A 72,089-nucleotide genomic window follows, 5' to 3' on the forward strand; every position below is an offset into this window, starting at 1 on the left:
TGTGTGCCTGCAGGCCACTACTCTACCAGCACATATCTACTATACAAAATCCATGTGTACGTGTGTATAGTGCGTATATTATCATGAGTGTGTGTATACATGTGTATGATCCCATGTTTGTGTTGCTTCACAGTCCCCGCTGTTCCATAAGGTGTATTTTTTTGTCTTTGTGGGGTCTGCATGGGTGTCTGAGCTGTTTACTAGTAGTTTAAATAGACCTCTGGTGGCATGTATTGTGGGGTCTGCATGGGTGTCTGAGCTGTTTACTAGTAGTTTAAATAGACCTCTGGTGACATGTATTGTGGAGTCTGCATGGGTGTCTGAGCTGTTTACTAGTAGTTTAAACAGACCTCTGGTGACATGTCTTGTGGAGTCTGCATGGGTGTCCGAGCTGTTTACTAGTAGTTTAAATAGACCTCTGGTGGCATGTCTTGTGGAGTCTGCATGGGTGTCTGAGCTGTTTACTAGTAGTTTAAATAGACCTCTGGTGGCATGTCTTGTGGAGTCTGCATGGGTGTCTGAGCTGTTTACTAGTAGTTTAAATAGACATGTGTCTTGTGGAGTCTGCATGGGTGTCTGAGCTGTTTACTAGTAGTTTAAATAGACCTCTGGTGACATGTATTGTGGAGTCTGCATGGGTGTCTGAGCTGTTTACTAGTAGTTTAAACAGACCTCTGGTGGCATGTCTTGTGGAGTCTGCATGGGTGTCTGAGCTGTTTACTAGTAGTTTAAATAGACCTCTGGTGGCATGTCTTGTGGAGTCTGCATGGGTGTCTGAGCTGTTTACTAGTAGTTTAAATAGACCTCTGGTGACATGTCTTGTGGGGTCTGCATGGGTGTCTGAGCTGTTTACTAGTAGTTTAAATAGACCTCTGGTGGCATGTCTTGTGGAGTCTGCATGGGTGTCTGAGCTGTTTACTAGTAGTTTAAATAGACCTCTGGTGACATGTCTTGTGGAGTCTGCATGGGTGTCTGAGCTGTTTACTAGTAGTTTAAATAGACCTCTGGTGGCATGTCTTGTGGAGTCTGCATGGGTGTCTGAGCTGTTTACTAGTAGTTTAAATAGACCTCTGGTGACATGTCTTGTGGAGTCTGCATGGGTGTCTGAGCTGTTTATTAGTAGTTTAAATAGACCTCTGGTGACATGTCTTGTGGGGTCTGCATGGGTGTCTGAGCTGTGTGCCAGTAGTTCAAACAGACAGCTCGGTGCATTCAACATGTCAATACCTCTCACAAATAGTAGTGATGAAGTCAATCCCTCCTCCACTTTGGGCTGCCCTGTTCTGAGCCAATTGCAATTTTCCTAAGTCCCTCTTTGTGGCACCTGACCACATGACTGAACAGTAGTCCAGGTGTGACAAAACTAGGACCTGCCTTGTTGATAGGGCTGTTAAGACAGAGCAGCACTTTATTATGGCCAGACTTCTCCCAGTCTTAGCTACTGTTGTATCAATATGTTTTGAGAGGTCTTCAGTGAGAGTGAGATGTTGTCAGTGAGATGTTGTCAGTGAGATCAGTGAGATGTCGTCAGTGAGATGTCGTCAGTGAGATGTCGTCAGTGAGATGTCGTCAGTGAGATGTCGTCAGTGAGAAGTCGTCAGTGAGATGTCGTCAGTGAGATGTCGTCAGTGAGATGTCTTCAGTGAGATGTTGTCAGTGAGATGTTGTCAGTGAGATGTCTTCAGTGAGATGTCTTCAGTGAGATGTCTTCAGTGAGATGTCTTCAGTGAGATGTCGTCAGTGAGATGTCTTCAGTGAGATGTCGTCAGTGAGATGTCGTCAGTGAGATGTCGTCAGTGAGATGTCATCAGTGAGATGTCGTCAGTGAGATGTCGTCAGTGAGATGTCGTCAGTGAGATGTCGTCAGTGAGATGTCAGTGAGATGTCGTCAGTGAGATGTCGTCAGTGAGATGTCGTCAGTGAGATGTCTTCAGTGAGATGTCATCAGTGAGATGTCTTCAGTGAGATGTCGTCAGTGAGATGTCTTCAGTGAGATGTCATCAGTGAGATGTCTTCAGTGAGATGTCGTCAGTGAGATGTCTTCAGTGAGATGTCTTCAGTGAGATGTCTTCAGTGAGATGTCTTCAGTGAGATGTCTTCAGTGAGATGTCATCAGTGAGAGGTTTACAGTCCGTGTCCAAGAACACCAAGGTAACCTGTCTAAATGACTACCGACCAGTAGCACTCGCGTCTGTAGCCATGAAATGCTTTGAAAGGCTGGTCATGGCTCACATCAACACCATCATCCCAGACCCTGGACCCACTCTAATTTGCATACCACCCCAACAGATCCGCAGATGACACAATCTCTATTGCACTCCACACTGCTCTTTCCCACCTGGACAAATGGAACACCTATGTGAGAATGCAATTCATTGACTACAGTTCAGCGTTCAACACCATAGTGCCCTTAAAGCTCATCACTAAGCTAAGGACCCGGGGACTGAACACCTCCCTCTGCAACTGGATCCTGGACTTCCTGACAGGCTGCCCACAGTTGGTAAGGGTAGGTAGCAACACAGAGAGACCTGGCAGTGTGGTGCCAGGACAACAACCTCTCCCTCAACATCAGTAAGACAAAGGAGCTGATTGTGGACTACAGGAAAACAGAGAGGGAAAAGGAGGGCAGTGTGGTGCCAGTGGACTACAGGAAAAGGAAGGCCACGCCCCCATCTCCACATCGACAAAGGGGCTGTAGTGGAGCTGATTGTGGACTACAGGAAAAGGAGGGCTGAGCACGCCCCCATCCACATCGACGGGGCTGTAGTGGAGCTGATTGTGGACTACAGGAAAAGGAGGGCTGAGCACGCCCCCATCCACATCAACGGGGCTGTAGTGGAGCTGATTGTGGACTACAGGAAAAGGAGGGCTGAGCACGCCCCCATCCACATCAACGGGGCTGTAGTGGAGCTGATTGTGGACTACAGGAAAAGGAGGGCTGAGCACGCCCCCATCCACATCGACGGGGCTGTAGTGGAACAGGTCGAGAGATTCAAGTTCCTCGGTGTCCACATCACAAAGGGATTATCAATGGTCCACACACACCAACACAGTAGTGAAGAGGGCACAACAACACCTCTCCCCCATTTAGGAGACTGAAAAGATTCGGCATGGGCTCCAGATCCTCAAAAAGTTCTACAGTCGAACTAATGAGAGCATCTTGACAAGACTGCATCACCACTTGGTATGGCAACTGCTTGGCATCTGACCGTAAGGCACTAGAGGATTGTGGGTACGGCTCAGTCTACTTGCACATTCATCTTCTGCACATCTACCATACCAGTGTTTATCTTTCCTCATTTGCACTCACTGTATATACTTTTATTTTTTTTCAATTGTATTATTGACTGTATGTTTGTTTATTCCATGTGTAACTCTTGTGTTGTTTGTTGTCGAACTGCTGTGCTTTATCTTGGCCAGGTCGCAGTTATAAATGAGAACTTGTTCTCAACTGGCCTACCTGGTTAAATAAAGGTGAAATAAAATACAATTTAAAAAACATCACTGGGGCCCAGCTCACTGCCATCTATGACCTCTATACCAGGCCGTGTCAGAGGAAGGCCCTAAAAATGGGCAAATATTCCAGCCACCCAATTCATAGACCTGATCTCTCTGCTACTGCACTGCAAGCGGTACCGATGCACCAAGTCTGGAACCAACAGGACCCTGAACAGCTTCTGCCCCCAAGCCATAACACTACTAAATATACTGAACAAAATATAAACACAACATGCAACAATTTCAATGATTTGACTAAATTACAGTTCATATAAAGAACTCAGTATTTTCAAAATAAATTCATTAGGCCCTAATCTATGGCTTTCACATGATTGGTCAGGGGCGCAGTCATGGGTGGACCTGGGAGGGTATAGGCCCACCCATTTGGGAGCCAGGCCCCACCCACTGAGTATTTCCCCACGAAAGGACTTTATTAAAGACATAAATACTCCTCAGTTTCACCAGCTGTTCAAGGTGGCTGGTCTCAGGCGATACCGCCGGTGAAGAGGTCCCCGGGCTGCCATGGTTACACGTGGTCTGCGGTTGTGAGGCCGTTTGGACGTACTGCTAAATTCTCTAAAACAAATGTTGGAGGCGGCTTATAGTAGAGAAATGAACATGAAATTCTCTGGCAACAGTTCTGGTGGATATTTCTGTAGTCAGCATGCTAATTGTGCGCTCCCTCAAAACTTGAGACATCTGTGGCAGTGTGTGTGAAAAAACAGCACATTTTAAGAGTGGCATTTTGTCCCCTGCACAAGGTTAACCTGTGTAATTGTCATGCTGTTTATTAAGCTTCTTGATATTCCACACCTGTCAGGTGGATGGATTATCTTGGCAAAGGAGAAACGCTCACTAACAGTGAGAAATGTTAAGAAATTTGTGCACAAAAGTTGAGAAATAATCTATTTGTGTATATGGAAAATTGTCTGGTATCTTTAATTTCAGCTCATGAAACATAGGACCAACACGGTACAAACTGCATTTATATTTTGGTTCAGTATAGTAGCTATTGGTTAACTATTTAACATTCTGTATTGACCCTTATTGCAATAACTTATGACTCATCACATACACTGTTGTTACAGTTTATTATCTATCTTGTTGCCTAGGCACTGTATCTGTACTTGTCTACCTCGATTACCTCGTACACCTGCACATCAACACAGTACTGGTACCCTGTGTATATAGCGAAGTTATTGTTAATCATTGTGTATTTACTCATTTTGCTATTTTACACAAAATGAGACTCAAGTATGGTGCCCTCTAGTGGCAGGATGTCTCACGAGGTGCCAAATTAAAAAGCCTGAACACTATCGCACCCAGTTCGCCTTGCCAGGCCACTGACACGAATGTAGGCTATAACTTTCAGCTATGTCCATTGTTTCCTGATTTGACATACAGACCAGACTATGATGGAAATGTGCCTTTCTGTGGTGTCACTCTGACCACAAACTTTGTCCCGCCTTCACATCTTCTAGAAGGAACTACTGAATCCCTACACATTCACTTACCTATTGTTGAATCTAGCCTTTCCCCTTCACGTTGACAGTATATCTTGCCCACATCTTGCAGTTGACAATTATTTAAAAACACTCACTTTATTAAACAACAAATGTTGCACTGCCCATCCAAAACTAACATTTTAAAAAGTGTTCCCATTTCAAACACATTTATTCACCCAGCCACAGGGACAAGCTCCCAGCAGCCAGACACCCAGCCACAGGGACAAGCTCCCAGCAGCCAGACACCCAGCCACAGGGACAAGCTCCCAGCAGCCAGACACCCAGCCACAAGATCACAGCAGCCAGACAATGGGACCAAATGGTTAGCCATCTTTATTATGAAACATTGGACTGAATCACACAGCTGTTACACCCTACTGGCAGACAGACAGCTCAGTATAAGGTACCTGTTACATAGGACCACTGTCACGGAGGTAAATCAGTCTGTCAAAACAATGGCACCCTATTCCCTATATATGTTCCACTGGATGTCAGAAGGTGAATTCACCAATTTGTAAGTCGCTCTGGATAAGAGCGTCTGCTAAATGACTTAAATGTAATGTAAATGTATATAGTGCACTACTATAGACCAGAGCCCTATCTCCTATATAGTGCACTACTATAGCCCAGAGCCCTATATAGTGCACTACTATAGACCAGAGCCCCATTCCCTATATAGTGCACTACTATAGACCAGAGCCCTATTCCCTATATAGTGCACTACTATAGACCAGCACCCTATTCCCTATATAGTGCACTACTATAGACCAGAGCCCTATTCCCTATATAGTGCACTACTATAGACCAGAGCCCTATTCCCTATATAGTGCACTACTATAGACCAGAGCTCTATTTCCTGTATAGTGCACTACTATAGACCAGCACCCTATTCCCTATATAGCGCACTACTATAGACCAGAGCCCTATTCCCTATATAGCACACTACTATAGACCAGAGCCCTATTCCCTATATAGCACACTACTATAGACCAGAGCCCTATTTCCCTATATAGCGCACTACTATAGACCAGCGCCCTATTCCCTATATAGTGCACTACTATAGACCAGCACCCTATTCCCTATATAGTGCACTACTATAGACCAGAGCCCTATTCCCTATATAGTGCACTACTATAGACCAGAGCCCTATTCCCTATATAGCGCACTACTATAGACCAGAGCCCTATTCCCTATATAGTGCACTACTATAGACCAGCACCCTATATAGCACACTACTATAGACCAGCACCCTATTCCCTATATAGCGCACTACTATAGACCAGCACCCTATTCCCTATATAGAACACTACTACAGACCAGAGCCCTATTCCCTATATAGCGCAATGCGTATGAACACAGCACATAAGTGCCCTACAATTTGGCCAGAACCCTATAAAGGGAATAGGGTGCCATTTTGGACTCATCTTCAGTCCCCCGGTGTTGCCCCAATCAGGTCTGACCCTTCACTAAGACCTGGGGGGGGGGGCTGTTCTGTTCCAGTGGCTGTATCAGCCACTGAGATATACATATATACGTGTGAGTTAAGTCTCTCGTGATGACAAATAAGATTTGGTTCACGGTGACAAGATTATATTTATGTAGAGAGAAAGGAGGGTGGGGTTCCGATTTTGAAATGTGTATGTGCCGTTTGACAATACGGGTGGGAGTGATGATGATGATGATGATGAGCGGACTGGATAACAGACTTACAGCAATACGTGAGGAGTCAGAACTATTGTTTCAACTCCCACACGGTCTTGAGCAGACTGCAGTGGGTGGGGTACACAGCCGACCTTATAAAACACAGAGGGGGAAACCAAAAGGATTTCAGAAGGAGAACATATGTCCAATGCAGAGGGAGACATCCTCATAAACAGACAACAATGGAAACTGAAGTACATTAGGTACTCTTCTGTTTTCCAATCCTAAAAAAAAAAAAAGGCATTTTGGACCAGTGGGGAGAAAAACAGAATTCTCACCAGTCAATTACACTTGTAACTGATGACAATATCGGTTGCCATTTTGTTTCTGTCTGCTCAGTGGACTGGCTTCAAACTGAGGGGGGGGGTGGACAACGGCTTGTTCCACAGAACACAGTGCAACTACAGAAGCAGAGAAGTCAGAAGGGAAAAACATTTCAGCACACACTTCCAGGGCCTAGCTAACATTTCAGCACACACTTCCAGGGCCTAGCTAACATTTCAGCACACACTTCCAGGGCCTAGCTAACATTTCAGCACACACTTCCAGGGCCTAGCTAACATTTCATTTTGGGGTGTGACAAGACCAAGATGAGACAAGAGAACAGGAAACAGAAAATAAGAAAAGCAGAACCACAACTTTTCATTCTCTGTCAGAAAAATCTCCTTCCACAAATTAATGCTACCACAAGAGGCATACGATACTCAAGCTGTTTCTTGTTTTTCCTCTTTTTAAACAAACAGCAAAACTAAAACATTGGATTTTTTTTAATCATTTCCTTCTACCCCCCCCTCATTAGCTCACCATCTTTAACATGGAAGTGATCTAACCAATTTTTTTTTTTCATTTTAATTTAAGAAAATAGTAGAAAGTTAGTAACGGCCTCGAACTATCACCAGGAGGAGGAGAAACCTGTCTGATCCAGGGTCCTGTGTAAAGGGTAGGCTGTGTCGGCAGCCATGCGCTGAGGTGAGGCTGCTAGGATGACATGTATGTGTGAGGGAAGAATGGAGGAGAGGATATGTGGGGAGATGGGGAGGAGAGAGAGAGAGAAGGAAGGAGAAGACATACATTTGGTTGTGGGGGTGAGGAAGGGAGAGAGAGAGAGAGAGGGGAGAGAGAGAGAGAGGGGGGGAGAGAGGAGAGAGGGGGAGAGAGAGAGAGAGGGGGAGAGAGAGAGGGGGAGAGAGAGAGAGGGGGGAGAGAGAGAGAGAGGGGGAGAGAGAGAGAGAGGGGGGAGAGAGAGAGAGAGGGGGGAGAGAGAGAGAGAGAGAGAGAGAGAGAGGGGGAGAGAGAGAGTGAGAGGGGGAGAGAGAGAGTGAGAGGGGGAGAGAGAGAGAGTGAGAGGGGGGGAGAGAGAGTGAGAGGGGGAGAGAGAGAGAGTGAGAGGGGGGAGAGAGAGAGGAGGGGGAGAGAGAGAGGGGGGAGAGAGAGAGAGGGGAGAGAGGAGGGGGAGAGAGAGAGGGGGGGGAGAGAGAGAGAGGGGGGAGAGAGAGAGAGGGGGAGAGAGAGAGAGGAGGGGGAGAGAGAGAGAGAGGGGGAGAGAGAGAGAGAGAGAGGGAGAGAGAGAGAGAGAGGGTGAGAGAGAGAGAGGGGGAGAGGGAGAGAGGGGGAGAGGGAGAGAGGGGGAGAGGGAGAGAGGGGGAGAGGGAGAGAGGGGGGAGAGGGAGAGAGAGAGAAAAGGGGGAGAGGGGGAGGGAGAGAGAGAGAAAGAGAAAAGGGGGAAGGGAGAGAGAGAGAGAGAGAGAGAGAGAGAGAAGGGGGGAAGGGAGAGAGAGAGAAGGGGGGAAGGGAGAGAGGGGGGGGGCTACACATTGGTCAAGTAATCAGTCCATTGGTCTCCTTTCTCCATGTTTCTTTGTAAACTCTTCTGCGTTCTTAAAGAATTTTTTCCGGTCCTTTGAGTATTCTTCTGCTAAGTCTGCCCTCAGAGGGTGCTCTGGCTGGGGGTCATTCACCAACGCAATCAGGGACTGAATTACTGCAGAATAGACAGGGAAAACAAACGAATTAGTACAAAATCAATTGCTACATTGAGAACCTGAAATTACTAGTAAAAGTGTATATTTTCCTGTCATCTGCTCCAGTGTCAGGGTATTAGAGGAAGGAGGCAGGTAGCCTAGTGTTTAGAGGAAGGAGGCAGGTAGCCTAGTGTTTAGAGGAAGGAGGCAGGTAGCCTAGTGTTTAGAGGAAGGAGGCAGGTAGCCTAGTGTTTAGAGGAAGGAGGCAGGTAGCCTAGTGTTTAGAGGGAGAAGGCAGGTAGCCTAGTGTTTAGAGGAAGGAGGCAGGTAGCCTAGTGTTTAGAGGAAGGAGGCAGGTAGCCTAGTGTTTAGAGGAAGGAGGCAGGTAGCCTAGTTTTTAGAGGGAGAAGGCAGGTAGCCTAGTGTTTAGAGGGAGAAGGCAGGTAGCCTAGTGTTTAGAGGGAGAAGGCAGGTAGCCTAGTGGTTAGAGGAAGAAGGCAGGTAGCCTAGTGGTTAGAGGAAGAAGGCAGGCAGCCTAGTGGTTAGAGGAAGAAGGCAGGCAGCCTAGTGGTTAGAGGGGGGAGGCAGGTAGCCCAGGGGTTAGAGGGGGGAGGCAGGTAGCCCAGGGGTTAGAGGGGGAATTTGAAAATAAGAATTTGTTCTTAACTGACTTGCCAAGTTAAATAAAGGTAAAATAATAATAACAAAAGCATTGCAGGCATAATTTACATTCTAGGCAAATGAGAGGTGTTTACGTTCTGACTTGACATGCATGTGCAAGTCAACTTTCAGGAAAATTCAGCACTGTTATATGTTTGTAAAAGTTCAAGCTAATGTCCCACCAGAGGGCTGACCCTCCCACCAGAGGGTGACTATGTGGAGACTTGCGGCGCACCCACCTTGGTCCGTTTTGGTGGCTGGCTTCCAGTTCTCTGCGCTGATGACAGGCAGACACACCTGTCCCTTCTCGTCGATGTTGGGGTGGTAGATCTTCGTCTTGAACGTGATCTTGGGGGGCTTGAAGGGGTACTCGGCTGGGAAGATTAATTCAATCCTGAAAGCTCCCTTGTCATAAGGAGCGTTGTCCTGCAGGAGTAACGTGTAGAAAATAAACCATGATTAGTTAGTGTGACAATGACCATATCCAAGGAGCAACCTGTATAACTGTGTAATGACATTCCATACATGTAATAGGTCCGTAACTACAACAGGGCTTCTGTGAACTTAATAGCCTTCACGAGATAACTGTGATACCATGAATTGACGATGATAAGGAATAAAAAATAAAAAACACTTACAGGGACAATGAGACCTTGCCAGGTCAGTATGTTGGATTCATCCACTTGAATGTTTCGGAAGTTTTTCATTCCAGACTTGCGAATCTCTTCAAGTTCCTAAAAAGAGAGCGACATACAACCTTATGGCCTGTTAAGCGGCCCCCTCCAATGAGGAGAAGTAACATAAGTGTAATGTATAATTCGACTCTTAGGAAAGAGGTTAGGAGAACTTCCAATACACTGTGGCTCCACAGTCACTACTAAAACAAGTCAAATGTCATTATGCCTGTGAATGACAACAAATATGGCATTGACATGTCTTGTTGACGTAAACAAACCTGAAAGCTTTTACTAATTCACGTTTTGTTTGGTCCACACAATTCAGTTTACCGAGTGTTTATTATTAGTTAGGTCTAAAAAAACGTTTCGGTTTCGTTTACTTGCAGCAAACCTTCACGATGACCTCCATGAGATAACTGCACCATGAGTTAATGTTCTACAAGAGCCATATCTGGCTGACTATCTAGTAGCGTAGGTCTATAGACCTACAGAAAATGGCTATCCAACGTTACTGTTAGTGACAACAACAAAAAAACTATCAATTACAACACTTGGCTAAATGTACTTTCACAACCATACGTCCGGTGATAGTTAATGCTATTTACTAGCTAACCACTTGCGGTTTCGTTTCTAAAAGGAAAAGCACTCAGGGTTGATAAAGTCGTTAACTACTAACATTAGCCGAATACAGAGATAACTAGCTGAGGTTACAGCAGTTAACGTGACTGTAGCTACAAGTCGCACTGATAATAAACCGGGCTGACTTGAAAACGTTACAGTAAAACCGTTGTGCGACTTGCTAATCCTCTAAACATTTTGGGACAATGAGATTTGTGTTTGTTACTCAGGTCACATTGTAAAGTGAAACGCCCTTTCTTGGTTTAGCTAGGTGGCTAAAGTATTTTTCCCCTTCTGTACCCCGGAGATTGGTGTCAGTTCTAACTATTAGCGAGCAACATTACATACTGCGTTTCCCTGCTGTGTTCCTCAATTTTGGCTTTAAAAAAAATATGCCGGTGTTTCCAAACCAGGAGTGTATTAATTATGCCGATTCTGTGGCAAACCGTTCCGTCTGACGGTATGTTACAAAACGTTTTTGCAACTGAAACGATTCGCTCCAAACGTTTTTGCAACGAAAAAAACAACGAGTTTCTATTGGATAGACTGAGGTAGGTCCCTCCCCGTTTCGTTCGCTATGTTTGGTTCTCAAACTGTTAAAGATTGTAAGAGGTAGATGAATACACCCTATAGTTTGAGCTGGCTAACCTAACTAGCTAACGAAAGCTATCTAGTCAACGAAACAAGAGTGACTTCTCGCTTTCAGCGTGACATTATTTCAACGCACAACGTTACGGATACGCATCGTGACGAAATCGTGGCAGCGTTGGGTTGAATAATGACTAAGCCCTTAGATAAACCATTCGGCTTAAATGTTGATAGATATATGAAAATAGTGCGATCATGAGATTTACCTTGTGCAGTCTCCTGCTCGCCGCCATCTTGAATCTACTGTGGGTACCCAGAATACACTGCGGAGACAGGGCGGCTTGCTTTCGCAGTTCCAAAAAAGCGACACGCTGGACGCGTTCCAGCGGGTCATTTTTGTCCAGTCGGCGACCATGGTTGGTCACCGCCTATTCAAAGTCTGTTGCATTATGCCAATAGAAATTGTCCGACTTGCGCTTACATGAACTTTACAACAGCCATGTGATCAAAGGACATGAAGTGTCGACTGCAGTCGACATGCTCCTCAGCCGTTGCAATTTGCAGCAATCGCCTACATTGTGGGAAGCATTTGTCAATCAATCGTTAGTGTTATTGTTTGACAAACGCGACCAAATACATGACTGAGACAGGAAGAAACGATATTCATGATTAAATTGGATACGCACAAATGAATGTGATATTTCAGGCTGTTGCTGCCCAATTGATAGCAATGTACACACCTATATTTAAGTGTGTGATTTGGGGATTGGAGACATGTTTATTTCGGCAATACAAAAAAACTACGTTTCTAAACAATGGCAACACTCCCATGTTGCACCGAGCCTTACTGATGGAAAACCACATCAGTATCCGAATTTTTCCTGTAGCAGATGCACCTCAAGTTTGCAGTCGGTTTCTTCAACCTTACCAAACAAGCCCACTCCTTTCACTCCGCTTTGATACAACGTGATTTTCAAAGCAAGTTAGGGGAGCATTTTCGCTAATCCTATCCCCTTCCCTAACCTTAGCCTAACCTGCTACGTTAATTATCCTAACCTGCTGCGTAAATCCTCCTATTCTGCTACAAAATACACTTCGGTATCGAAGTGGCGTTAAAATAGTGTTACCAGTTCCAAAAAGGCAATGGGCCGCCTTCCAAAGTGTGTTTCATTATGGGGATAAAAATGGAAAAAAACGTGATCAAATGTCACAAAATTTTGACTGCAGTCTGCCCAAAATCTGTCTTTTCCAGAGGTAGCGTATTTTTTTTTGCTCACAAAGTGAGGAGTTTCTTGAATGGAGGTCCATGAGAGTGTCGTATTTGGTATGGCTTGTTTAATCGAATAGAAGTTTCGTTATGCTTGTTACGAGTGTAAACCTAACGTTGCAGGCGTAAAATAAACGCCTGAAATTAGATTCCCTACATTTTTTAAATATATATTTTTTATTTCACATTTATTTAACCAGGTAGGCCAGTTGAGAACAAGTTCTCATTTACAACTGCGACCTGGCCAAGATAAAGCAAAGCAGTTCGACACAAACAACACAGAGTTACACATGGGATAAACAAACATACATTCAATAACACGATAGAAAGTGTGTGCACATTAGGCAAGACTAGGGAGTTAAGGCAATAAATGTGTAAATGTGTTTGTTGAAAAAAGTGGCGAAGTAATTACAATTTAGCAATTAAACACTGGAGAGATAGATGTGCCTAAAATGACTGTACTGGTCTTGAAGAGAATAAAAATAACAGGGCTCTTTCTGCACTGTTCAAACAATCCAGTAAATGTAGAGGAGTTTAAGATTAGGGTTGAATGCGGGAACCCCGGTTACCGAGATTTACCTCTCAAAACCCCTCTCTTTTCCCGTGAAAAATGTCTGTGAAACCAGTCAATTATAATAAATCATTTATATGAACGGCATGGTGTGAAATGGAACTGTTAAATGATATGCAATGTCTAAATCTGTCTTCTCTACGTCCTCTGCATGATGACTCGTCAACGCTCATGGTGGGGACAGACAGCCCATCTCAGTATGGAGCGCAGTCAACAATTCATTTATTTACCCAATAGAGCATATAGCTCAAATCAAAATGTATTGGTCACATACACATGGTCAGCAGATGTTATTGCGAGTGTCACTAAATGCTTCTAGATTCGACAGTGCAGCAGTATCTAACACAACAAAAACCTAATATCTAACAAATTCCACAACAAAACCTAATTCACACAACCTATTAAAGGAATGGGATGAGAATATAGAAATATAACATATATGGATGAGCAGTGACAGAGCAGTTAAGATGCAATAGATAGTAAAGAATAGATAGTGAAGGATACAGTATACGTTATATACATATGAGATGAGTAATGTGAGATATGTAAACATTCTTAAAGTGGCGTTATTAAAGTGACTAGTGTTCCATTTATTAAAGTGGCCAATGATATCAAGTCTGTCGGTAGGCAGCAGCCTCTCTGTGCTAGTGGTGGCTGTTAAACAACCTGATGGCCTTGAGATAGAAGCTGTTTTTCAATCTCTCGGTCCCAGCTTTGATGCACCTGTACTGACCTCGCCTTCTGGAAGGAAGCGGGGTGAAGAAGTAGTGGCTCAGGTGGTTGTTGTCCTTGATGATCTTTATGGCCTTCCTGTGACAGCGGGTGGTGTAGGCGTCCTGGAGGGCAGGTAGTTTGCCCCAGGTGATGCGTTGTGCAGACTGCACCACCCTCTGGAGAGCCCTGCGGTTGTGGGCGGTGTAGTTGGCTACCAGGCTGTGATTACAGCCCGACAGGATGCTCTCAATTGTGCACCTGTAAAAGTTAGTGAGGGTTTTCAGTGACAAACCACATTTTTTCAGCCTCCTGAGATTGAAGAGGCGCTGTTGCGCCTTCTTCACCACACTGTCTGTGTGCATGGACCATTTCAGTTTGTTGTGATATGTACACGAGGAATTTAAAACTTTCCACTTTCTCCACTCATCATTCCTGAAGTCGAGCTACATCTATGGGATTGTATGTTTTTCTGTCATGTGTAATGTGCAGTAGCCTTCATCTTATGTTTTGGATAACAGCACAATCATTTGGTCTTTTCGGGGGTTGGGCTCATAACATGTATTTAATATATGTCCAATCAGGGTCAGGTAGCACCAGGCTTGCATTTTCCATCAAAGACCTAATCAAATCCAGATATAGGCCTATTTATATACTTTACAACGCTTTTGAAAGACACTTCCGATTTTGGCGGGAAATACGGGTTACAGGTATCTGACAGTTGTGGCTGCTTTGCGTGATGTATTGTTGTCTCTACCTTCTTCCCCTTTGTGCTGTTGTTTGTGCCCAATAATGTTTGTACCATGTTTAGTGCTGCTACCATGTTGTGTTGCTGCCATGTTGTGTTATGTGTTGCTGCTTTGCTATGTTGTTGTCTCTCTTTGTGTAGTGTTGTCCCTCTTGTCGTGATGTGTGTTTTGTCCTATATTTATATATATATTTATTTTTATCCCAGCCCCTGTCCCGCAGGAATCCTTTTGTCTTTTGGTAGGCTGTCATTTGTTCTGAACTGACTTGCCTAGTTAAATAAATAAACAAAAAACCGGGAGAAAAGGGATTCATTCTAGGGATGGAACATTTGTAAAACACCTGGAAAATATTCCAATTTAGTTAAAATGTTGAGTGTCGCCTTGTTAACGCGGAGAGGAAGAGGCGAAGCGAGAGGTTTCACTCTCGCCAAGATCTGTCCAAAATAAACCCAATGCGTTTCCATGGGTTTATTTTGGATCTAAACTTGTTGCCTGCCTTCCCATCTTTGGGACAATGACTCCCATTGTTAAAGTGGAAACATGAGCATCTCGTCGTTATATACAGATCTTGTATATAATCCAGAAGCAGAAATTGCGTGACAAACTCGCTTTCCATTTCCCCTGAAAACGAGAACATCCGATTTGGTAGAGACTATTATGAGTGTACTGGTAGGACACGTGACATCCCGGAAACTTTGAAAAAAAAACAACACATTATGTGCTGTATAGGAGTTGTGCCTGCTGTTCACACGCGTATCGACCCTCTCGTTGGCGAGGATGGTCCCAGCTGATCTCACCTCCTCCCGCTTGCCTTCCATCTTTGAGGTAGTTCCATTGTTAGAGAGGTCACATGTCTATCCTGTCAATGGGCTTGTTTGAGTGGTAAGGCCAAAGCAAAAGACTGCAGACAAAAGTCGAGGAGTGAAGTCTGGGGGAGGTGCATCTGCTACAGACAAAAAGCGCACACTGATGTGGATTTCCAACCGCAAGGCTCAGTGCAACATGGCAGTGTTTATGGAAGGATTGTATTTATTTATTTAATATCGAAATAAACATGTTTCCAACCCCATATCACACATTTACAAACTTAAAATCATGTGTGCACATATCATGTGTGAGCCTCAAATATCACATTCATTTGTACATATCCACTGTACACATATGAATCGCGGCAAAGTTGCTTCCTGTTTTTAGTCAAGTCTTTGGTCACTTTAGTGTGGGTCAAACAATAACACCCTAATGATGGTTGACAATTGAGCCTCCCACTATTCATGTGATGGCTTCAGGATGAAGCTGGTGAAGAGCAACTGAAAAAAACTTAGTTGAAACTTCGTGACCTTTAATCAAAGGATTTTTGTAAAGTTCATGCAGTCGACATATGGATGCAAGTGAGATCATTTTATTGCCCCATAATGCAACACACTTTGAAAGGCTGTGACCAACGACTTGACACTTTTTTTTCTTTTGGAAAAGTTTTATTGACACAATTCCTTTAAAAACAGCTCATACATTTTTTACATCATTTATACACATAAAAACGGCAGCAAAGCATAAAACACAGCATTTGAAAGTTACATTTAAATTTGTTAAAAAGTACATGTTGTTAAAACTAAATGAAAACAACCATGAATAAAAGTACTTTCCTTGTAAAAACATCAAATCTGTAAAAGCCATTTAAAATGTGTACGACTTGACAAATTGAGTTTCTGCAGTTGCTCTTCAACAACTTCATCATGCAGCCATCGATCTGCGTTGTGGGAGGCTCGATTGTCAACCAATCATTATGGTGTTTTTATTTGAGTCATGCGAATGTGACCAATTACCTAATTGAAACAATAAGTATTTTTGCAGGATTCATGTATAAGTGAGGGCATTTGATTAATCTGTCCCAGATGAAAGTTTATTGTATTTGTTTTGGAATCGGGTTGCCTCCCATGCGCGAGCCAAAGCCCAAGGCGAAACCGGCTCAAAACAAAAGCAACGTAATTAAGCACGTGGAGTAATTAGTAGGATTCTGGGTTTTCACATGCAAAAGTGATTGATTTTGATAAAAACGCGTTGTCTGCCTTAGTTAAAATTTCAAAAAATCTATTTTTTATGGAAAATATATGTTTTCAAGACGATGCACCATGCTGCCTTGTTGACAACATGACGGAGCGGCAGAGATTACTGTTTGATTTGAGAAGCGCGTTCCTCCCAAGTGGCTTTTGCCCGTTCGCGTCACGTGTCATAGACTGGTGGCCTCGCAGCTCAGCATGATCTACTCCGCCTACTTACAGTGGACAAATACATGTGATATTTGAGGCTCTCTCTAAGTTTGAGAGCTGCGCGCTTTCTCTGCCCGACATATTATATGCTATATGTGTGCAGTGCGCATGTGATAAATAATCTAAGTAACGAATGAACAGCTTTGGGAATCCGTCAGTATAACAAACAATAAATATCACAACCTACATTAAAAATAGCATTATTACAATCTATTTTTCATTGGCCCAAGTGGCCACTGACAGGGTTGATCGACTGGCCTGGAGGGTTTCCAGCGGGCAGCCCCGTTTGCTCTACTGACAAGTTAGTATTTTCTTGCTTATTTGGTGTTTCTGAAGAGCATGAGAAAAAATGTAAACATTACAATTCTTGAAAATATATATTTTTAAATTTAATTGTCAGGTTGTAAAATTCCAAATATTCTGAGAAAAGCTTAAGAAAATAGTTTTACAATCCTCCTCAATTGTAAACTGGTCTTTGACAAGTAAATGGACCTAAATAAAGTATACCATATTGGCCCATCCTCTTGATCTAGAACGGCTCAGTTTTTGCAGGTGCCTTTGGCAGTGCTCTCCTTTGCAGTGCTCTTCAACACTGGTGTCTCCTTTGCAGCACTCTTCGCCACAGTGCTCTCCTTTGCAGTGCTCTTCAACACAGTGGCAGTGCTCTTCTTTGCAGCGCTCTTCACCACTGGTGTCACCTTTGCAGTGGCAGTGCTCTCCTTTGCAGGTCTCTCCACCACAGTGGCAGTGCTCTCCTTTGCAGTGCTCTTCACCACTGCTGTCTCCTTTGCAGTGCTCTTTGCCACAGTGCTCTCCTTTGCAGTGCCCTTCGCTACAATGCTGTCCTTCGTAGTGCTCTCCACCACAGTGGCAGTGCTCTCCTTTGCAGGTTTCTTCACCACGTTGGCAGTTCTCTCCTTTGCAGTGCTCTTCAACACAGTGGCAGTGCTCTTCTTTGCAGCGCTCTTCACCACTGGTGTCACCTTTGCAGTGGCAGTGCTCTCCTTTGCAGGTTTCTCCACCACAGTGGCAGTGCTCTCCTTTGCAGTGCTCTTTGCCACAGTGCTCTCCTTTGCAGTGCCCTTCGCTACAATGCTGTCCTTCGTAGTACTCTCCACCACAGTGGCAGTGCTCTCCTTTGCAGTGCTCTTTGCCACAGTGCTCTCCTTTGCAGTGCCCTTCGCTACAATGCTGTCCTTCGTAGTACTCTCCACCACAGTGGCAGTGCTCTCCTTTGCAGTGCTCTTCACCACTGGTGTCTCCTTTGCAGTACTCTTCGCCGCAGAGCTCACCTTTGCAGTGCCGTTTTGCGCTGGCAAGAGAGTTGTATATGAGCAGATTTATGAATATGTCAGCAAACAAAATCTGATGCATGATTTTCAGTCAGAGTTTAGAAAAACGTACACCACTGAGTCATGTCTACTTTAATTGACTGACTTCATCAGGAAAGAGATTGATGAGGGAAATCTCTGTAGAATGGTACTGCTTGACCTATAGAAGGCCTTTGATACAGCTAACCACTGTCTCCTAATCTCCAAACTGGAGGCACTGAGGTTAAGCAGAATCCCTCAAGGCTGGGTAAAGTCCTACTTGTCAGGTAGGGAGCCAGTGGTGGAGGAGATAAAAAGCTATCTCTGTACAAACGGATTAATATTTTTGGGTCCAGAACTACACTGCCAGTCACTAGTTTTAGAACACCTGCTCATTCAAGGGTTTTTCTTCATTTTTACATTTTTACATTGTAGAATAATAGTGAAGACATCAAAACTATGAAATAACACATATGGAGTCATGTAGTAACCAAAAAAGTGTTAAAGAAAATCAAAATGTATTTTATATTTGAGATTATTCAAATAGCCACCCTTTTCCGTGATGATAACTTTGCACACTCTTGGCATTATCTCAACCAGCTTCACCTGAAATGCTTTTCCAACAGTCTTGAAGGAGTTCCCACATATGCTGAGCACTTGTTAGCTGCTTTTCCTTAACTCTGCAGTCCGACTCATCCCAAACCATCTCAATTTGGTTGAGGTCGGGGATTGTGGAGGCCAGGTCATCTGATGCAGCACTCCATCACTCTCCTTCTTGGTAAAATAGCCCTTATACAGCCTGGAGGTGTGTTTTGGGTCATTGTCCTGTTGAAAAATAAATTATAATCCCACTAAGCACAAACCAGATGGGATGGAGTATCGCTGCAGAATGCTGTGGTAGCCATGCTGGTTAAGTGTCAGACAGTATCACAGACAGTGTCACCAGCAAACCAGCCCTACCCCATAACACCTCCTCCTCCATGCTTTACAGTGGGAAATACACAGATCATCCGTTCACCCACACCGCGTCTCTCAAAGACACGGCAACCAAAAATCTTGAATTTGGACCCCAGACTAAAGGACAAATTTCCAGTCTAATATCCATTGCTCGTGTTTCTTGGCCCAAACAAGTCTCTTCTTCTTATTGGTGTCCTTTAGTATTGGTTTCTTTGCAGCAATTCGACCATGAAGGCCTGATTCACACAGTCTCCTCTGAACAGTTGATGTTGAGATTAGAGGTTGACCGATTAATCAGCATGGCCGATTAATTAGGGACGATTTCTAGTTTTCATAACAATCGGTAATCAGCATTTTTGGACGCCGATTATGGCCGATTACATTGCATTCCACGAGGAAACTGTATGGCAGACTGCGTGGCAGGCTGACCACCTGTTACACGAGTTACAGCAAGGAGCCAAGGTAAGTTGCTAGCTAGCATTAAACTTATCTTATAAAAAACAATTTATCTTCACATAATCACTAGTCAACTACACATAGTTGATGATATTACCAGGTTAACTAGCTTGTCCTGTGTTGCATATGATCAATGCAATGCCTGTTAATTTATCATCGAATCACAGCCTACTTTGCCAAACGGGTGATGTTTTAACAAAAGCGCATTCACGAAAAAAAGCACAATCGTTGCACGAATGTACCTAACCATAAACATCAATGCCTTTCTTTAAATCAATACACAGAAGTATATATTTTTTAAACTTGCATATTTAGTTAAAATAAATTAATGTTAGCAGGCAATATGTGTCACTTCTCTTGCGTTCATTGCACGCAGAGTCAGGATATATGCAACAGTTTGGGCCACCTGGCTCGTTACGAACTAATTTGCCAGAATTTTACATAATTATGACATAACATTGAAGGTTATGCAATGTATCAGCAATATTTAGACTTAGGGTTGCCACCCGTTAAATAAATTACAGATTGGTTCCGTATTTCACTGAAAGAATAAACGTTTTGTTTTCGAAATGATCGTTTCCAGATTTGACCATATTCATGACCAAAGGCTCGTATTTCTGTGTTTAGTATATTATAATTAAGTCTATGATTTGATATTTGATAGATCAGTCTGACTGAGCAGTGGTAGGCAGCAGCAGGCTCGTAAGCATTCATTCAAACTTTACTGTGTTTGTAAGCAGCTCTTAGCAACGCATGATTCACAGCGCTGTTTATGACTTACTTCAAGCCTATCAACTCCTGAGATTAGACTAGCAATACTAAAGTGCCTATTAGAACATCCAATAGTCAAAGTTATATGAAATAGAAATGGTATAGAGAGAAATAGTCGACACGTCATAATTCCTATAATAACTACAACCTAAAACTTCTTAACTGGGAATATTGAAGAACTGTGAATATTGACCTACCAGCTTTCATATGTTCTGAGCAACGAACTTAAACGTTAGCTTTTTACTTGGCACATATTGCACTTTTACTTTCTTCTCCAACACTGTGTTTTTCATTATTTAAACCATGTTTCATTATTTATTTGAGACTAAACACATTTTATTTATGTATTATATTAAGGTAAAATACAAGTGTTCATTGTTCATTCAGTATTGTTATAATTGTCATTATTACAATTACATAAAAATCAACCAGTTAATTGGTATCAGCTTTTTTGGTTCTCCAATAATTGGTATCGGTGTTGAAAAATCATATTCAGTCGACCTCTAGTTGAGATGTCTCTGTTACTTTAACTCTGTGAAGCATTTATTTGGGCTGCAATTTCTGAGGCTGGTAACTCTAATGAACGTATCCTCTGCAGCAGAGGTAACTCTAATGAACTGAACCTCTGCAGCAGAGGTAACTCTGGGTCTTACATTCCCGTGGCGGTCCTTCATCATAGCGCTTGATCGTTTTTGCGACTGCACTTGAAGAAACTTTCAAAGTTCTTGAAATTTTCCATATTGACTGACCTTCATGTCTTAAAGTAATGATGGACTGTCATTTCTCTTTGCTTATTTGAGCTGTTCATGCTATAATATGGACTTGGTCTTTTGCCAAATAGGGTTTTCTTCTGTAAACCCCCCTACCTTGTCACAACGCAACTGATTGGCTCAAACACATTAAGAAGGAAATAAATTCCACAAATGAACCTTTAACAAGGCACACCTGATCATTGAAATGCATTCCAGGTAACTACCTCACAAAGCTGGTTGAGAGAATGCCAAGAGTGTGCAAAGCTGTCATCCAGGCAAAGGGTGGCTATTTGAAGAATTCCAAACACATATATTTTGATTTTGTTTAACACTTTTTTTGGTTACGACATGACTCCATATGTGTTATTTCATAGTTTTGATGTCTTCACTATTATTCTACAATGTAGAAAATAGTATTAAAAAAGAAAAACCCTTGAATGAGTAGGTGTTTGACACCTTTTGACCGGTAGTGTAAAATGTGTAGGTCCTCTGAAATCAGAGTGCTGTTAGGGGTTGAGATCCTGACTATTAAAACCTCTGTTAGCTACCTGAGGCTTAGGTGTCCCACATTAGACTGGGTTTGGTTAACACGCTTATTTACGGTTCTGCGCCCAGATATCTAACCAATCACAGCACCAAATCAGGTGTTGCTAATGTGTACTTATACAGGTTCAGGAGTAATGCTGGGTAAGGTACTGTCTTGTAGTGGAATGAGTTGCCTCTGCCCATAAAAATGACATCCTCTCCTGGCAGCTTTAAAAATAAAGTAAAAAACAGTTTGATGTCTTCTGGGCTCATTTGAATGTACCTTATGATGTCACTGCAATTATGAGGTCGATGTTCTTCATCTTTGTTTTTATGTTATATTATCTCTGTCATACTGTGTTCAACAGTGTTGGATCTTGCCTAGTCATCTTGTTTCAAGAGGACCCCAATGGAAATAAGTCCCAGACATTATTGTGTGTTATCCTCCATGATTTAACAATGGAAATAAGTCCCAGACTTTATTGTGTGTTATCCTCCATGATTTAACCATGTAAATAAGTCCCAGACTTTATTGTGTGTTATCCTCCATGATTTAACCATGGAAATAAGTCCCAGACTGTATTGTGTGTTATCCTCCATGATTTAACAATGGAAATAAGTCCCAGACTGTATTGTGTGTTATCCTCCATGATTTAACAATGGAAATAAGTCCCAGACTGTATTGTGTGTTATCCTCCATGATTTAACCATGGAAATAAGTCCCAGACTGTATTGTGTGTTATCCTCCATGATTTAACAATGGAAATAAGTCCCAGACTGTATTGTGTGTTATCCTCCATGATTTAACAATGGAAATAAGTCCCAGACTGTATTGTGTGTTATCCTCCATGATTTAACAATGAAATAAGTCCCAGACTGTATTGTGTGTTATCCTCCATGATTTAACAATGGAAATAAGTCCCAGACTGTATTGTGTGTTATCCTCCATGATTTAACAATGGAAATAAGTCCCAGACTGTATTGTGTGTTATCCTCCATGATTTAACCATGGAAATAAGTCCCAGACTGTATTGTGTGTTATCCTCCATGATTTAACAATGGAAATAAGTCCCAGACTTTATTGTGTGTTATCCTCCATGATTTAACCATGGAAATAAGTCCCAGACTGTATTGTGTGTTATCCTCCATGATTTAACAATGTAAATAAGTCCCAGACTGTATTGTGTGTTATCCTCCATGATTTAACCATGGAAATAAGTCCCAGACTGTATTGTGTGTTATCCTCCATGATTTAACCATGGAAATAAGTCCCAGACTGTATTGTGTGTTATCCTCCATGATTTAACCATGGAAATAAGTCCCAGACTTTATTGTGTGTTATCCTCCATGATTTAACCATGGAAATAAGTCCCAGACTGTATTGTGTGTTATCCTCCATGATTTAACAATGTAAATAAGTCCCAGACTGTATTGTGTGTTATCCTCCATGATTTAACCATGGAAATAAGTCCCAGACTGTATTGTGTGTTATCCTCCATGATTTAACAATGGAAATAAGTCCCAGACTGTATTGTGTGTTATCCTCCATGATTTAACCATGGAAATAAGTCCCAGACTGTATTGTGTGTTATCCTCCATGATTTAACCATGGAAATAAGTCCCAGACTGTATTGTGTGTTATCCTCCATGATTTAACAATGGAAATAAGTCCCATACTTTATTGTGTGTTATCCTCCATGATTTAACAATGGAAATAAGTCCCAGACTTTATTGTGTGTTATCCTCCATGATTTAACAATGGAAATAAGTCCCAGACTGTATTGTGTGTTATCCTCCATGATTTAACAATGTAAATAAGTCCCAGACTGTATTGTGTGTTATCCTCCATGATTTAACCATGTTATCCTCCATGAAATAAGTCCCAGACTGTATTGTGTGTTATCCTCCATGATTTAACCATGGAAATAAGTCCCAGACTGTATTGTGTGTTATCCTCCATGATTTAACAATGGAAATAAGTCCCAGACTGTATTGTGTGTTATCCTCCATGATTTAACCATGGAAATAAGTCCCAGACTGTATTGTGTGTTATCCTCCATGATTTAACCATGGAAATAAGTCCCAGACTGTATTGTGTGTTATCCTCCATGATTTAACCATGTAAATAAGTCCCAGACTGTATTGTGTGTTATCCTCCATGATTTAACCATGGAAATAAGTCCCAGACTGTATTGTGTGTTATCCTCCATGATTTAACCATGGAAATAAGTCCCAGACTTTATTGTGTGTTATCCTCCATGATTTAACCATGGAAATAAGTCCCAGACTGTATTGTGTGTTATCCTCCATGATTTAACAATGTAAATAAGTCCCAGACTGTATTGTGTGTTATCCTCCATGATTTAACCATGGAAATAAGTCCCAGACTGTATTGTGTGTTATCCTCCATGATTTAACAATGGAAATAAGTCCCAGACTGTATTGTGTGTTATCCTCCATGATTTAACCATGGAAATAAGTCCCAGACTGTATTGTGTGTTATCCTCCATGATTTAACCATGGAAATAAGTCCCAGACTGTATTGTGTGTTATCCTCCATGATTTAACCATGGAAATAAGTCCCAGACTGTATTGTGTGTTATTCTCCATGATTTAACAATGGAAATAAGTCCCAGACTTTATTGTGTGTTATCCTCCATGATTTAACCATGGAAATAAGTCCCAGACTGTATTGTGTGTTATCCTCCATGATTTAACAATGTAAATAAGTCCCAGACTGTATTGTGTGTTATCCTCCATGATTTAACCATGGAAATAAGTCCCAGACTGTATTGTGTGTTATCCTCCATGATTTAACCATGGAAATAAGTCCCAGACTGTATTGTGTGTTATCCTCCATGATTTAACAATGGAAATAAGTCCCAGACTTTATTGTGTGTTATCCTCCATGATTTAACCATGGAAATAAGTCCCAGACTGTATTGTGTGTTATCCTCCATGATTTAACCATGGAAATAAGTCCCAGACTGTATTGTGTGTTATCCTCCATGATTTAACCATGTAAATAAGTCCCAGACTGTATTGTGTGTTATCCTCCATGATTTAACCATGGAAATAATTCCCAGACTGTATTGTGTGTTATCCTCCATGATTTAACCATGGAAATAAGTCCCAGACTTTATTGTGTGTTATCCTCCATGATTTAACCATGGAAATAAGTCCCAGACTGTATTGTGTGTTATCCTCCATGATTTAACAATGTAAATAAGTCCCAGACTGTATTGTGTGTTATCCTCCATGATTTAACAATGGAAATAAGTCCCAGACTGTATTGTGTGTTATCCTCCATGATTTAACCATGGAAATAAGTCCCAGACTGTATTGTGTGTTATCCTCCATGATTTAACCATGGAAATAAGTCCCAGACTGTATTGTGTGTTATCCTCCATGATTTAACAATGGAAATAAGTCCCAGACTGTATTGTGTGTTATCCTCCATGATTTAACCATGGAAATAAGTCCCAGACTGTATTGTGTGTTATCCTCCATGATTTAACCATGGAAATAAGTCCCAGACTGTATTGTGTGTTATCCTCCATGATTTAACAATGGAAATAAGTCCCAGACTTTATTGTGTGTTATCCTCCATGATTTAACCATGGAAATAAGTCCCAGACTGTATTGTGTGTTATCCTCCATGATTTAACAATGGAAATAAGTCCCAGACTTTATTGTGTGTTATCCTCCATGATTTAACAATGGAAATAAGTCCCAGACTGTATTGTGTGTTATCCTCCATGATTTAACAATGGAAATAAGTCCCAGACTTTATTGTGTGTTATCCTCCATGATTTAACAATGGAAATAAGTCCCAGACTTTATTGTGTGTTATCCTCCATGATTTAACAATGTAAATAAGTCCCAGACTGTATTGTGTGTTATCCTCCATGATTTAACAATGGAAATAAGTCCCAGACTGTATTGTGTGTTATCCTCCATGATTTAACCATGGAAATAAGTCCCAGACTGTATTGTGTGTTATCCTCCATGATTTAACCATGGAAATAAGTCCCAGACTGTATTGTGTGTTATCCTCCATGATTTAACCATGTAAATAAGTCCCAGACTGTATTGTGTGTTATCCTCCATGATTTAACCATGGAAATAAGTCCCAGACTGTATTGTGTGTTATCCTCCATGATTTAACCATGGAAATAAGTCCCAGACTTTATTGTGTGTTATCCTCCATGATTTAACCATGGAAATAAGTCCCAGACTGTATTGTGTGTTATCCTCCATGATTTAACCATGGAAATAAGTCCCAGACTGTATTGTGTGTTATCCTCCATGATTTAACAATGGACATAAGTCCCAGACTGTATTGTGTGTTATCCTCCATGATTTAACAATGGACATAAGTCCCAGACTGTATTGTGTGTTATCCTCCATGATTTAACCATGGAAATAAGTCCCAGACTGTATTGTGTGTTATCCTCCATGATTTAACCATGGAAATACGTCCCAGACTGTATTGTGTGTTATCCTCCATGATTTAACAATGGCAATAAGTCCCAGACTGTATTGTGTGTTATCCTCCATGATTTAACAATGGAAATAAGTCCCAGACTGTATTGTGTGTTATCCTCCATGATTTAACAATGGAAATAAGTCCCAGACTGTACTGTGTGTTATCCTCCATGATTTAACAATGGAAATAAGTCCCAGACTGTACTGTGTGTTATCCTCCATGATTTAACAATGTAAATAAGTCCCAGACTGTATTGTGTGTTATCCTCCATGATTTAACAATGGAAATAATTCCCAGACTTTGTATGCACTGTATGTTCAACGATTAGCGACATTACACTTAACTGAACAAAAGGCAACAATTTCAACCATTTTACTGAGTTACAGTTCATATGAGGAAATCAGTCAATTGAAATAAATTAATTAGGCCCTAATCTATGGATTTCACATGACTGGGCAGGGGTGCAGCCATGGGTGGGGCCTGGGTGGGCATAGACCCACCCACTGGGGAGCCAGGCCCCACCCACTTGGGTCAATCAGAACTAGTTAAAGAAGAAGCTGTTTGGGTGTCTGGTCTCAGACGTTCCCGCAGGTGAACAAGTGGATGTGGAGGTCCTGGGCTGCCGTGGTTACACGTGGTCTGAGGTTGTGAGGCCGGTTGAACGCACTGCCAAATTGTCTAAAATGGTGTCAGTGGAGGCTTATGGAAGAAAAATTAACATTAAATGATTTTAGAGTTGCCTTTTATTGTCCCCCAGCGGAAGGTGCACCTGTGTAACGATCATGCTGTTTAATCAGCTTCTTGATATACCACACCTGTCAGGTGGATGGATTATCTTGGTAAAGGACAAATACTCACTAACAATGATGTAAACAAATTTGTCAACAACATTTGAGAGAAATAAGCTTTTTGTGCGTATGGAACATTTCTGGGATCTTTTATTTCGGCTCTTAAAACATGGGAACAACACTGTACATGTTGTGTTTATATTTTTGTTCATTATAGTTCTAAATATCAGGTTTCTCCTCAAAGTGATGATGGTAATTATTTACAATATGTTCACTTGACTGGTATTCTCCTGTGGTCTGGTCCAAAATTATTGGCACAGGTTAAAGAAGGAGTTTTATGCCTTGAGATGATTGAGACATGGATTGTGTATGTGTGTCATTCAGAGGGTGAATGAGCAAGACAAAATATTTAAGTGCCTTTGAACAGGGTATGGTAGTAGGTGCCAGGTGCACCGGTTTGTGTCAAAAACTACAACGCTGCTGGGTTTTTCACGCTCAACAGTTTCCCCGTGTGTATCAACATTGGTCCACCACCCAAAGAACATCCAGCCAACTTGACACAACTTTGGAAAGCATTGGAGTCAACATAGGACTGAATCCCTGTGGAACGCCTTCGACACCTTGTAGAGTCCAAGCCTCGACTAATTGAGGCTGTTCTCAATATATATATTTATTAAGAAAATGGTTAATTGACCACAAAATCTGTATTTTGAAATTGTCATCTCAGTCTCCGGACTTGAACCTCATTGAAAACATGTGGTTTGAACTGAAGAGGGGCACGTCCTTAAACGCAGATGAAGAACATCACTGATCTGGAAATATTATCTATGGAGGAAAGGTCTAAGATCTCTCCCAATGTGTTCTCCAATCTCAATAAAACATTTTAGAAGTGTTGTTATTCTCGTAAGGTGAAGTATTGAAAGGTATTGAACAGGGCGCCAATAATTTAATAACCTGTACATGCACACGTTAAAGAGGTTGCATGTTTCTGTCTATGATCCAGTCCCAGTATAATGTGGCAGTCATGTTCAGCTGTCATTTTCATCATAGGTGTCTATGACCTGTAATTCTGTATTACCTCTTTTGAGAATGTTTGCCTTTGTCTTCAACTCCTGAGCAAGTGTATTCTGGTTCATGTTCTTCAGGATATTACTTGTGACGCCCAGAGCTCCATTCTCTTTGTATTTGTTCACCATCAGCTCCACGGTATTCTCCCTGCTTGTGTCCCGATCCAACTCGCTTTTTTTGATGGGCTCATAGCCACGCCTCTGGTGCCTAATCAGGAGCCACTGAAATCTCTTCATCTCGTCACTCGTCACCTCATCCAGAATGTTGACCAACACCTGCTCCATTGTTGATGATCACTGCCATGGACAAAAGAATCAGAAACCTATGTCATCAACTCCCTTTTCATCTGTAGTATAATAATGATCACTGCAGTACTAACAGCCTGAGTAAGGGCTTGGTTGAAAGTGTGAAACTTTATCATGTACCATTGACACCATGTGAATTTGGGAGGTAGGTACAGTAGTCCAATGACTGTCAATGCATCTGTCTGTAATAGGGGGAACTCAGGTCTAGAAAGCACAACAGAAGGTAGGCTACAATAAATCAGGTTTAATACAATACGAGTTGTAACAAGGGAACTACAAGCCTCATGGGAACATTTAGCTGAAATGTGTGCCCTCTACTGGCGGGAAATCAACAACACACTGAGGTGCGGAAGGCTGCCCAAATTAGGCAGCAGGGGTACTCTGACGCGTTGCTCTATTGTGCTCCGGACACCGCATCTAAGCGATGGTTTTTGATGAAAGCAGTGCAATGAGGAATACAAATTAAATCAACGCAATTAGTCCGACCGAGAAGTTGTGAAGACGGCCATGTTGGCGTGGTACTAGGGTAAGCCTATGCTTCAGGAACAGCCCGGTATTACAACATCAACTTTTTCCTCCAAGTTAGCAGGCTGTTAATTACAGGTCACGAAATACGCGTTAGACTAGATATTTGTTTTTATACCGTTATTTAAAGCTAGAATCCTAGGAAGGTGTATCATTTTGTTATCTGCATCTTACGGGACCGTGGTTGTTGTGGATGGCTGTTGACAAACGTATATGGGTGGCTGTTGACAAACGTATATGGGTGGCTGTTGACAAACGTATATGGGTGGCCGTTGACAAACGTATATGGGTGGTTGTTGACAAACGTATATGTGTGTTTTTTAACCCAATAATGGGTGAATTGAAGAAGTTTATTAAGCTGCCTATCTATCGTTGTTATTGCGACCAGTGGACAGCCAGTGAAAAATGTGCTCTTGACAACAGCTGTGTAACAGGGTTGGTTATGTTTCCACTTGCCTCTAAAGAAATGTGTATTTAATGTTCAAGCATTCTTATTGGTTAGTTCAACTCTGATGACAATAAGGTGTGTTGTGATTGGCCCCGCTGGCAGATAGGGGGAGATCGCGAACGTCAGGTCTCACCAGTATGAAAATGTGATGCAAGGGGTAGGTCACCTTCTGAATACTGTTTTCTATTTTACAATGTGTACACGTTTGCTGTACGTTACTGATTTAAACATGTGTGGGTATATGGTACCTGTTAGGGATTGAGGGGCTTTCTGGGATGTGCTTTGGCATATGATTGCTGTAAATAAGTGTGTTAGCTAGCATACACCGATGTAATGGTCACATAAGCCACTGCTAACACAGATTTTACCATTGACAGCCATCAATACCGTTAAGCCCTGCACAACTAATGTGCTGTTTCCCATTTAACAATACCGTTCAGCCCTGCACAACTAACGTGCTGTTTCCCATTTAACAATACCGTTCAGCCCTGCACAACTAACGTGCTGTTTCCCATTTAACAATACCGTTAAGCCCTGCACAACTAACGTGCTGTTTCCCATTTAACAATACCGTTAAGCCCTGCACAACTAACGTGCTGTTTCCCATTTAACAATACCGTTAAGCCCTGCACAACTAACGTGCTGTTTCCCATTTAACAATACCGTTAAGCCCTGCACAACTAACGTGCTGTTTCCCATTTAACAATACCGTTCAGCCCTGTACAACTAACGTGCTGTTTCCTATTTAACAATACCGTTCAGCCCTGCACAACTAACGTGCTGTATCCTATTTAACAATACCGTTAAGCCCTGCACAACTAACGTGCTGTTTCCCATTTAACAATACCGTTCAGCCCTGTACAACTAACGTGCTGTATCCTATTTAACAATACCGTTCAGCCCTGTACAACTAACGTGCTGTTTCCTATTTAACAATACCGTTCAGCCCTGCACAACTAACGTGCTGTATCCTATTTAACAATACCGTTAAGCCCTGCACAACTAACGTGCTGTTTCCTATTTAACAATACCGTTAAGCCCTGCACAACTAACGTGCTGTATCCTATTTAACAATACCGTTAAGCCCTGCACAACTAACGTGCTGTTTCCCATTTAACAATACCGTTAAGCCCTGCACAACTAACGTGCTGTTTCCTATTTAACAATACCGTTAAGCCCTGTACAACTAACGTGCTGTTTCCCATTTAACAATACCGTTAAGCCCTGTACAACTAACGTGCTGTTTCCCATTTAACAATACCGTTAAGCCCTGCACAACTAACGTGCTGTTACCTATTTAACAATACCGTTAAGCCCTGCACAACTAACGTGCTGTTTCCCATTTAACAATACCGTTAAGCCCTGCACAACTAACGTGCTGTTTCCAATTTAACAACACCGTTAAGCCCTGCACAACTAACGTGCTGTTTCCCATTTAACAATACCGTTAAGCCCTGCACAACTAACGTGCTGTTTCCCATTTAACAACAGCAGAAATAAATGCTCAACTGGGTCCACTGGCCGAAAGGATTTATTTTGAGAAAACACAAGGCATGGAGAGTACATATACACCTGTTACAGCTGCAGAGTGTGGATCCTTTGGAATAATAATAATAATAATAAACGTTTGACTTCTACTCTTCTAAACTCCTCCCTGGTGTGTGTGAACAAGTTTGGACCGCAATCTTTTACATATGTATATATAATATTTAATGTAATTCGTGCTTATATATATATATATATATATATATATATATATATATATATTACTTACTTACTTACTTTTTATCCATCGTCCTCACTGACACATGTTGAAACTTGCACACTTTTGATAGACTTAAAAGGGGATTCTGTAGTTTCTGCATTCAATGGCTTATTATATGTATATTTAAACCCATTGATTCTTGAAGAATATAAATGTTTCGTGAGCTTAGTTCAACTGTCGTAGTCCATCAGAACGCAATATTTAAGCTTGCTTTACTCCAATGTTTGTAAACGTTGCACATGCAAACAACCATTGTATAGCCTCAAAACATGGCTAAAACTACACTTTTGATATCGTGGATGGTCAGTCCTTGCATCCATAGTTCTGTCTATGAATTTTAGTGTTTACATTTCTCCAGCCACATCCCTCATTTTCTTACCAAAACAGAGGTGGGTTTGGTTATTGTTTTGATGAAGGTGTCTTGCTTTTAACAGATTAGAACTTGGAGAGAGGCCAAGGAGCCTGCTGTGCATCAGCAAAAAATGCAATGGGGCAGATGTACAGAGCCGTGAAAATGTATTGACCCCTTTCTCATTATCTCTACTTTTGCATATTTTTGATACTGCACGTTATCAGATCTTCAACCAAAACCTAATATTAGATAAAGGGAACCTGAGTGAACAAATAAAACAATTACATACTTACATACTCATATTTCATAAAGAAAGTTATTCAACACCCACTTCCCCAATTCCCCTTGGTTTAAACACATTAAGGCACTAACATCACACATAAAACAAAAGATTAAACAGTACATCATACAAAATGTATAATACCACCATACAACAATATAATAATGTATGTACCGTAATTGCTGGACTATTAAGCGCACCTGAATATAAACCACACCCACTGAATTATTAAAACATATGTATTTTGTACATAAATAAGCCACACATGTCTATAAGCTGCAGGTGCCTACCGGTACATTGAAACAAATGAACTTTACACAGCCTTTAAACGAAACACGGCTTGTAACAAAAATTAAAACAGTAGCCTACCAAGAAAGTCATTGGTCACCATCTTCCTCCTCCTGTGCACTGAAACCACTGAAGTCATCTCATTCGGTGTCGGAGTTGAATAGCCTCAGAATTGCTTCATCCGATGTTGGATCGTTTTCATTGTCGCTCTCGTCACTTTCATCCTCGTCACTTTCATCCTCGTCACTTTCATCCGGAGGAAAATACCCCGCTGAGCTCATGCTGCCCCTTCAACACGCAGCAGTCCAGCCTTTCGAAACCCGTTGTTGATAGTGGATTTTAGTGGATTTTTTTACAATGCTCCACGCTATCAGGACCCACTGGCAGACTTGACCATAAGATGCTATTCGCCTGCAGCCCGTTTTAGTGAAGGATTTCTCCGCACTTGTCATCCAAGCCTCCCACTGAACAAGGAGCGCCACCTTAAATGCACGATTTACACTGATGTCGAGTGGCTGCAAATACTTTGGACCATCTGCTTTTTTTCTCCCTCTGAAAGCTTTTGTTGTCCTTTTGCACTGAGTCAGTTCCTCACGCTGCTGTTTCCAACGTCTTATCATCGACTCATTAAGGCCAAGCTCCGGTGCAGCAGCTCTATTTCCTTTTCCAACAGCCAGATCGATCGCCTTCAACTTGAATGCTGCATCATATGCATTTCTCCATGTCTTTGCCATGATGAGGGTGACAAAATTACTACCGTAATCAGAATGATGGGAAGTTTGAGCGCGCTCGATTGACGTCACATTATGTGACGGTGCTCAGTTTTTTGGCAGCATGAATCTTGTGAAAGCGGGAAAAATCCATAAATTAGCCGCGTCATTGTATAAACCGCGAGGTTCAAAGTGTGGGAATAAAGTAGTGGCTTATAGTCCGGAAATTACGGTAATGTGTCTGTACCTGTGTGTGTGTGTGTGTGTGTGTCTTCACAGTCCCGCTGTTCCATAAAGTATTTTTTTTAATCTGTTTTTAATTTTAATTTTACTGCTGCATCAGTTACCTGATGTGGAATAGAGTTCCATGGAGTCATGGCTCTATGTAGTACTGTGCGTCTCCCGTAGACTGTTCTGGATTTAGCTATAATGGCAAACCTGGAATAATAATGACTTGACATCCTCTCCTAATTGGACCAGAACTCCGTGGTGGTAATTTCTTTATTATCAAATGAGGAGAGACAAACTTATCACACAAGTCAGAGTTATACTTAAAACTAAAATCTTTATTCACTTATTAATAAGGAAAACAGGTAAATACCACACACACAAGTGAATGATGTGAGTGCTCTGCAACAACGAGGCTGGTCAACTCAACACTCTTGACTGTTGGGTTGAGAGCCCCGACACAAAGAATACCAAGATATTTTCTATGGCATAGATGAACCCCATTAGTCTACATGATAAATAACAGATGTGTGGAATTGGTCACAAGGTGAGACTTGAAATATGAGAAAAGAGTATTCCCCCAGCCAGATAGCATTTGCTATGAAATAAATTGACAATTCACAGAAGACAGTATCTGCTGTGAAGACTGTAACCACTAGCTAGCCTAGTGGTAAGTGCGTTGGGCCAGTAACTGAAAGGTTGTTGGCTCAAATCCCGAGCTGCTCCTGAACAAGGCAGTTAACCCGCTGTTCCCCGGTAGGCCATCATTGTAAATAAGAATTTGTTCTTAACTGACTTGCCTAGTTAAATATTTTATTTATTTTTAAAACGGGTTGGCCTCCAAAATGAGGTTCCTCTCAACTTGAGCCATCTCTCCCTGGTTCATTCCAGTCAGATCGGAGCAACTTCCCTCACATGAAATGAATGTGGCCTGTTAGGTGATAAACCTAAGATATCGTCAATTTGCTTTCAGCTTTAACACACACACACACGAGAGTTCTAAGAACCCTATTCTATTGACATAGAACAACCATTTGATGCAATAACCGTATTATAACGTAATTTTGTAATTTCGCCACCATAACTCTTACTTTTGTACATACAATGTATGTAAAATTAATATGTGGACACCCCCTTCAAATGAGTGGATTTGGCTAATTCAGCCACATCCGTTCCTGACAGGTGTATAAAATTGAGCACACAGCCATTTAATCTCCATAGACAAACATTGGCACGAGAATGGCCTTACTGAAGAGCTCAGTGACTTTCAATGTGGCACCGTTGTAAGATATCCCTCTGGTGTGGGGGCTGGGCTTTGGCAAAGTGGATGGGGTTATATCCTTCCTGTTTGGCCCTGTCCGGGGTGTCCTCGGATGGAGTCACGGTGTCTCTTGACCCCCTCCTGTCTCAGCCTCCAGTATTTATGCTGCAGTAGTTTATGTGTCGGGGGCTAGGGTCAGTTTGTTATATCTGGAGTACTTCTCCTGTCCTATCCGGTGGCCTGTGTGAATTTAAGTATGCTCTCTCTAATTCTCTCATTCTCTCTTTTTTTCTCTCTCTCGGAGGACATGAGCCCTAGGACCATGCCTCAGGACTACCTGACATGATGACTCCTTGCTGTCCCCAGTCCACCTGGCCGTGCTGCTGCTCCAGTTTCAACTGTTCTGCTTGTGATTATTATTATTTGACCATGCTGGTCATATTTGAACATCTTGGCCATGTTCTGTTACAATCTCCACCCGGCACAGCCAGAAGAGGACTGGCCACCCCACATAGCCTGGTTCCTCTCTAGGTTTCTTCCTAGGTTTTGGCCTTTCTAGGGAGTTTTTCCTAGCCACCGTGCTTCTACACCTGCATTGCTTGCTGTTTGGGGTTTTAGGCTGGGTTTCTGTACAGCACTTTGCGATATGAGCTGATGTACGAAGGGCTATATAAATACATTTGATTTGATACCACCTTTCCAACAAGTCAGTTCATCAAATTTCTGCCCTGCTAGAGCTGCCCCCAACTGTAAGTTCTGTTATTGTGAAGTGGAAACGTCTGGGAGCAACAACGGCTCAGCCGCGAAGTGGTAGGCCACAGAAGCTCACAGAACAGGTCATCTGAGTGCTGAAGAGCGTTGCGCGTAAAAAATCATATGTCCTCGGTTGCAAATCTTTGTCTAAAAATGATGCCGAAAAATAGAATCCTGACTAGAACCCAAAAAATGTGATCATATTACTCCAGTGCTAGCCTCCCTACACTGACTTCCTGTTAAGGCTAGGACTGATTTCAAGGTTTTACTGCTAACCTACAAAGCATTACAGGGCTTACTCCTTCCTATCTCTCTGATTAGGTCCTGCTGTACATACCTACACGTACGCTACGGTCACATGACGCAGGCCTCCTTACTGTCCCTAGAATTTCTAAGCAAACAGCTGGAGGCAGGGCTTTCTCCTATAGAGCTCCATTTTTATGGAATGGTCTACCCAACCATGTGAGAGAAGCAGACTCGGTCTCGACCTTTAAGTCTTTACTGAAGACACATCTCTTCAGGGCCAACCAGGCAGGATATAACCCCAATCACTTTGCTAAAGCACCACACCCACACCACTAGAGAGATATCAACAGACCACCAACTTACTATGCTGATACAAGGCGGAGTATATAGCCCACCAATATCTCCACCACCGCATCGGAAAGGCTCTGGAGCAACGAACTGCTTTGCTGTCTCTGCCCGGCTCCCCTCTCTCCACTGGGATTCTCTGCCTCTGACGGGAGGCTGAGCCACTGGCTTCCTGGTGCTCTTCCATGCCGTCCCTAGGAGGGGTGCGTCACTTGAGTGGGTTGAGTCACAGACGTGATCTTCCTGTTCGGCTTTGCTCCCCCTTGGGCTTGTGCGGTGGAGGAGATATTGGTGGGCTATATACTCCGCCTTGTATCAGCATAGTAAGTTGGTGGTCTGTTTATCTCTCTAGTGGTGTGGGTGTGGTGCTTTAGCAAAGTGATTGGGGTTATATCCTGCCTGGTTGGCCCTGTCCGGGGGTATCGTCAGATGGGGCCACAGTGTCCCCCGAACCACCCCTGTCTCAGTCTGCAGTATCTATTCTGCAATAGTATATGTGCCGGGGGTTAGGGTCAGTCTGTTATATCTGGTGTAATTCTCCTGTCTTATCTGGTGTCCTGTGTCCTGAATTTAAATATGCTCCCTCTAATTCTCTCTCTCTCTCTCCCTCTCTCCCTCCACTCTCGGAGGACCTGAGCCCTAGGGTCATGCCTCAGGACTACCTGGCCTGATAACTCCTGGCTGTCCCCAGTCCACCTGGTCATGCTGCTGCTCCAGTTTCAACTGTTCTGCCTGCGGCTATGGAACTGTGAGAGCAAAATGACAAGATTATATTATAATTTTTATGCATCGAATAGCTTTGATGAGTACTTCCTCATCTGTGTCTGTGTGAACTGACAGGAGCCTAAAAACCTACAGCTGGCCGAGATAGCCTGGAGAAGTAGATCGTAATCCTTCATTGTCTCAAAATCATCCTGGCATCTGGGAAACTAAGCCGAGGTGGTGTTAAAACCACACCAGAGGTAGATAACCAGGAGATGAACCCGAAGTTGCATGGGAGGGGTGGAACCAGCCACGAATAAGCATTTTTAGTGTCAGTTATATAAGGAATCTGTTATGGTTAACCTTCGGCAACACAAATTAGATTGTGCGGTTGACAGCTTCATAGTTGCAATAATTAAATCGATATTAAACAAAGATGATTGTTTGAAGAAATTACAATGTCTCTCTCACTTGATTAGAATATTCCACCACAGAACCCTGACCTGACGTGCTACCTTGTCCCGGACATGCTGTTTTTGACTCTCTCTCTCAACGGTCTCGACCTCTGAATGATTGGCTATGAAAAGCCAACTGACATTTACTCCTGAGGTACTGACCTGTTGGACCCTCTACAACCACTGTGATTATTATTTGACCCTGCTTGTCATCTATGAACATTTGAACATCTTGAAGAAAAATCTGGCCTTAAATGTTCATGTACTCTTATAATCTCCACCCGGCACAGCCAGAAGAGTACTGGCCACCCCTCAGAGCCTGATTCATCTCTAGGATTCTTCCTAGCTTCCTGCCTTTCTAGGGAGTTTTTCCTAGCCACCGTGCATCCACATCTGCATTGCTTGCTGTTTGGAGTTTTAGGCTGAGTTTCTGTTTAGCACTTTTGTGACATCTGCTGATGTAAAAAGACATGTATAAATACATTTCATTGATTGGTTGATTAAGATATTGCTGAGGAATTGCACTTACAAACTATCTTATGAACTTCTTTTTTTTTTCTTGAGAAGCTTCTTCATTTTTTTTTGCTTAAAGAAGTGTTTTGTGAATCTGGGCCAAGGTCTTGTCTTGGTGTCAGATACATTTCTACTCGGTGTCGACTAGGTCTCGGACCAGCGGAGTAAAAAACAAAACTCTATATTATCAGCTTCCATTAAACAGACAGTTAACCCACTGTTCCTAGGCCGTCATTGAAAATAAGAATTTGTTCTTTAACCGACTTGCCTGGTTAAATAAAGGTTCAATGAAATAAATAAATTAAAAAAGTCAGCGTATACAACTGCTTCGACAAGCCAAATATATACACTCATTTGTTGAAACATAAATATCTTAACACCCTTATCTATTATGGACATGTTTGCACAATGGCAAACCTATAGGCCTCATATAGGCCTCCAACCCTATAGGCCTCCAGTATGTGACAGGTTGGTGACTCTGTAAAGGACAGCAAACCTATAGGCCTCATATAGGCCTCCAAACCTATAGGCCTCCAGTATGTGACAGGTTGGTGACTCTGTAATGGACAGCAAACCTATAGGCCTCCAGTATGTGACAGGTTGGTGACTCTGTAAAGGACAGCAACCGTCATACCAGCCAGCGCACTCGTGTAGGAGAAAGTAAATATTAGTTGAATTACTATACTGTTTAATTAGACTTATTATGCTGTTTAACTTACAGAATTGTTATACGTTAGCATTTTGCTGATACAGGCTTGTGTTGTGTGGGTATGACTGCAGTAAGTTACATCCTGTTTTCACAATCTACAGGAACTTAGATGTGTGGAAATATGTAGGAAGGAACTGACAACGGTGGCCAAGTCAGCTATATTAATCTGCACAGACAAGCTACATGTAGGAGAGTGCACTTTTTTAGTAAAATAACACAGAGGGACACCTTATTTTCAGTGGGCTTTGCGTACACTCACTTCTTAATCCCTACTGATGCGTAGTAAAGTAGTGAAGTGGAGGTATAGGACGTATCCCGAGTGGGGCAGCGGTCTAAGGCTCTGCATCTCAGTGCTGGAGGCATCACTACAGACACCCTGTGAAACATGTGATTTTGAGTGAAAATCAGAAGAATCTATAGAGAAACAGGATTTTTCCCACAGGGAGGCTTTCCTTCGCTGGGCGGGCCGTTTGGGAACTTTTTGACAAAATCTCCAGGCACCACTACTCCCCTGCATAGGGCCGATGGAGAGACAGCAGTCACACACAGCACGATCTTAAATCACCACCACTCCACTGCATAGGGCCGATGGAGAGACAGCAGTCACACAGCATGATGTTAAATCACCACACCACTGCATAGGGCCGATGGAGAGACAGCAGTCACACAGCACGATGTTAAACCACCACACCACTGCATAGGGCCGATGGAGAGACAGCAGTCACACAGCATGATGTTAAATCACCACACCACTGCATAGGGCCGATGGAGAGACAGCAGTCACACAGCACGATGTTAAATCACCACACCACTGCATAGGGCCGATGGAGAGACAGCAGTCACACAGCACGATGTTAAATCACCACACCACTGCATAGGGCTGATGGAGAGACAGCAGTCACACAGCACGATGTTAAAGGATAAGCAGTCCATAAACTCGGACATAATAAGCCAGTAGGTCCCAATCATAAAAATACAAAAATACATCATGCATTTCACAATCAAAATGCACAAGTATTACTTCCCATTTCACGTTTAGCACACAAAGTAATCGATTACCTAAAGTTTAAAGTGGAACTGACAGCGTGTTAACTACTTTGCAGATATGAACCAAACAGACTATCATTATATCAGTCAAAAATATAAAATTCCCAGTTTATTCTACAAAACCAACTTCAGAAGAGGTTTTAGAAATAGGTTCTATATTTGACTCAGCGTTCCATGACGTACACTAAGGCATTGTTGGCAGAATTGATGGATGCAGTTCAATGCATGATTAATATAATTCACCAATACATTTCTTGGTAGTCCAAAACATATTGCTACCAGGTTGTAGATCCCAGCTGGCCTGGTACATTGTTTACTGTCTCCATTCAGGATGCACTGTATCAGTTTCAATAACTCAATATTTTGGACAAAAACTAAGAAATGTAAATAAGGCTGGGAATATCAATACAATCATACTAGGAAGGGAAATGATCACAAGTCAGTCATAACGTGGCTAATTGGCTAGCGTATCTATTTAGGTAGCAAGCTAAAAACACTGAGGCTGACGTTCGCTAGATAGCTAACTAACTACTAGGAGGATGTCATGCCATTGGATGAGTGGGTGAGTTACTGACTTTTTCCCTCATATCGTTTTTAGGGGGCTATACACAGAGAAGCAGGTGTCATTTGGTTAGCTAACAAGAACTTGTACGACTGTTATCCAGTAGCATATCTCTTAGCAAATTATTTCTGGCTATCTACTCCGATTTCAGAGTACTCTTGTCTGAGTGTGCCAGAGTGCAGAATAACTGATGCATTTACGAAGGCGCCACACCTCACTGAAAAAGACCGGTGTCAGTAAATGTAGGCAAAAAAAGTAATAGTTAGTCAAGAATGCTCTAGATAACTGTAATTGGGTGAGTGACTGGTTGCCGGGAAGTCAGGCGCAGGAGAGCAGAGATGGGTGATAACAGGAGAACTTTAATATACACCCTGGCCCAAAGGCACAGCAGCACAAAGCACAACCACGGTAACATGAACCGGATTAAACAAAACAAACAAACCTAGGTTTGAAACAAACCTAGAGCAAGACGGCCTGTAGCGTAACACACTACACAAAGAACAATTCCACACACAGACATGGGGGAAACAGAGGGTAATATACATTTAGTCTGATGAGGGAATGTGAACCAAGTGTGCTGGAAAACAAGACAAAACAAATGGAAAATGAAAGGTGGAGTGACGATGGCTAGAAGACCAGTGACTTCGCCCGCCGAACGCCGCCCAAACAAGGAGAGGGACCGACTTCGGCGGAAGTCGTGACAATAACATGTAAACAGCCTAGCTAACCAGCTCTGCTACGGCATGTAAAATGTTCAGAGTGTTGTTCTCTCATTTATGTCTATAAGTAGCTAGCTAGCAAGCTAGCCAACTTTAGCCAGTTAGCTTTGGTGCTTGGTTGGGACAAGCATGCATTGGCAGGTTAGCTGCAGAAGGACGAGGAGGCTACAATTCTCCATCGTTTATCAGTGCAATTTTGACGTCCAACTAAAGAAGATTGAGAGGGTTTATCTAATGTTACTTTGTTAGATTTTATTTCATCTTGCTCCGGCTAGTGTTAGTTGTTGATCTTGTTGTTGTTGATGCACATAACTGAGAGAGTCTACCTTTTCATGGTTGTTTGATCAATAGGACTGTAAAGTTCTCAAATGTAAGAGGACTCCTGTGGTGTTTCCATAGTTGCAGAAATTAATGTCGCTTTTAGCGAATGGAATGCGTTCTAATGATCTAAATTCTCCCTGTTGCAACTGCGTGTAAACATACAGTCCAGTTCAAATTGAATGATGTCATCCCCATGTTGTAAATGGCTTGTTTCTTTGTATAAAGGTCTACTGTAGCTCTGATTGGCTATAGCGCACCGGTCTGTGTGGACTCCGGTCCTGGACGAGACAGATGGTTTTATTAGGTTTTATTTACTGCAGTGTTTATTAAATGTCCAAACACCACAGCCACAATCCCACTCTATATTGCTATAGAATTTTCACAAATGCCTTAATATAAGTTATTCCCAAACATTCTAAGAATTTATGAAAACGTGAAAATGGCTATCTAAGTGGTTGCTTTTAATAAGATTTCATGTTGCTAAAATGCTGTCAGTTCCACTTTAAATGCAACAATGTTTCACACACAACTTATTTTCAAAGAGATGTCTAACAACAGGATGTGACGCTGCAATAACAAACATAGTTCCATTCACTAGATTAAGATAATTTGAAACTTAACTTATTGTTGAAAGTTATTCTTGGAACGGGAGAAGCTAATAAATTAACAACAACATCCTCTTTGATAAGACCTGCTGCAACTGCTGCAAACTAGCCTGCAACAAAAGCTAGCTAGCTAGACCGTGGGAAAACCACTGCTCGCTATTGCGCAGCGACCTGTTGGCCTTCAAGAAGGCAGAGGTTTCCATACGTTTTTGTAAAAACGGTCCCACCCATTAAGTCAAAATGTGATTGGTTGATTCCACTGTCACTCCAAAATTTTGCCATAATACAGTTGAATGGCAGATGCATTTTGTCTAGCTTCTGATGGCCTAGCAAATGGCTGACTTAGCTAGCTATATCTATCTCCCCAGAGACCAGCAAAGAAACATCCCGATTGCATCTTTTTTTTCTCTTCAGTGTTTGCCCTTTATTTCCCAACCAAAACTGAAAAGATTAAATCACAACAAAATTGAAAATAATAATATAAATATATAATAATAATAATTTGTATAAATCCTTAGCCCTTCTCTGAAGGCGTAGAAGGCCCATTGTTCCCCACTGTGTTTGGGTTAGTAATAATTTGTAGTGGCTCTATTTTCCCCCAGAATGCATTTTTTTCACTATTTTGAATGTCTAAAGAATCCATATGTTGTTCTGAAATACGAACACAGAAATACTGGACATTTTGAACTCTTATGGTGGTGATTTTACAAAATTACAATCATGGTCTAGTCTTGGTCTTGACTCGGTCTCAGAGCCCTTGTCCCCTCCTGGTCTCGGTCTTGACTCAGACTCGATTATCTCCGGTCTTGGTCTTGAATTGGTCTCACTTTAGGTGGTCTCCAACACCCTACTGTTAGTTAGCAAGGGTTTGAAGTAGATGCATCGGTCTTATTTTTATACGTTCCTCACTTGATTTCATCAACTATATTGATGAACCCTGAAGGACGGGGACAAAGTGCATGACAAGTTGGCCCAGAGGAAGCCAGCTGTTCTCAACCCCTACATTGCCCCATTCTTCCAAGAGCTCACTGAGTTTGAATGAAGAACTCTAGCGAGGTAAGTATATACACTCACACATAAACACAAAACACCGGCTTGATATGTCCCTTGTCCCCTGTCTTTTTACCCACAGAGTAACAGCCCTGGTCTCTGTGTCTCTATTCTTTCATTTGCATGTCCTAATTAAGGATGAGAAGTGCTGACCTCTCTCTCCTGGATGATCTCCTGCCCAAACTGCCACGTTATTTGTTTCACTGCCTCTGAACCCCTTTTCCCCAATTAGACTGGCCCCGGATCATAGATCTAGGATTGTACACACTCTCTCTGTATCTCTCCCCCACACAACACACACACAGAAGCACACAATTTAGATTTTAGTGTTGTAATGATGCTCTTATTTGGTTACATACAGTACCAGTCAAAAGTTTGGACACACCTACTCTTTCAAGGGTTTTTCTTTATCTTTACTATTTTCTACATTGTAGAATAATAGTGAAGACATCAAAACTATGAAATAACACATATGGAATCATGTAGTAACCAATAAAGTGTTAAACAAATCAAAAATATTCTAAATAAATCACCAACAGTGTCACCAAAAAAGCACCACCACATGATCACACCTCCTCCATGCTTCACGATGGGAACCACATATAAGGAGATAATCTGTTCACCTATTCTGTGTCTCACAAAGAAACAGTGGTTGGAACCACAAATCTCAAATTTGGACTCATCAACCTAAAGGTCAGATTGCCACCGGTCTAATGTCCATTGCTCATGTTTCTTGGCCCAAGCAAGTCTCTTCTTATTGGTGTCCTTTAGTAGTCGTTTATTTACAGCAATTCGACCATGAAGGCCTGATTCACGCAATTTCCTCTGAACAGTTGATGTTGAGATGTGTCTGTTATTTGAACTCTGTGAAGCATTTATTTGGGCTGCAATTTCTGAGGTGCAGTTAACTCTAATGAACTTATCCTCTGCACCAGAGTTAACTCAGAGTACAGTAAATGGGGCGGCAGGGTAGCCTAGTGGTTAGAGCGTTGGACTTGTAACCGGAAGGTTGCAAGTTCAAACCCCCGAGCTGACAAGGTACAAATCTGTCTTTCTGCCCCTGAACACCCACTAGGCCGTCATTGAAAATAAGAAATTGTTCTTAACTGACTTGGTAAAAAAAAAAATATGCACTGTTGCTATGGTTCCACCTCTTGGGACTTCTCCTTTCAGAGGATTACATATCTGGTTATGTCTGTAAAATATATCTATGGTCCGACATGCATACCTGTCTTAGTGGAGAACAAGTTTGTATTTTTGAACTATTGGTGTGGCTCTACAGTTTCTCTAATATGAAACCTAACTAAAATTAGTGCAAGGCAATAAGAAAACGGTGGCTAAATGCCAGAGGGGATGAGTCCCCAAATGGCTGACTTAGCTGGCCACTGTGTTCTTGGGGGCCTTCAATGCTGCAGAAATGTTTTTGTACCCCTCCCCAGATCTGTGCCTCGTCACAATCCTGTGTGGAACCTTTATGGACAATTCCTTTGACCTCATGTCTTGGTTTTTCCTCTGACATGCAGTGTCAACTGTGGGACCTTATATAGACAGGTGTGTGTCTTTCCAAATCATGTCCAATCAATTGAATTTACCACAGGTGGACTCTAATCAAGTTGAAGAAACATCTCAAGGATGATGAATGGAAACAGGATGCACCTGAGCTTTAATTTCGAGTCTCATAGCAAATGCTCTGAATAATTATGTAAATAATTATGTAAATAAGGTATTTCTGTTTTTTTATAATTTTGAATACATTTGAAAACATTTCTAAAAAACAGTTTTCGCTTTATTATTGGGTTATTGTGTGTACATTGAATAAGGCTGTAATGTAACATGTGGAAAGGTTGACCTCAGATCTCCCTACTGGAAGACCGAGGTAGGGGGAGCAGGGGAATTTCTAACTTTGTACAGTACTAATGCAATTAATAATGCAATTAGTTGTGAAATTTAGTTTGTGTTTCTTGTTTAAAGTGCAATCCTGTAATAAGCTGATTATCTTCTTTATAAGTGTGTTATTCTATTTGTGCCTTTGTGTGATATAGGACTTGTGCAATTTAGTTTTATTTCTATGTTTTTTTTGTTAGCAATATGGTAAAGTGTAATAATTAAATTCTCTCTTTTATCTGTATTTAAATACAGCAGTTTGTTTATATTTGTCTTTGTTACTACTTTTTTTATATTTGAGTGTTAAGGGGGGGGAGGGGGTCGAAGACGACGACCATACAAGCTAGAACCGCAACTGGGACATGGAAATATATAAATATAGACTAGGCTAATTGTTTTACCTGCCCGTAACCCTAAAACTAAGGACTAATTAGACTACTATGTTGTTTATCATTGTGTTGTCATGGAGGACTGATTGGGCTCGTTGCTTCGAGTTGAAAAATAAATGCTGCGCACATGGAATTGCATGCTTTGAGCACAACAGAAAAGTGTTATTTGCACGTGAAAAATGAATGCAATATGCTGCGTTTGCTGTAAGCCTATTTTTCCCGATTTTGTTGGTGACAGTTTGATATCTCGACAATTTGCAGCTCTTTAAGTCTATCAAAAGTGCTCGAGTTTGAGCATGTGTCCATTACGCCTAATGATTTTTTATATTTTTTTAATCAGCACGAATTAGATTGAGCAATAAAAGCCCCACTCGTGATCTTCTTAAATTTGACTTTTTTGACAGTATGGCGCACAATACCACAGCGGAGTTTATAAGGGAGGAACTCAAACTTTTATTCCCTAGGAGGGGGTCCGCATAACGCAGCTGCAGCAAGAGCGCATGTTTCACTCCATCCACTGGGGCGTATTCATTACGCCGATTCTGTTGCAAAACGTTTTTTAAACCGAAGCAAACGGAACGAAACGGGGAGGGACCTTCCTGAATTTGTCCAATAGAAACTCTATTTGCTCTGTTTGCTTCCGTTTGGTTAAAAAACATTGCTTGATAGGCAGCTTAATTAAACTACTTCAATTCAACCACTATTTGGTTAAAATACACATATACATTTGTGAACTGAAATCCACAACAACCACAATCCATAAAATGCACAGGTAACAGAGAGCAGCAGCGTGATTCATAGACTAGATATCAACAATAAATTCGAACGTAGGCTACACCATTGCTGTCTTCCTGGCCCCCAAGCATTTACTCAAGTTGGATCATCTTTGGATGTCATAAATCGCACGAATCTAAGACATAGCTTGTGGATTGTAGCCTACAGAAGCCTATTTCCTGTTATTCTATTACCGCCTATTCCGGTTATTTTCCCGCGTTCCACCAAACGTATTTGGTGTGTCATCATAGTGGTCTCTGATTTGTGATCGGAACAATTGTACATTTGCACCTTTTACAATGCTTATTTTAATGTCATCAACACAGAATGGTGTCGAATACTTTTTCTCTCTCACAAAAAGTCTTCCTGAATAAAACATTTATCTTAGAAGTAATCATAACGTTTTTCAAAATGAATCCTATCTGTAATCTGACAACTATATTGTTGCTGGGAACGTAATGGATACAGTTACCGTCTTTTCGTAATCAGTTACATGTAAATCCTCAACCGTGATGATCCACTGCCGCTACTACAACGTTAAATCCACAATGATTCAGTGATAATTCATCGGCTGTTCTGCGCAGTGGGTACCGCTTATAAAACATGGGAAATAGAAATGGGCCAACATAGGATAATAGTGGATAAGGTTATCCAACCAATAACAATAACCTTCGAACAAAACATTTATAAATACAAATAAATAAATACAAATAGGCCGAAATGAAACGGAAGAAGGGCACAACGAGAATATTCAAGTGTGAAAGATATATATATATATATATGCTTGCACACAATCTACAGCCTACATACGTTCATATTTTTTTTACATTTTCCTAAAGGTTAGCTGGCTATGTTCATTATAGCCCATAAAATACAAGTTAGATATTAGTCTTCATACCGTTTTTAAAGAGATTCTAAAAAGTGTTTTTACTTAGTGTATAGCCTAACGAATAGTACACCACGAAATAAGATCGAGTTAGTGCTTTAGTAGGTAACTTACCTTCAAGTAATTATAACCAGAATGCTTTAGGCTCAACAGGTGTTCTTTGCTTTGGTTTTCATCCGTAATCTATGTAATATAACCGCATTGAAAACAGCCACGCCTATCATGTCTGGGTGTAACCGATGTGAAATGGCCAGCTAGTTAGCGGGGTGCGCGCTAAAAGCGGTTCAATCGGTGACGTCACTCGCTCTGAGACCTTGAAATAGTTGTTCCCCTTTTGTGGAGAGTCGGGTAACGATGCTTAGTGGTTCAGTTGTTGATGTGTGCAGAGGGTCCCTGATTAGAGCCCAGGTTGGGGCGAGGAGAGGGACGGAAGCTATACAGTTACATGGGCACGTAATCTTCTGAAATCAAACTTTATTTATATAGTACATTTCTTGCAACAAATGCATTCGAAAGGTACTTCACAAATAAAATAATACAAGTTGAGAAAGATAAAACACAAAACATTTTTCAAAGCATCGACATGATCACAAATTCAGAGATGATCGTCTAGGGAAGTTATGAATAAAAGGGGAATCATGTTCAGCATTAAATGCTTTTTAAGCACTGTGACCTCAAGCAGCAGACGCAGAAAAGACACCTGAGCGGAGTTCAGCTGGTCTGGAGATTCCAGCCTAACAGAGACTGTTCTACGAAATATATTCCCAAATAAATGTATTCTCAGATATTGTGTTCTCTCTTACGCTGTGTGAACTGATATGTATGGTTGTTGAAGACACTCCGATGTTCAGAAGAAGGGAATTAAATGTCTATATTGCCCTCCACCGTGGCGCTCTACTCAAACAGCGGAGTGGCAAAGAGTATACCTTATTTCTCAGGATGTAATTTGCCAGTGATACTATAATATTGTTATTTAAACAAAAACAGACAGCCCCATAGTGGAATAGTTTATCTATTTACCTTGTCGGCTTGTTGTTGTGTGTTCTATGCAAGATCGCTGTTCTTCTTGAGGGCATTCAAGTGTCACAGGAGGGAAATATGTATTCTGATAAGCAATCAGTGCACAACAATTCTAATGCAATCACGGGTAAACGCTTTTTCAAAGTAGTTTTGTCAAATGTAATTTATCTTGAAATGCCTTTGTTAAAAAAAAAGGGGGATCCCAGGTTTACATTGCTACCATGTTTATTTATCTACTCCTTCACTTCAATTGAGCATGTGGCATCGTTTTACAAATGCAGAAATGTGAGTTATAGATCTGTCATTCTCATTGAAAGCCTAACGAGTGGTTGATCTGTTCTTTGTGCTCTATTTCTATGCTTCCTGTTCTTAAGTTTTGTTTTTGCTTTTTTTACTGTTGGGTTTTATTCACCATCTTCAAACAGCTGAGATCACACCTGTTTCCAGGGCCTTGCTGAAATCACACATATTCCCCATTAGGCCCAGGGAACAGCTGTGGCCTCAGAGAGGCCCAGGGAACAGGTGTGGCCTCAGCGAGGCCCAGGGAACAGGTGTGGCCTCAGAGAGGCCCAGGGAACAGGTGTGGCCTCAGCGTGGCCCAGGGAACAGGTGTGGCCTCAGCGAGGCCCAGGGAACAGGTGTTTGCCTCAGCGAGGCCCAGGGAACAGGTGTGGCATCAGCGAGGCCCAGGGAACAAGTGTGGCCTCAGCAAGGCCCAGGGAACAGGTGTGGCCTCAGCGAGGCCCAGGGAATAGGTGTGGCCTCAGCGAGGCCCAGGGAATAGGTGTGGCCTCAGCGAGGCCCAGGGAATAGGTGTGGCCTCAGCAAGGCCCAGGGAACAGGTGTGGGCTCAGCGAAGCCCAGGGAATAGGTGTGGGCTCAGCGAAGCCTAGGGAATAGGTGTGGGCTCAGCAAAGCCCAGGAAATAGGCGTGGCCTCAGCGAAGCCCAGGGAATAGGTGTGGCCTCAGCGAGGCCCAGGGAACAGGTGTGGCCTCAGCGAGGCCCAGGGAACAGGTGTGGCCTCAGCGAGGCCCAGGGAACAGGTGTGGGCTCAGCTTGGCCCAGGGAACAAGTGTGGGCTCAGCGTGGCCCAGGGAACAAGTGTGGGCTCAGCGTGGCCCAGGGAATAGGTGTGGGCTCAGCGAGGCCCAGGGAATAGGTGTGGGCTCAGCGAAGCCCAGGGAATAGGTGTGGGCTCAGCGAAGCCCAGGGAATAGGTGTGGGCTCAGCGAGGCCCAGGGAATAGGTGTGGTCTCAGCGAGGCCCAGAGAATAGGGGTGGGTCTCAGCGAGGCCCAGGGAATAGGTGTGGGCTCAGCGAGGCCCAGGGAATGGGTGTGGCCTCAGCGAGGACCGGGGAATAGGTGTGGCCTCAGCGAGGCCCAGGGAATAGGTGTGGCCTCAGCGAGGCCCAGGTAGAAAGCCCATCTATTGGGCCTTCAGATTCTTCTCTGGCACAGGAAAGAAGAGCTTCTTCCTCAGATACAGGCGTCTGCTTGACCACCCCTTTATCCAACAGCCCTTTCTGGCTCACGTCGTTTTTCACCTCACAGAGTATAATCAGGATGTCATCTCTGGAGAGAACAGGAAACACGGGAGCAGACAGCGATGACATAAGCACACAGTGTGGATAGTTCCAAGTGATGAAATGTGTATTAACAGGACATGGACATGTGCAATTAATGAAAAATATTGTGTCCCCCAAAATAATCGCAGCAAAAGGTGGCGCTACAAAGTATTAACTTAAGGGGGCTGAATAATTTTGCACGCCCAATTTTTCAGTTTTTGATTTGTTAAAAAAGTTTGAAATATCCAATAAATGTCGTTCCACTTCATGATTGTGTCCCACTTGTTGTTGATTCTTCACAAAAATATACAGTTTTATATCTTTATGTTTGAAGCCTGAAATGTGGCAAAAGGTCGCAAAGTTCAAGGGGGCCGAATACTTTTGCAAGGCACTGTATAGTCAAAAGATCCTTTCATTTTTATTTAGGATCTTTTGACTTTAGAGCCAAAACTCATTTTCAACTCTGCCTTGACAGGACCACACACTACAAGCGCTATTACTAAAGCCTTTCAGTGATAGCTGACACAACCCTGTTAATATTCTCCTTTCTTTTAACACATCTCTCTCAACAGTAGGACATAATATGCTTTCTCTTCATAGCAGTCTGGGTTTATTTTCATCAATCGGAGAACACAACAAGTATTTTTCCAGTAATAATTGAATGCATTTTTATTTTCTTAATTTAAATTATTTTGCCGATATGAGCAATTTACAGTTGGTTAATTCAACTGAGGTGACAGTGATCATACTTGCCTTCACTGACATAGTTGAAACAGCGTGTGTTCACTGTTCATTCAGTGTATAGCGCCTAGATTTACACGCTAAAATCTCCCCTGTGTATGTGTGTTCAGTTCATAGCAGCCACACCTATAGCCATATTAAATAATTTCTTGGCCCATCCTACAGAGAAGTTATGACTTAAAGAAACATTTTATAAAGCAGTAATTCCAGCCACCACAGACTTTAACCAGGGCAATTCAGGGGCATAGTCCCGATCATACAAGCACAATAACAACTCCCATACTCCACCTCTGTTTTGGTAAAAGGCTGAGGGATGGGGCTGGAGAAATGTAACCACACAAATTCATAGACCATTGTAACCATGTTAAGAGGCCATACAGTGTTTGTTTCCATTTACATTGTTTACGAACATTGGAGTAAAACCTAGCTTACATTTTGGGGTTGTGATGGGGTACAACAGTTGAACTAACCTCATGAGGCATTTCAACAACAACAAAAAATGCACACAAAAACAACAAACAACTTAACATTCACATACATACACTTCAACAAACATCAACGACCTCACACTTGCTCAGACCCACATGTTCCCACCACTTCCACACCCAATGGTGCTTCTAGTGCCCGTAAAACTCTCCCACATGTGGCTTAGAATTGTGCCATATAGTCTGTCCTAGCCAGACCCCACTTTCGATATTTACATAATAAATACATTTTTACATTCTCTTAACGTTAGAGTATATTCAGACTTCCAGTATTTAAGTAATAACGTCTTCAATATAAGTGTCAGAATGGCAGTCTAAGGCCTAGTTTTCTGTGACATTTTAGTGTCAGAATGCATGAAAAGGAAGTCCCCACCCACACACACACCCATGAAGACGTTTTACTGCTTCTTCTTCCTTCCTTCTTCTTCTTTGTTTACTCCCACATGGAGCACAAAAAAAGACTGAACATTTAGAGAAAAGTTGATGTTGACTCTAGAAAAGAAGAAGAAGAAATCAATTGGGACTGGAATGTATTAAAATAATAATTTAAGGTTAAAGATGTTAAATGTCAAAAGGCGACTGAAGTAATGGAGTAAAATGGTTATGGATGAGTTGTTTGTTTGTTTTAAGGTACAGTATATCAGGACTATGTTAATTAGGCTTGGAGAATAAGGTACAGTATATCAGGACTGTGTTAATTAGACTTGGAGAATAAGGTACAGTATATCAGGACTGTGTTAATTAGGCTTGGAGAATAAGGTACAGTATATCAGGACTGTGTTAATTAGGCTTGGAGAATAAGGTACAGTATATCAGGACTATGTTAATTAGGCTTGGAGAATAAGGTACAGTATATCAGGACTATGTTAATTAGACTTGGAGAATAAGGTACAGTATATCAGGACTGTGTTAATTAGACTTGGAGAATAAGGTACAGTATATCAGGACTATGTTAATTAGGCCTGGAGAATAAGGTACAGTATATCAGGACTGTGTTAATTAGACTTGGAGAATAAGGTACAGTATATCATGACTATGTTAATTAGGCCTGGAGAATAAGGTACAGTATATCAGGACTGTGTTAATTAGGCTTGGAGAATAAGGTATAGTATATCAGGACTATGTTAATTAGGCCTGGAGAATAAGGTACAGTATATCAGGACTGTGTTAATTAGACTTGGAGAATAAGGTACAGTATATCATGACTATGTTAATTAGGCCAGTATATCAGGACTGTGTTAATTAGGCCAGTATATCAGGACTGTGTTAATTAGGCTTGGAGAATAAGGTACAGTATATCAGGACTGTGTTAATTAGGCCAGTATATAAGGACTATGTTAATTAGACTTGGAGAATAAGGTACAGTATATCATGACTATGTTAATTAGGCCAGTATATCAGGACTGTGTTAATTAGGCCAGTATATCAGGACTGTGTTAATTAGGCCAGTATATCAGGACTGTGTTAATTAGGCTTGGAGAATAAGGTACAGTATATCAGGACTGTGTTAATTAGGCCAGTATATCAGGACTGTGTTAATTAGGCTTGGAGAATAAGGTACAGTATATCAGGACTGTGTTAATTAGGCCAGTATATCAGGACTATGTTAATTAGGCTTGGAGAATAAGGTATAGTATATAAGGACTATGTTAATTAGACTTGGAGAATAAGGTACAGTATATCAGGACTGTGTTAATTAGGCTTGGAGAATAAGGTACAGTATATCAGGACTGTGTTAATTAGACTTGGAGAATAAGGTACAGTATATCAGGACTGTGTTAATTAGACTTGGAGAATAAGGTACAGTATATCAGGACTGTGTTAATTAGGCCTGGAGAATAAGGTACAGTATATCAGGACTGTGTTAATTAGACTTGGAGAATAAGGTACAGTATATCATGACTATGTTAATTAGGCCAGTATATCAGGACTGTGTTAATTAGGCTTGGAGAATAAGGTACAGTATATCAGGACTATGTTAATTAGGCCAGTATATCAGGACTGTGTTAATTAGGCCAGTATATCAGGACTGTGTTAATTAGGCTTGGAGAATAAGGTACAGTATATCAGGACTGTGTTAATTAGGCCAGTATATAAGGACTATGTTAATTAGGCTTGGAGAATAAGGTACAGTATATCAGGACTGTGTTAATTAGGCTTGGAGAATAAGGTACAGTATATCATGACTATGTTAATTAGGCTTGTAGAATAAGGTACAGTATATCAGGACTGTGTTAATTAGGCTTGGAGAATAAGGTACAGTATATCAGGACTATGTTAATTAGGCTTGTAGAATAAGGTACAGTATATCAGGACTGTGTTAATTAGGCCTGGAGAATAAGGTACAGTATATCAGGACTGTGTTAATTAGGCCTGGAGAATAAGGTACAGTATATCATGACTATGTTAATTAGGCCAGTATATCAGGACTGTGTTAATTAGGCTTGTAGAATAAGGTACAGTATATCAGGACTGTGTTAATTAGGCTTGGAGAATAAGGTACAGTATATCAGGACTGTGTTAATTAGGCCAGTATATAAGGACTATGTTAATTAGGCTTGTAGAATAAGGTACAGTATATCAGGACTGTGTTAATTAGGCTTGGAGAATAAGGTACAGTATATCAGGACTATGTTAATTAGGCTTGTAGAATAAGGTACAGTATATCAGGACTGTGTTAATTAGGCTTGGAGAATAAGGTACAGTATATCAGGACTGTGTTAATTAGGCTTGGAGAATAAGGTACAGTATATCAGGACTATGTTAATTAAGCTTGGAGAATAAGGTCCAGTATATCAGGACTATGTTAATTAGGCTTGGAGAATAAGGTACAGTATATCAGGACTATGTTAATTAGGCTTGGAGAATAAGGTATAGTATATCAGGACTATGTTAATTAGGCTTGGAGAATAAGGTACAGTATATCAGGACTGTGTTAATTAGACTTGGAGAATAAGGTATAGTATATAAGGACTATGTTAATTAGGCCAGTATATAAGGACTATGTTAATTAGGCTTGGAGAATAAGGTACAGTATATCATGACTATGTTAATTAGGCTTGGAGAATAAGGTACAGTATATCAGGACTGTGTTAATTAGACTTGGAGAATAAGGTACAGTATATCAGGACTATGTTAATTAGGCCAGTATATCAGGACTATGTTAATTAGGCTTGGAGAATAAGGTACAGTATATCAGGACTGTGTTAATTAGGCCAGTATATCAGGACTGTGTTAATTAGGCTTGGAGAATAAGGTATAGTATATCAGGACTGTGTTAATTAGACTTGGAGAATAAGGTACAGTATATAAGGACTATGTTAATTAGACTTGGAGAATAAGGTACAGTATATCAGGACTATGTTAATTAGACTTGGAGAATAAGGTACAGTATATCAGGACTGTGTTAATTAGGCCAGTATATCAGGACTATGTTAATTAGACTTGGAGAATAAGGTACAGTATATCAGGACTGTGTTAATTAGGCCAGTATATAAGGACTATGTTAATTAGGCTTGGAGAATAAGGTACAGTATATCAGGACTGTGTTAATTAGGCCAGTATATCAGGACTGTGTTAATTAGGCCAGTATATAAGGACTATGTTAATTAGACTTGGAGAATAAGGTACAGTATATCAGGACTGTGTTAATTAGACTTGGAGAATAAGGTACAGTATATCAGGACTGTGTTAATTAGACTTGGAGAATAAGGTACAGTATATCAGGACTGTGTTAATTAGGCCAGTATATCAGGACTATGTTAATTAGGCTTGGAGAATAAGGTACAGTATATCAGGACTGTGTTAATTAGGCCAGTATATCAGGACTATGTTAATTAGGCCAGTATATCAGGACTATGTTAATTAGGCCAGTATATAAGGACTGTGTTAATTAGGCCAGTATATCAGGACTATGTTAATTAGGCTTGGAGAATAAGGTACAGTATATCAGGACTGTGTTAATTAGGCTTGGAGAATAAGGTACAGTATATCAGGACTGTGTTAATTAAGCTTGGAGAATAAGGTACAGTATATCAGGACTGTGTTAATTAGGCTTGGAGAATGAGGCCTTAGGAGGTTGGCTTGGAAGATAAGGCCTTAGGGCCTGTAGAAGGTTGACTTGGAGGATAAGGCCTTATGGCCTGTAGAAGGTTGACTTGGAGGATAAGGCCTTAGGGCCTGTAGGAGGTTGGCTTGGAGAATAAGGCCTTATGGCCTGTAGAAGGTTGACTTGGAGGATAAGGCCTTAGGGCCTGTAGGAGGTTGGCTTGGAGGATAAGGCCTTAGGGCCTGTAGAAGGTTGACTTGGAGGATGAGGCTTTAGGGGTTGTAGGAGGTTGACTTGGAGGATGAGGCTTTAGGGGTTGTAGGAGGTTGGCATGGAGGATGAGGCTTGTAGGAGTTTGATAGTGAAATGTTAAAATGTTGAAATAACAGGATGATGTTGAATGTTTCAGATGTAATTGGAGTAATAAATTAAGTCAGATTACAATTTAGTGCAATTAGAATAGTAATGGGAATAAGTGTTAATGTTTAAAACTATTATTATATGATGGTATGTAGCTAGAAGCATATTAAGCATGCTAGGATGACCTACTGTAGTGAGAAGGAGGCAGGAAATCCTGTGGATGCTAGGCTCGTATCATCTGGTTTTGGGCGCCACATCCATTTTACGTGAGAAGAGGTTTTAATTACGTCACGGCTCGCTTAAGCCTGGGATGGAAGGGGCCTGTGGTTTCAGAAATGTGGAGGAAAAAGTGGGGGCTAGTGGGTGGCAGAAAAAGCCCCTTTGAGAGATTGCAGATGCACGTGTCAGATTTCCAGAAGCATCAGCGAGAATATAGGTGTTAGGGGCGGGGTTAAGAGCAAAGATAGGTTATTATTGTTAGGGGCGGGGTTAAGGAGAAAGATAGGTTATTATTGTAACGGGCGGGGTTAAGAGCAAAGATAGGTTATTATTGTTACGGGCGGGGTTAAGGAGAAAGATAGGTTATTATTGTTACGGGCGGGGTTAAGAGCAAAGATAAGTTATTATTGTTAGGGGCGGGGTTAAGAGCAAATATAGGTTATTATTGTTAGGGGCGGGGTTAAGAGCAAAGCTAAGTTATTATTGTTAGGGGCGGGGTTAAGAGCAAAGATAAGTTATTATTGTTAGGGGCGGGGTTAAGAGCAAAGATTGGTTATTATTGTTAGGGGCGGGGTTAAGAGCAAAGATAAGTTATTATTGTTAGGGGCGGGGTTAAGAAAAAAGATAGGTTATTATTGTTACGGGCGGGGTTAAGAAGAAAGAGGTTATTATTGTTAGGGGCGGGGTTAAGAAGAAAGATCGGTTATTATTGTTAGGGGCGGGGTTAAGAACAAAGATAGGTTATTATTGTTAGGGGCGGGGTTAGGAAGAAAGATAGGTTATTATTGTTAGGGGCGGGGTTAGGGAGAAAGATAGGTTATTATTGTTAGGGGCGGGGATAGGAAGAAAGATAGGTTATTATTGTTAGGGGCGGGGTTAGAAAGAAAGATAGGTTATATATTGTATTATTATTGTTATTATTGTTATTAGTACGGGCGGGGTTAAGAGGAAAGATAAGTTATTATTGATACGGGCGGGGTTAAGGAGAAGGAAGAAAGATAGGTTATTATTTTTAGGGGTCGGGGATAGGAAGAAAGATAGGTTATTATTGTTAGGGGTGGGGATAGGAAGAAAGATAGGTTATTATTGTTAGGGGCGGGGTTAGGAAGAAGGATAGGTTATTATTGTTAGGGGCGGGGTTAGGAACAGAGATAGGTTATTATTGTTAGGGGCGGGGATAGGAAGAAAGATAGGTTATTATTGTTAGGGGCGGGGATAGGAAGAAAGATAGGTTATTATTGTTAGGGGCGGGGATAGGAAGAAAGATAGGTTATTATTGTTAGGGGGGGGATAGGAAGAAAGATAGGTTTTTATTGTTAGGGGCGGGGATAGGAAGAAAGATAGGTTTTTATTGTTAGGGGCGGGGATAGGAAGAAAGATAGGTTATTATTGTTAGGGGCGGGGTTGGGAACAGAGATAGGTTATTAGGATTGCAGTTGTGTATGGTTCTGTATTTCTTTTCTTAGTCAACCTTGTGTTCTGTTTCATTGTGTTCTTGAACGTAACCTTGTTTCTTTTTGTTCTTAAACGTAGCCCTGTCTTTCATATTTGTTAATTGATTTCACCTGTGTTAGTTACTCACCTGGCCTCATCTGCTCTTTATTTTGTTCATTTCATTCTGTTTGTGCCTTTGTGAGGTATTGTTCGTTTTGACTCTACTAAGCCCTTTTCCTAGCTCGTTTGTGAAAACCAGTTACAGCGTTCGGTCCTAGTTTAGATTCCTGCCTGTTTGCCTACCTGTGTATGACCATTGCCTGCATGTGCCCATGATTCCTGCCTTCTGCGAATCTACACCTTTTTCTCCCCGAGTGTTCATTACAAGTTAACTAATAAATGTATCATTAGAATAAGGATTAGGACATAAAAAAACGGCAGGATTTTTTTTGTGAGGAGGATTCTCTTTTGGCTTGCGAGAAGAACCTGTTGTCTGCTGCAGGAAGATTTTGCTGTCGTTTTTTAGTTTAAGACATAGATTTCTATTATACTTGTTTTTTTAATTCTTAAAGTGTTAAAAGTAAAGCTCTAGAACAAATCCTTAATGTTACCTTGTTGATGTTACCTTGTTACCTTGTTGTTTAAAGTAGCTGATAAGAGTTTTTAGACACACGACTGATCATCCTGAGGGGGGGACAACAAAAACTGTTTATAGTCGTGAAGGGTAAGAAACCGTTATTAATTGCCCCGCTTCTCATAGAATTGTAATTGGCCATAAAATATTGCATTGGCAGCCTAATAGGGGTTTAGATAACGGCGAGGAAGGTTTCTAATCCATGGTTAATGTTTGCTTATCATAATTGCTTGTTTGATTATTGATCTGTGATATTGACTGATTGAACAAGGACTTTTTATGCCTGTTTCTTGAATTTTGCATAAACTTGCTTCATTGTTCTGTAACCCTGTGTCATCGAACAGTCATACATGTGCATGTCGTTTTACTCTAGGTTTCTGAGATTGACCTGATTAATTGAGGATTTTTAGCATATGGTTAATTAATCCATTGGGAACCCAAGTTGCTGGGATAAAGTAACCTGAGACCGAACTACAGGTGCATTGGTCGGAGTCGTAAGAGGGTTATTCTGGGCTAAGTCAGGAATAGGGGCCCTTCAAAAACAAACTTTTTTGCCACTTGCCACAATGTTAATTGTCCTTTGGTGATTTTTATGACTTGTTCAGCAGTCTAATGGCTTAGAGGTAGAAGCTGTTGAGGAGCCTTTTGGTCCCAGACTTGGTGCTCCGGTTACTGCTTGCCGTGCGGTTGCAGAGAAAAAAATATAACTTGGGTGACGAGAGTCTGACAATTTTATGGGCTTTCATCTGACGCCACCCACCTATTATATAGGTCCTGGATGGCAGGAAGCTTGGCCCCAGTGATGTACTGGGCCGTATGCACAACCCTCTGTAGCGCCTTACTGTCAGATGCTGAGCAGTTGCCATACCAGGTGGTGATGCAACTGGTCAGGATCCTCTCGATGGTGCAGCTGTAGAACCGTTTGAGGATCTGGGGACCTATGACAAATCTTTTCAGTCTCCTGAGGGGGAAAGGTTTTGTCGTCCCCTCTTCACGACTGTCTTGGTATGTTTGGACTATGATAGTTCGTTGGGGATGTGGACACCAAGGAACTTGAAACTCTTGACCCACTCCACTACAGCCTTGTCGATGTTAATGGGGGCCTGTTCGGCCCGCCTTTTCCTGTAGTCCACGATCAGCTCCTTTGTCTTGATCACATTGAAGGAAAGGTTGTTGTCCTGGCACCACACTGCCAGTTCTCTGACCTCCTCCCTATAGGCCGTATCATTGTTGTCGGTGATCAGACCTACCACTGTTGTGTCATCAGCAAACTTAATGATGGTGTTGGAGTCGTGTTTGGCCATGCAGTCATGGGTGAACAGGGAATACAGGAGGGGACAAAGTACACACGATAGCCAGGGGCATACTCCGACATAATTTACAAACAAAGTTTGTCAAGGCTCAGGAGAAGACCAAGATACAGACAGTTTCAAAGTAACAAAATGTTATTACAAAAACGGGGGCAGGCAAACGACAGGTCAAAGGGTCAGGCCAGGCAGAATGGTCAAAACCAGGAAAACAGGAAATCGAGAAAGATGAGCACAGGAAAACCGCTGGTAGGCTTGACGAAACAAAACAAACTGGCAACAGACAAACAGAGAACACAGGTAGAAATACACTGGGGATAATGAGGAAGATGGGCGACACCTGGGGGGGGGGGGGGGGGGGGGGTGGAGACATGCACAAAGATAGGTGACACTGATCAGGGTGTGACAGCATGTTGTGTTTAATGAGTCTATCAGATCCAAGGCAGTAGGGAAAAAAATTTAACAAGAACTTTTGGGTGTCAGGGAAAATGTATGGAGCAAAAAGTACATTATTTTCTTTAGGAATGTAGTGAAGTAAAAGTTGACAAAAATATAAATAAAGTTAAGTACAGATACCCCAGAAATCGACTGAACTAATACTTTAAAGTATTTTTACTCAAGTACTGTATACCACTGTGAGATACACAGATGAACTAAAAACACCCAGAACAAAGAGAGCAGTAGTGCCTGGACTTCGCTGTCTCCCTCTTCCAGTCCCCCTTCCGAGACTGACTGCCTGTTGAGAACTTGTGACAGGCAGAACCTTCCATCCACACAGCACACACCTCCTCTCTATTCCACATACCAGAATGCACTATTTCCATCTGATTGCCATGTGAGTGTAAATAAATGAATGACACATCTGTACCAAAAAAAATATCTATCTATTTATTTAAATCTTAAATATTGCCAGGTTGGTTTTCACAGCTGTTTCACAAGGTGTTCATTATTGTTAATTGTAAGGTGTCCCTTGATTGTATTTGTTAGTTCAACATTATTCATTGTTGTATCCTAGGACCTACAATAGATACATATATAGTCAATCAAATGGGTGTGCTAATGAGCTATGCGAGATGCAATAACATGAATCATAATGGATGACTACTGATATAATGGGAAAAGGCAGCCATACAATCCAGTACATGAATCAAATGTATTTGCATATGATTGGAGAGGAAATTAGCTGACTTTGTGATCTGTCAGATAAATAACTATGAAGCGTTTTCTTTGTTTTTTCCCTAAACGTAGCAACGTTTACGACATGGATTTCATGTTGTTGAAATGTTTCCCAAAAGGACTTTGAAGCAATGTTTTAATTTGATTAGCTAAGCAAAAATTGTCGCGGAAATAATTACCTTGCATAGTGGAGATGAAAATAATGTAATTTAGGCTGTAATGGTCTCCAACATTCAATGCGTTTGATCATCACACCGTTGATATAGCAACGGACGTTAATAGTGCAGGGGGGACACTATTCGGAATGACAGGCCTTTTCAGCCTCTTGAGGGTGAAGAGGCGCTGTCACGTTCTTCACGACTGTGGATTATTTTAAGTCCTTTGTGATTTTAACAGAGGAACTTGAAGCTCTCGATCTGCTCCCCTGTCGATGTGAATGTGGACTGTTTCCTGTAGTCTACGATCAGCTCATCATCGACTGTGATCAGGCCTACCACCGTCACGTCGTCATGTTTCAACATGATAAGGCACAGCTCCATTTCGCAAGAATCTGCACACAATTCCTGGTAAGCTGAAAATGTCCCAGTTCTCTTGTAACTCTCTGACACCTGGAACTGCATGGCAAATGGTCCAGGAACAAACTACAATACCCAAGGACTAGTCAGTCATTCCCCCTCTGAGGGGGCAAAATGTACTGTCTCTCTCTGTTACAGTATCCAGAGGACTGACTATTGTGACAGAATACTACTATACCATGCATGTCTGGTTTGTGTCTGGAATGTGTCCTCTGAGGATCACTGATGCTGTCTATATGGATATATGATCTCTGTGGTAACTTGTCTTCAGGATAACTCTGATGCTGTCTATATGGATGTATGATCTCTGTGGTAACTTGTCCTCTGAGGATAACTGATGCTGTCTATATGGATGTATGATCTCTGTGGTAACTTGTCCTCAGTATAACTCTGATGCTGCCTATATGGATGTATGATCTCTATGGTAACTTGTCCTCTGAGGATAACTGATGCTCTTTATATGGATGTATGATCTCTATGGTAACTTGTCCTCTGAGGATAACTGATGCTGTCTATAAGGATGTATGATCTCTGTGGTAACTTGTCCTCAGTATAACTCTGATGCTGTCTATAAGGATGTATGATCTCTGTGGTAACTTGAATCTGGAGAGGGTGAACTCTAAATTACTCTATGCAAAGGGATTTTATTGTCTTCTCAGGGATTCTGTCATATTTACGTTGGCCTCATTCCCCACACAAGCCTTTAAATGCCGTGACACCCTGTGGAGATTGGGCCTTGTTGGTCAAGTTACTCTGTAAACTTGGTATTGTTTGATTGGTCAATGGTGGTTGGTTTTGGGTTGAAAGGTTACACCTTCAAAGGTTACAAATGGAAATGAATGTCTGTTCTCTCTCTCCTATCCTGTATCCAGTCCATGGAGGAAGTTTGTATGATCAATTCTAATTTCCTAGAGGCTTCTGGTCCTCTGGCTTAATAGGCATCTCTTTGTTCCTGCTTTGTAAATTAACCTTAGGACCTATACTACCGGTCAAACGTTTTAGAACACCTGCTCATTCAAGTGAAAAAAATAATAATAATATTTAAAAAAAAAACTATTTTCTACATTGTAGAATAACAGTGAAGACATCAACACTATGAAATAACCCATATGGAATCATGTAGTAACCAAAAAAGTGCTAAACAAATCAAAATATGTTTTATATTTGAGATTCTTCAAAGTAGCCACCCTTTTCTTTGATGACAGCTTTGCACACGCTTGGCATTTAGTATAGTAGAAGCTTCTGTCTTTAAAATTCTAAACAATGCCATAAATTCACAGTAAAAAAAAAAAGTCAACATGATAGCATGATGTAAGATGCAAACCTGGTATTCCAACTGATTGTAGGCTACTAAAACCAACGACTAACTGCTGCACCACGGAGTTTTGATATAAACTGTGATTTTTCTTTTTACTTGACAAATAAACACTGCTATTTTAGACCTAAACCATTTAATCGGGTCTCCAGCCTCTTTTCACCTTGTTTATCACATGATTTACTTGACCATTCACACGTGGACAGGCGTAAGGTCGAAGGGCAGGCATTACGTTGAAAAAGTGGGCATGTACGTGTGCTGGCTTATACTAGTTCTGTCAACAACACAGACACATTAACGGTAGAACAATGGGCTACACAGACTGACAGCGAGAGCAGCTTTGTGACCGACTACATCCCAGAGGGAGATTCCCTGCCCTTGGAAAATCTGGAGAGAAATCCAACCGATCAAACCATATACAGTGCCTTCGGAAAGTATTCTGACCCCTCAAAGGAATTTTCCGTAGAGCTCCAAGACAGGATTGTGTCGAGGCACAGATTTTTATTTATATATTTTTAAACTTTATTTACCAGGCTAGTCAGTTAAGAACAAATTCTTATTTTCAATGACGGCCTAGGAACAGTGGGTTAACTGCCTGTTCAGGGGCAGAACGACAGATTTGTACCTTGTCAGCTCGGGGGTTTGAACTTGCAACCTTCCGGTTACTAGTCCAACGCTCTAACCACTAGGCTACCAACATTTTTCTGCAGCATTGAAAGAAGAAGTTTGGAACCAACCACCAACCAGTTGTTACTAGAGCTGGCCACCCGGGCAAACTGAGAAATCAGGGGAGAAGGTTCTTGGTCAGGGAGGTGACCAAGAACCTGATGGTTACTCTGACAGAGCTTTAGAGTTCCTCAGTGGAGATGAAAGAACCTTCCAGAAGGACAACTATCTCTGCAGCACTCCACCAATCAGGCCTTTATGGTAGAATGGCCAGACGGAAGCCACTCCTCAGTAAAAGGCACATGACAGACCGCTTGGAGTTTGCCAAAAGGCACCTTAAGACTCTCAGACCATGAGAAACAAGATTCTCTGGTCTGATGATACCAAGATGGAAACTATTTGGCCTGAATGCCAAGCGTCATGTCTGTCGGAAACCTGGCACCATCCCTATGGTGAAGCATGGTGGTGGCAGAGACCATGCTGTGGGGATGTTTTTCAGTGGCAGGGACTGGGAGACTAGTCAGGATCGAAGCAAAGATGAACAGAGCAAAGTACAGAGAGATCCTTGATGAAAACCTGCTCCAGAATGCTCAGGACCTCAGACTGGGGCGAAGGTTCACCTTCTAACAGCACAACGACCCTAAGCACACAACCAAGACAACGCAGAAGTGGCTTCAGGACAAGTCTCTGAATGTTCTTGAATGTCCCAGCCAGAGCCTGGACTTTAACCTGATCGAACCTCTCTGGAGAGACCTGAAAATCCTAGGTGTGGCTGTGGTCCTGGTCCATCAACACTCCCCATCAAACCTGACAGAGCTTGAGATGATCTGCATAGAAAATTGGGAGAAACTCCCCAAATACAGGTGCCAAGCTTGTAGCGACAGACCCAAGAAGAATCTATGCTGTAAGCGCTTCCAAAGGTCAACAAAGCATTGAGAAAAGGGTCTGAATACTTACGTAAACCTGATATCATTTTTTATTATTTTTTATTATTATTCTAACAACCTGTTTTTCTTTGTCATTATGGGGTATTGTGTATAGATTTATGAGTATACTTTTTTTAAAACACGTTTTTAGAATAAGGCTGTAATGTAACAAAATGTGGGAAAAGTCAAGTGGTCTGAATACTTTCCGAATGCACTGTGTGTTCAAGCTACTGGCTTCTAGGGACGAAGAAGATGTGAGGATAACGACTGGATCAGTATGACATCTGATCTCTCCACAAATACATACAACAGTTCCACATCATATATAAACAATAAAACTACTGTAGACAAAGGCCATAGACAAAGGCCATTAGGGGTCAATTTGGTGTTGAATGAATGACAATCCCACTTCCAGAAATAGTGGGTCTAAATTGGTAATATTATATTTACCTGTTGGTCAGGATAAATCGACGGTACAGATTCTTCTGTCAGCTATTTTATGCATGTTGTGCTCCACTATTCCTGTTTGGTCAAATTAGCATGGCACATGGCAAACTACTTTTAAAAAGGTCAGACTTTTCTGGCAAATTCCAACATCTTCGCAGGCGTTCTGGATCTTGTTAGGATGACTTTAAAAAAGAAGGCTTCTGTGTCTTGTATCCAGAGATGAGGCACCTCATTTTCCTGTTTGGCTGCGACTTTCTCCTAAACAATGCAACTGGATGACCCAAGAACAGAAGGAAACTCAGCGTCCAGGTAACCTACAGGAGGGTTGGGGTTACGGCCGATGACACAATGCCTTCCAATTGTGGATCCTCAGTCTGGGGGAGGTCATTTAAGAATGCACAGGAAATAAACACTTCTTTTTGCAGTTTAGTGTGGAAGGGACTGTGAGACAACCCTTTTAATAACAGGTGCAATGATTCTAAATCAATTATTGGATTTTATTAGGAAAATGTTATTTATCTTTGTGTAGCATAAGATTTATCAAGCAATCAATGTACATGCAAAAACAAAGATATGAAAAACATGCAGTAGAGCATGCTGGGAAATATGATTGTGATAGGAATGTTTTACTCTCCACAGAGTAAAACTGACAATCACGCTGCCACACTCACCTCTGGTTATTAACACAAACATTTGAACTATTAGTGAATCAACACTAGGACATTTTACACTGAAAAATCAACACTAGGTAACACTGGCCAAATTGCTATGTAGTTTCTAACCCTTTTTGCCACGCTTGTGTAACAGTATAACTTTAGACCGTCCCCTCGCCCATACCCTGGCGCGAACCAGGGACCCTCTGCACACCTCAACAACAGTCACCCACGAAGCATCATTACCCATCGCTCCACAAAAGCCGCGGCCCTTGCAGAGCAAGGGGAACTACTACTTCAAGGTCTCAGAGCAAGTGACGTCACCGATAGAAACGCTATTTAGCGCGAACACCGCTAACTAGCTAGACGTTTCACATCCGTTACACTTATATGTCAACGAACACCGCTAACTAGCTAGCTATTTCACATCCGTTACACTTGTATAGAATGACATTTGCTTACAAATGATTTCTGAAGCTTAGGCATTGTCAAGGGCTTATGAAGACGTTTTAAGTTGTAGTTGGTTCTAAGTGGGACCCCAAAGGTAGATCCCATCCCACCCACACATTTCAAAATTAAATTAAATGCTAACTTCACACTTTCACAAAAATAACACAATAATCGCATCTCTGCATGTCTGGCAGACATATCAGTGTGGATGACGGATCACCACCTCAAGCTGAACCTCGGCAAGACGGAGCTGCTCTTCCTCCCGGGGAAGGACTGCCCGTTCCATGATCTCGCCATCACGGTTGACAACTCCATTGTGTCCTCCTCCCAGAGCGCTAAGAACCTTGGCGTGATCCTGGACAACACCCTGTCGTTCTCAACAAACATCATGGCGGTGGCCCGTTCCTGTAGGTTCATGCACTACAACATCCGCAGAGTACGACCCTGCCTCACACAGGAAGCGGCGCAGGTCCTAATCCAGGCACTTGTCATCTCCCGTCTGGATTACTGCAACTCGCTGTTGGCTGGGCTCCCTGCCTGTGCCATTAAACCCCTACAACTCATCCAGAACGCCGCAGCCCGTCTGGTGTTCAACCTTCCCAAGTTCTCTCACGTCACCCCGCTCCTCCGCTCTCTCCACTGGCTTCCAGTTGAAGCTCGCATCCGCTACAAGACCATGGTGCTTGCCTACGGAGCTGTGAGGGGAACGGCACCGCAGTACCTCCAGGCTCTGATCAGGCCCTACACCCAAACAAGGGCACTGCGTTCATCCACCTCTGGCCTGCTCGCCTCCCTACCACTGAGGAAGTACAGTTCCCGCTCAACCCAGTCAAAACTGTTCGCTGCTCTGGCCCCCCAATGGTGGAACAAACTCCCTCACGACACCAGGACAGCGGAGTCAATCACCACCTTCCGGAGACACCTGAAACCCCACCTCTTCAAGGAATACCTAGGATAGGATAAGTAATCCTTCTCACCCCCCCCCCATAATGATTTAGATGCACTATTGTAAAGTGGCTGTTCCACTGGATGTCAGAAGGTGAATTCACCAATTTGTAAGTCGCTCTGGATAAGAGCGTCTGCTAAATGACTTAAATGTAAATGTAAATGTGAATCAAATCAATTTATATAGCCCTTCGTACATCAGCTGATGTCTCAAAGTGCTGTACAGAAACCCAGGCTAAAACCCCAAACAGCAAACAATGCGGGTGTAGAAGCACAGTGGCTAGGAAAAACTCCCTAGAAAGGCCAAAACCTAGGAAGAAACCTAGAGAGGAACCAGGCTATGCGGGGTGGCCAGTCCTCTTCTGGCTGTGCCGGGTGGAGATTATAACAGAACATGGCCAAGATGTTCAAATGTTCATAAATGACCAGCATGGTCAAATAATAATGATCACAGTAGTTGTCGAGGGTGCAGCAAGTCAGCACCTCAGGAGTAAATGACAGTTGGCTTTTCATAGCCAATCATTAAGAGTATCTATAACACTCCTGCTGTCTCTAGAGAGTTGAAAACAGCATGTCTGGGACAGGTAGCACGTCCGGTGTACAGGTCAGGGTTCCATAGCCGCAGGCAGAACAGTTGAAACTGGAGCAGCAGCACAGTCAGGTGGACTGGGGACAGCAAGGAGTCGTCATGCCAGGTAGTACTGAGGCATGGTCCTAGGGCTCAGGTCCTCCGAGAGAAAGATAGAATTACTGGCTTTGGCATTGTTTCCCATGCCAATAAAGCCCCTTGAATTGAATTGAATTAGAGAGAGCATACTTAAATTCACACAGGACACCAGATAAGACAGGAGAAGTACTCCAGATATAACAAACTGACCCTTGCCCCCCGACACATAAACTACTGCAGCATAAATACTGGAGGCTGAGACAGGAGGGGTCAGGAGACACTGTGGCCCCATCCGATGATACCCCCGGACAGGGCCAAACAGGAAGGATATAACCCCACCCACTTTGCCAAAGCACAGCCTCCACACCACTAGAGGGATATCTTCAACCACCAACTTACCATCCTGAGACAAGGCCGAGTATAGCCCACAAAGATCTCCGCCACGGCACAACCCAAGGGGGGCGCCAACCCAGACAGGAAGATCACATCAGTGACTCAATCCACTCAGGTGACGCACCCCTCCCAGGGACGGCATGAAAGAACACCAGTAAGCCAGTGACTCAGCCCCTGTAATAGGGTTAGAGGAAGAGAATCCCTGTGGAAAGAGGGGAACCGGCCAGGCAGAGACAGTATTATTTCATTCTTCCTTCGAAACTATAGAATTTAGTTTTATAAAGTAAATCTATAGCTATTTACAACTTGTTGGTATGACAGGGGTTGACAGGGGTTTCCCAGGAGTTTTCCAGGGGTTGACAGGGGTTTCCCAGGAGATACCAGGTGTTTCCCAGGAGATACCAGGTGTTTCCCAGGAGTTACCAGGTGTTTTCCAGGGGTTGACAGGTGTTTCCCAGGAGTTACCAGGTGTTTTCCAGGGGTTGACTGGTGTTTCACATGAGTTACCAGGTGTTTTCCAGGAGTTGACAGGTGTTTCTCAGGAGTTACCAGGTGTTTTCCAGGGGTTGACAGGGGTTTCCCAGGGGTTGACAGGGGTTTCCCAGGAGTTACCAGGTGTTTTCCAGGGGTTGACAGGTGTTTCACATGAGTTACCAGGTGTTTTCCAGGGGTTGACTGGTGTTTCACATGAGTTACCAGGTGTTTTCCAGGAGTTGACAGGTGTTTCTCAGGAGTTACCAGGTGTTTTCCAGGGGTTGACAGGTGTTTCTCAGGAGTTACCAGGTGTTTTCCAGGGGTTGACAGGGGTTTCTCAGGAGTTACCAGGTGTTTTCCAGGGGTTGACAGGTGTTTCTCAGGAGTTACCAGGTGTTTTCCAGGGGTTGACAGGGGTTGACAGGTGTTTCCCAGGAGTTACCAGGTGTTTTCCAGGGGTTGACAGGTGTTTCTCAGGAGTTACCAGGTGTTTTCCAGGGGTTGACAGGGGTTTCCCAGGAGTTACCAGGTGTTTTCCAGGGGTTGACAGGTGTTTCTCAGGAGTTACCAGGTGTTTTCCAGGGGTTGACAGGTGTTTCCCAGGAGTTACCAGGTGTTTTCCAGGGGTTGACAGGTGTTTCTCAGGAGTTACCAGGTGTTTTCCAGGGGTTGACAGGGGTTTCCCAGGAGTTACCAGGTGTTTTCCAGGGGTTGACAGGGGTTTCCCAGGAGTTACCAGGTGTTTTCCAGGGGTTGACAGGTGTTTCTCAGGAGTTACCAGGTGTTTTCCAGGGGTTGACAGGTGTTTTCCAGGAGTTACCAGGTGTTTTCCAGGGGTTGACAGGGGTTTCTCAGGAGTTACCAGGTGTTTTCCAGGGGTTGACAGGGGTTGACAGGTGTTTCTCAGGAGTTACCAGGTGTTTTCCAGGGGTTGACAGGGGTTTCTCAGGAGTTACCAGGTGTTTTCCAGGGGTTGACAGGGGTTGACAGGTGTTTCTCAGGAGTTACCAGGTGTTTTCCAGGGGTTGACAGGTGTTTCTCAGGAGTTACCAGGTCTTTTCCAGGGGTTGACAGGGGTTTCCCAGGAGTTTTCCAGGGGTTGACAGGGGTTTCCCAGGAGTTTTCCAGGGGTTGATAGGGGTTTCCCAGGAGTTACCAGGTGTTTTCCAGGGGTTTCTCAGGAGTTACCAGGTGTTTTCCAGGGGTTGACAGGTGTTTTCCAGGGGTTGGGGGGGTTTTCCTCCCCTTGCTGCTATAAAATATCTTCACATGTTGTACACATTCATTCTTTCTTGTCTCCTTGGTAGAACGCTAAGCCACAGCGACCAATAGTCTTCCAGACCTCAGGATTCTATTCTTCGGCTTTTTAGAAGGAGCCATGTTTTTTTCCCGAACTGATAGTTTCAACTGATGATGGTAAGACCAATATGATACCATATGGTGTAATACGTTGTGACATAATATATTATCATATACTGTAGTAGCCTAGAATATTTCATATCATAATACAATTGCCATATAACAATGTATTAGTTGTGTACAGTATTTATCTGTAAACGATAGAATAAACGAAAGATATGAAGGTTTAGCTTCCTTGAATTGAACAGCGACCATTTAGACAGTGTTTCTGTTTCTGTTTGCTCAATAACATTCACTAAATTCTTAGTAATGCTTATGAATGTGTTTGGTATGCTCTATGTATGTACCCTTATTTAAGCATTACTCATTTTGCCTGATGTTCCCCAGCTCTCCTGATGCATGGCAGACGGCGGTGCCTGTGTCTCTGAGAACACCATGTGAATCTCTGTGTCTCTGAGAACACCATGTGAATCTCTGTGCCTGAGAACACCATGTGAATCTCTGTGCCTGAGAACACCATGTGAATCTCTGTGCCTGAGAACACCATGTGAATCTCTGTGCCTGAGAACACCATGTGAATCTCTGTGCCTGAGAACACCATGTGAATCTCTGTGTCTCTGAGAACACCATGTGAATCTCTGTGCCTGAGAACACCATGTGAATCTCTGTGTCTCTGAGAACACCATGTGAATCTCTGTGCCTGAGAACACCATGTGAATCTCTGTGTCTCTGAGAACACCATGTGAATCTCTGTGCCTGAGAACACATGTGAATCTCTGTGCCTGAGAACACCATGTGAATCTCTGTGCCTGAGAACACCATGTGAATCTCTGTGCCTGAGAACACCATGTGAATCTCTGTGTCTCTGAGAACACCATGTGAATCTCTGTGCCTGAGAACACCATGTGAATCTCTGTGCCTGAGAACACCATGTGAATCTCTGTGCCTGAGAACACCATGTGAATCTCTGTGCCTGAGAACACCATGTGAATCTCTGTGCCTGAGAACACATGTGAATCTCTGTGCCTGAGAACACCATGTGAATCTCTGTCTCTGAGAACACCATGTGAATCTCTGTGCCTGAGAACACCATGCGAATCTCTGTGCCTGAGAACACATGTGAATCTCTGTGCCTGAGAACACCATGTGAATCTCTGTGCCTGAGAACACCATGTGAATCTCTGTGCCTGAGAACACCATGTGAATCTCTGTGCCTGAGAACACATGTGAATCTCTGTGCCTGAGAACACATGTGAATCTCTGTGCCTGAGAACACCATGTGAATCTCTGTGCCTGAGAACACCATGTGAATCTCTGTGCCTGAGAACACATGTGAATCTCTGTGCCTGAGAACACATGTGAATCTCTGTGCCTGAGAACACATGTGAATCTCTGTGCCTGAGAACACCATGTGAATCTCTGTGCCTGAGAACACCATGTGAATCTCTGTGCCTGAGAACACCATGTGAATCTCTGTGCCTGAGAACACCATGTGAATCTCTGTGTCTCTGAGAACACCATGTGAATCTCTGTGCCTGAGAACACCATGTGAATCTCTGTGTCTCTGAGAACACCATGTGAATCTCTGTGCCTGAGAACACCATGTGAATCCCAGGAACATCCTCCAACACACCATTCATCAGAGAAGCCCTATCTGTGACCACATGCTTGTGCTAAACAAGAGCAAGGTAATGTTTGTGCTAAACAATAGCAAGGTAATGTTTGTGCTAATCAAGAGCAAGGTAATGTTTATGATAATCAAGAGCAAGGTAATGTTATGCTAATCAAGAGCAAGGTAATGTTTATGATAATCAAGAGCACGGTAATGTTGATGCTAATCAAGAGCAAGGTAATGTTTGTGCTAAACAAGAGCAAGGTAATGTTTGTGCTAAACAATAGCAAGGTAATGTTTGTGCTAAATCAAGAGCAAGGTAATGTTTGTGCTAATCAAGAGCAAGGTAATGTTGATGCTAATCAAGAGCAAGGTAATGTTTGTGCTAATCAAGAGCAAGGTAATGTTTATGATAATCAAGAGCAAGGTAATGTTTATGCTAATCAAGAGCAAGGTAATGTTTATGATAATCAAGAGCAAGGTAATATTGCTTCGAAGGTCTTAATTTCAGAACCATTGTGTAGCATGTATACAGCTCCATTCAGCACATAGTAATGAATGCCTGACTTTGCTCACTCCTACTATAGGGTACCACACTCAGATACACATAACAGCAGCGCCATCTATTGGCTTGGCGACATCTCGTAACAACCACGTAGAGATAGTGTGAGTTCTATCCTACATGTACATTCATTGACTTGATTAACTTGGCATATTAACTTTATGATGTGTTGTTTTTACATGGTTCACGTTATTATTGGGTAACTACCGTTGTACCATGACATTTCTATGTCATCAAATATGTATTCAAATGTTTTTTTTCACAAAACGATGTATGTAGGATCTTAATTTGAGCCAGTATGCTACGTCATGAAAATAATCCCGCAGCTACAGGAAATGTGAATTATGTGGATTATAATTAAGGTTTGATTGTTTTGATTACCACCAAGAACACTCTGCCTGAATCCAGACTCTGAAATGGGCAAGAACTGACCCAAACATGATATGCAAACCATGTTGTATAGTTCCTTCTCTTCTTCTTTTTCTTCTTCTTCTTGTGAGAGACTCTGTGACCTATCTGGCCAGAGGCAAGTTAAGGTTCTCTATGGGCTCTAAATTAAAATGTTTCATTGGTAGGACTGGTGCACCCAACTTAAAAATGTAAGGAGAAAATCAAATCTAGGAGCACGAGAAAATATTCTTCTTCTTTCAATTCAATTGAGAAACAGCCTATAATATGGCTATAGGATGGGGCTATAGGATGGGGCTATAGGATGGGGCTATAGGATGGGGCTATAAGATGGGGCTATAGGATGGATAGAATGGGGCTATAGGATGGATAGGATGGGGCTATAGGATGGATAGGATGGATAGGATGGGGCTATAGGATGGGGCTATAGGATGGATAGGATGGGGCTATAGGATGGGGCTATAGGATGGGGCTATAGGATGGATAGGATGGGGCTATAGGATGGGGCTATAGGATGGGGCTATAGGATGGATAGGATGGGGCTATAGGATGGGATGGGGCTATAGGATGGGGCTATAGGATGGGGCTATAGGATGGGGCTATAGGATGGGGCTATAGGATGTGGCTATAGGATGGGGCTATAGGATGGATAGGATGGGGCTATAGGATGGGGCTATAGGATGGGGCTATAGGATGGATAGGATGGGGCTATAGGATGGGGCTATAGGATGGGGCTATAGGATGGATAGGATGGGGCTATAGGATGGGGCTATAGGATGGGGCTATAGGATGTGGCTATAGGATGGATAGGATGGATAGGATGGGGCTATAGGATGGGGCTATAGGATGGATAGGATGGGGCTATAGGATGGGGCTATAGGATGGGGCTATAGGATGGGGCTATAGAATGGGGCTATAGGATGGATTGGATGGATAGGACGGGGCTATAGGATGGATAGGATGGGGCTATAGGATGGGGCTATAGGATGGGGCTATAGGATGGGGGTATAGGATGGATAGGATGGGGCTATAGGATGGATAGGATGGGGCTATAGGATGGGGCTATAGGATGGATAGGATGGGGCTATAGGATGGGGCTATAGGATGGGGCTATAGGATGGGGCTATAGAACGGATAAGATGGGGCTATATGATGGGGCTATAGGATGGGGCTATAGGATGGGGCTATAGGATGGATAGGATGGGGCTATATGATGGGGCTATATGATGGGGCTATAGGATGGGGCTATAGGATGGGGCTTTAGGATGGATAGGATGGGGCTATAGAATGGGGCTATAGGATGGGGCTATATGATGGGGCTATAGGATGGGGCTATAGGATGGGGCTATAGGATGGGGCTATAGGATGGGGCTATAGGATGGGGGTATAGGATGGGGCTATAGGATGGATAGGATGGGGCTATAGGATGGGGGTATAGGATGGGGCTATAGGATGGGGGTATAGGATGGGGCTATAGGATGGGGCTATAGGATGGGGCTATAGAATGGGGCTATAGGATGGGGCTATAGGATGGATAGGATGGGGCTATAGGATGGGGCTATAGGATGGGGCTATAGGATGGGGCTATAGGATGGGGCTATATGATGGATAGGATGGGGCTATAGGATGGATAG

At 42.3% G+C, this 72,089-nt stretch overlaps 2 protein-coding genes and 2 long non-coding RNA genes across 5 annotated transcripts; 2 read left to right on the top strand and 2 right to left on the bottom strand.

Moving 5' to 3' along the window:
• Positions 1-5,369: 5,369 nt before the first annotated feature.
• Positions 5,370-7,350, top strand: LOC135513731 (uncharacterized). The gene is made up of 2 exons (XR_010451572.1): positions 5,370-5,481; positions 5,579-7,350. It is a non-coding gene; the product is annotated as an uncharacterized LOC135513731 (long non-coding RNA).
• A 1,000-nt stretch (positions 7,351-8,350) lies between these two features.
• Positions 8,351-11,582, bottom strand: LOC135513732 (ubiquitin-conjugating enzyme E2 L3-like). Of its 2 annotated transcripts, none has more exons than XM_064936624.1 (4): positions 11,475-11,582; positions 9,964-10,059; positions 9,565-9,751; positions 8,351-8,685 (listed from the first exon to the last, which is right to left on the bottom strand). In XM_064936624.1, exons 1-4 carry the CDS (start codon positions 11,499-11,501, stop codon positions 8,531-8,533), a joined length of 465 nt encoding a protein of 154 aa, XP_064792696.1. In that variant the 5' UTR covers positions 11,502-11,582; the 3' UTR covers positions 8,351-8,530. The 2 variants fall into 2 exon arrangements, with proteins under 2 accessions (XP_064792696.1, XP_064792697.1); XM_064936625.1 differs by lacking the exon at positions 11,475-11,582 and adding an exon at positions 10,969-11,066.
• A 3,931-nt stretch (positions 11,583-15,513) lies between these two features.
• LOC135513734 (uncharacterized) lies at positions 15,514-46,253 on the bottom strand. Its single transcript, XM_064936626.1, has 3 exons — positions 46,126-46,253; positions 27,900-28,185; positions 15,514-18,085 (listed from the first exon to the last, which is right to left on the bottom strand). Exons 2-3 carry the CDS (start codon positions 28,171-28,173, stop codon positions 17,313-17,315), a joined length of 1,047 nt encoding a protein of 348 aa, XP_064792698.1. The 5' UTR covers positions 28,174-28,185; positions 46,126-46,253; the 3' UTR covers positions 15,514-17,312.
• Positions 35,435-37,378, top strand: LOC135513733 (uncharacterized). Its single transcript, XR_010451573.1, has 2 exons — positions 35,435-36,143; positions 36,236-37,378. It is a non-coding gene; the product is annotated as an uncharacterized LOC135513733 (long non-coding RNA).
• Positions 46,254-72,089: the final 25,836 nt, after the last annotated feature.

This window comes from Oncorhynchus masou, chromosome 25, assembly GCF_036934945.1.
Source record: "Oncorhynchus masou masou isolate Uvic2021 chromosome 25, UVic_Omas_1.1, whole genome shotgun sequence".
NCBI classification, from domain to species: Eukaryota; Metazoa; Chordata; class Actinopteri; order Salmoniformes; family Salmonidae; genus Oncorhynchus; species Oncorhynchus masou.

What these genes read in the sequence shown, in the direction of transcription:
- LOC135513732 (XM_064936624.1), bottom strand. Translation starts at nt 11,501, where the DNA reads ATGGCGGCGAGCAGGAGACTGCACAAG. An exon ending in GGCAAGGTCTCATTGTCCCT is followed by an intron (nt 9,752 to 9,963) that starts GTAAGTGTTTTT and finishes TTACTCCTGCAG; the next exon opens with GACAACGCTCCTTATGACAA. An exon ending in AGCCACCAAAACGGACCAAG is followed by an intron (nt 8,686 to 9,564) that starts GTGGGTGCGCCG and finishes TCTATTCTGCAG; the next exon opens with TAATTCAGTCCCTGATTGCG.
- LOC135513734 (XM_064936626.1), bottom strand. Translation starts at nt 28,173, where the DNA reads ATGGAGCAGGTGTTGGTCAACATTCTGGATGAGGTGACGAGTGACGAG. An exon ending in GGCAAACATTCTCAAAAGAG is followed by an intron (nt 18,086 to 27,899) that starts GTAATACAGAAT and finishes CTCTCTTGCCAG; the next exon opens with CGCAAAACGGCACTGCAAAG.